This window comes from Bidens hawaiensis, unplaced genomic scaffold (genome assembly GCF_021521415.1).
Source record: "Bidens hawaiensis isolate Kalapana, Puna unplaced genomic scaffold, B.hawaiensis_p1.1 tig00050524_1, whole genome shotgun sequence".
Taxonomy (NCBI): domain Eukaryota; kingdom Viridiplantae; phylum Streptophyta; class Magnoliopsida; order Asterales; family Asteraceae; genus Bidens; species Bidens hawaiensis.
This window is the reverse complement of record NW_027499042.1, coordinates 9,442-81,530: the sequence shown is the minus strand read 5'-3', so window position 1 is coordinate 81,530 and position 72,089 is coordinate 9,442. Positions and strand designations below refer to the sequence as shown.

General features: G+C 38.0%; 2 protein-coding genes and 2 pseudogenes across 3 annotated transcripts; 2 read left to right on the top strand and 2 right to left on the bottom strand.

Annotated features, from left to right (window-relative positions):
- Nucleotides 1-9,350: 9,350 nt before the first annotated feature.
- LOC143598580 (putative aquaporin NIP-type) lies at nt 9,351-10,592 on the top strand (annotated as a pseudogene).
- Nucleotides 10,593-33,095: 22,503 nt separating this feature from the next.
- LOC143598577 (uncharacterized) lies at nt 33,096-33,829 on the bottom strand. The gene is made up of 2 exons (XM_077076764.1): nt 33,498-33,829; nt 33,096-33,419 (listed from the first exon to the last, which is right to left on the bottom strand). The coding sequence occupies exons 1-2, from the start codon at nt 33,820-33,822 to the stop codon at nt 33,160-33,162; spliced, it is 585 nt and encodes a 194-aa protein (XP_076932879.1). The 5' UTR covers nt 33,823-33,829; the 3' UTR covers nt 33,096-33,159.
- Nucleotides 33,830-36,803: 2,974 nt separating this feature from the next.
- Nucleotides 36,804-48,566, top strand: LOC143598579 (protease Do-like 7; annotated as a pseudogene). The gene is made up of 15 exons (XR_013147136.1): nt 36,804-37,041; nt 37,194-37,264; nt 38,041-38,175; nt 38,242-38,300; nt 38,547-38,583; nt 38,684-38,809; nt 38,929-39,018; nt 39,120-39,185; nt 39,262-39,318; nt 39,393-39,458; nt 39,547-39,654; nt 39,713-39,784; nt 39,897-39,901; nt 48,165-48,276; nt 48,356-48,566. The product of XR_013147136.1 is annotated as a protease Do-like 7 (transcript).
- Nucleotides 48,567-68,612: 20,046 nt separating this feature from the next.
- Nucleotides 68,613-69,325, bottom strand: LOC143598576 (heavy metal-associated isoprenylated plant protein 21-like). Its single transcript, XM_077076763.1, has 3 exons — nt 69,201-69,325; nt 69,032-69,107; nt 68,613-68,943 (listed from the first exon to the last, which is right to left on the bottom strand). Exons 1-3 carry the CDS (start codon nt 69,282-69,284, stop codon nt 68,651-68,653), a joined length of 453 nt encoding a protein of 150 aa, XP_076932878.1. The 5' UTR covers nt 69,285-69,325; the 3' UTR covers nt 68,613-68,650.
- Between the last annotated feature and the right edge of the window lie 2,764 nt (nt 69,326-72,089).

The following is a 72,089-nucleotide window of genomic DNA, read 5'->3' as shown; positions in this document are numbered from 1 at the left end:
TTACATAGAGGATTATGCTCTGGTGGCTCGGCTTAAAGCCATTCGCATTTTCTTAGCATATGCCTCCTACATGGGTTTCACTGTTTACTAGATAGATGTCAAGACGACGTTTCTTTATGGAGAAGTCAAAGGAAGAAATTTATGTGGATCAGTCACCAGGTTTCACTGATCCAAAATATCCAAATCATGTTTACAAGTTGGATAAGGCTCTTTATGGCTTACATCAGGCTCCTCGAGCTTGGTATGCCACCTTGACTAATCATTTCCTGGAATATGGGTACACGCGTGGAACCATTGATCAAACTCTTTTCATCAAAAGAATCGACAGCAATATTATTCTGGTTAAAATTTACCTGGAAGATATCATCTTTGGATCCACAAATCAACAGTTGTGTGTTGAATTTGATGTAGTTATGAAGAAACAATTTGAGATGAGTTCTCTTAGAGAAATGAAGACTTTCTTGGGTCTTTAGGTTAGACAAAGTTCAGATGGTATTTTGCTCCATCAAGGAAGTATGTTGAAGATACGTTGGTCAACTTTGAGATGCAAGATTCTACAGCGGCTGCAACTCCAATGGCTGAAAGACCTCTACTCACCTCAGATTCTGATGGCCCATCTGTAGGGCAGGCTCTGTATAGATCAATGATTGGATCACTGATGTATCTAACTGCTAGTCGTCCCGACATCATGTTTGCAGCCTGTCAATGTGCTCGATATCAGGCTAATCCTAAACTCTCTCATTTAACTGTTGTTAAGAGAATTTTTAAATATCTAAAAGGGACACCAAACTTAGGTCTTTGGTATCCTAAAATTCATAATTTGATTTATATGCTTTTGGTGACAGCAATTATGGAACTTGTGATATTGACAGGAAACCTACAATGTCAATTTTTGGGAGATAGGCTCATTTCATGGCAGTGCAAGAAATAGCAAACCGTGTCAACATCCACTGCTGAGGCTGAATATGTGGCAGCATCTGCTTGTTGCTCACAGGTGATTTGGATGCAACATCAATTGCAGGATTATGGTTTGAATTTTCTTGACACTCATATCTTTTGTGATAATGATGCGACGAGTACCATTGCTAAAAAATCAGTTTAACATTCTAAAACTAAGCACATAGACCTTAAAATACATTTCATTAGAGATTGCTACAAACAGAAATTGATTTATTTAGAACAAATCCACACTGATAATTACTTGGCGGACTTATTTACTATACCCGTTGGTAAATTTTGGTTTAATGTGCTTGTAGGGTTCCTAAAAGTGCTTTATTTCGATGATTGATTTTTGAGTTTAAATTTGTACATAAAAGTTTTTTAATTTTCTTTATTCACAAATTTAGGGGGAGAAAGAGACAAAAATAGAAAAATAGTGTGCGTGTGTTTAGGGGGGGAGAAAAAAATCAAAAATATTGTTTCGTTGCATTGGGAAATAATATAAATCTTTATGTGAATAGTAAGATCAATACATGTAAAGTATTGTAGTAGAAACTAACAGACTCTGTAATCTATGTATCGGTAGGCTCAGCCCAAGAGAATGAAAATTCGGTCTGACCGTTGACTTGTTGGAACCTAATTGAACTTGTTCAATGTGGACACATCTTTGGGTCTTGTAAACTTAACTAAGTCCTATGTAAGGAAAGGGATGGAAGGTCGGGTCATACACAAGCCCGTTGGTGTTTGGTCAACCAAATAAATGAAATATTTTAATTATAACAGTTCATTAAAGTTAAAAAATAATAAATCAACCAAAAATTAATGAAAAACATACAAACTTAGGTGGTTAAAGTTAGAACTATATAGGTGGGGGCATCATTATAAGTCCTAAACACCTCAAATGTAAGGCATGTAAGTCCGTATTGCGTGGTATGTAAGTCCAACGTTCAACCTTAATCTTTGATTTTGCATAATATTCTAAGTTTGTTAAAAAGAAAAATTGCTCTGTCATCAAAAAGATTTGGCCGGCATCAGGGGGTTGGAGTCAAGTTGGAGTGACTTAGTCCGGTAAAACTATAAATGAAACTTGGCAAAGTGGTTTCTAGGCTTTTTTAGTGTGGGTCCCACTAGATTATACAAACCTAAATTGTGTCCGGTGTAACATTTCGGATTTTCAAACCCGTATTCGTCTGCGTATAACCCGATCCGGTAACACTTTTAGATCGTTATTATTCATCAATATATTAATATTTATAAGTATTAAAGATTACAAGTTCACTTTAGGCCCTTATACTTTATATATTGTTCAAACTCCTAAACTATGTATAAAAGATTTATTAAATGTCCAAATAACAAACTTCAAGGACCAATATCGTCAAAACGTGAAACATCACCCTCCTCACCACCGGAGTGCCGCGTGGGCAGCCTCCATGTCCCCGCCGTGCGGCACTATGGCTCCCAGCACATATCGTTTAAGCTTTAGTTCATTTTTTTGTTCGTTTAAGGTATAAAATCGATTATATTAGATATGTTTGAGTGAATTAAGGTCCAAGTAATCATAATATAACTAAAATACAACTCCTAATTCGTTTTCCCCTGATTAAGATCATATCTTTTAGTATATTTCATTGATTATTTCTTTAAATCGCATATAGTTCCTTAAACGGGCTAAAAAGCCTATAATTAGTTCGGTTTAGCTATTCCTATATAAACACATCATAATTCGCTACTATAAACTTTAATCTAACCCTAATACACCTCCTCCAGCCGTCACTAGTCTCTGCCATCTCGTAAACCCTTCGGTTTTTGCATATTCGTTAAAGATACAACACTTAATCGTTGACTTTGCTTGCTTTAGGACCTTTGACTTCCGTTTCTCATCAATCCTTTCACTTTCGGGGTAAGTTGCAAACAGTAAAATCATTAATACATATTCCCTAGTAAATAATCTTCAATTAGTTTTGGTGGTTGAAGGGTGTTGACTGGTCAATTGCTTTAAAACCCGTTAAAGGGCAAAACAGTCAACAAGTTTGACTTTACGTTTTCTCATGCTTCTGGTCGGATTCAATGTTCAGTCCAGAAGAATTTTATTCTTGAAGCGTGATTTTAAGGCTACTTCCCAAAACCCAACTTCCAACTCGCTGTTCAGATTCTGGTCAATACCAGCTCGCTTAAACGTTTAATTCAACATAACTAAAGTTCTACTCATCCGTTTGGATTGATTCCAGCGGCATTAAGTTCGTTTTTATTTATAGTTTCATATCACAAAGTTTCAGGTTCTAATAAGTTATTTCATCTGACGCGTATTGGACGACTCACTTATCCGTTAACTCGTTTATTCTTAAGTATACTTACTTGCCTTAATCTAAGGTGAGTTTTATCATTCCCCTATTTTACTCAATTTTCACAAACGTTTTGGGGACATATGCGTATATTATACTATACATACATATCTATATATACCTACATATCAAAAATAGCAAACGTGTAATTGTGTGTGATTAATCAAATCTACTTGTTATGTGCTTACTTGTTTATGTGTGCATTCGTGCTCGGAGAGGTCCCGCATATCCCCATGTATTGGGTTCTCATTCTATTGACCACCGCCCTATTCGCTTGGCAACGGTCTTATTCTTATTTGCTCATAATTGATTTACCGGCGCCCAATTCGCTTGGCAATAGTTTTAATCGACAACTTATTTGCTTATGGTTTAATTTCACCGCATTTATTACGTTTTGCTTATTTATTATATTAACATAATTTTTGGTGTCAAAACTTGGTGGTAAACTCACTCAACATGTTTGTTGACAAAACTCCATTTTCTACGCATATGCAGCTTGCTTGAGTTGAAGGATGAACACTTAGAAAGACCTTAGGGTTATATTAAGACAAACTTGAATTTAAATGATTGTACTTATTTATTTGAATGGTTTTGTCGTATTTGATTATTGTGTGTATTATTTGAATAAAATAATTAATTAGATATTGTCATTTATAATTATGATAGTATCTTCGAGCTGTGAGCAATCGGATCACGCCCCGGAATTTCCGTCTTATGTTGGGTGTAACATCCAGTCTTATCCCTCTAAGTAAGTATTAAGGGCATGGGTTTAAGTGGACAACAAGACCGACAATAGACCAGTTCTTACAAAGTATGTGTGTGTTGAAAAGTGTTCTTTGATTGAACCTAGAACGTTTGATTCCAAAAAGTAAACAAAAATTGTAAAAAGGTTATTTTTATTTTAGTTTATTTTATTTTTCTATGTAAATGTTTTTTTATTGTCGAAACGAGCGCGTTACAGGAATCAGTTTTTTCTCTAAAATTTAAAAAATATGTTGGACTTCATTAAAAGTTGGTTTTGAAAACATCTCGACCCATTTGAGTTCTTGGCCCAACTAACCGAGAACTCTAGATATTTTGGTCTTAAATTAGTTTTTAGCCTATGAGTATCAAATACTCATGATTTAAAGATTTTTTGGGGAGTGTTCTTGTCAAATTAATCTTTCAAAATTAATTATCTCTCTCTCTCTCTCTCTCTAAAACCGAAGACTCTATAGCTTCCATCATCAGCATCTTCATATTTCTTTAAATTCTCGGTTCTTCATCATCATCTTTACCATCTTTGTGTTTCATTAAAGGTTATCGGTTCTTCATCGAGGTAAGAAAGCTCGAGTCATTGTAGTGTTGATATTCTTGTTATAGTGTTTTGAAGATTAGTGTCGTGTTTTCTGATTACAGGGTTCACAAGTGTTATCGGTTGAGTTTTCTGAAATTTTCTTTGTTGATGACCATATTATCATGTTGGAGAAACTGATTCGGAAACCGAGGTCTCATGCATATTGATGACTTTTAGTTTTTGGATTGACCGTAAACATTTGTGTGTTATTGTTGACCGAAAACGTTTGTGGTTGACCGGAAAATATTATCTGATGACTGTAATCTAGTTTGTGTGTTGTTGTTGGTTTGTTGCAGATGCAGGTCAATCAGATGATATTATGGATGATTCTTTTCGGAAACAAAGTGAGGAGAAGATGGAGTCAAGAGGAACGGAAGTTTTTCATTTTTTGGGATTTCCAAAAGCGCGATGAAAAGACAAGCAAAAAGAAGTGACTCAAAGAAGACAATAGGTTCAGAATTAGACTCATATGAAGATGAAGGTGAAGTATTTAGCTCTAGTGAAAGTGAGAGCGATGACTTGGATAGTGGATCTAGATGGGGAAGAAAGAAGATTGAAGTCGAAAATGAGGAGGGCTCAAGTGTTTGGGGTCAAAAGATGGTAACATGCATTGACGGCTCCATCTGGGGTTCAAAGAAAAGTCAAAATGAGACTGCAACGGGTCCAGGATCGGGTGCATGGGGCTGGAATCGTAAGGCTGAGCAAAAACCGAACCAGGGTGGCGGTTGGAAACAGGGAAAACTGGAGTCCAAAGCGAGACCAGCTGGTTCGATCAGTTGGCAGACCAAATGATGCTCCAAGACCAAACGTACTGGTAGCCGCGACAAAACAATGTATTGTTTCATTCAATCTTTGGAAGTTTAAGAACAAAAGGTTGGATTTTAGTTGACAACACGTGACAAGAATAGCCATAAACCAAGGGGGTTGTTAGGATATATTTTGTGGTTTATGCTTTGTATTATGCTTTCGGTTTTGTTTGTAATAACCAAAATCTTTATGGATTTCAGTGGGCTTGACGGGTTGGGCTTGGGCTTAGCCTATATGGCTTGTACTGGCATATATAAGCTTAATGTTTATCATTTGTTAGGAGTAGTGTTGTAAAAGTCGGATTCCAAGGCTGACTAGTCGGTCCTCGGACCCCTACCTTGGAGACGTTTTCCAAAACAGTCTGGATTAGTCGCAGGCGGTCAAAGTTGGACTAGTCGGGCTAGTCGGTCAAAAGTGGACTAATCGGGCTAGGAATTTCTAAAATTTGGTAAAAAGTCGAACAAAAAGTCGGGCTAGGCGGGCTAAGGTTATCTAAAAGTCAATTAAAAGTCATTCAAAAGTTACTGAGTTAGCTAGAGTACCCTTTTGACGTGAATTATGCTTATTTTGACAAATATATAATGTCCAAAAATTAATTTTCATTATAATTACCATGTCTGAGTACTCTAAGGTGTAATCGGTTTTGTATTACCGGATTAAGTACCAACGTTTATAATAAGCGTGTGCTTTGAATCTTGTGTTTGTGTTCTTGTTATTCGTTTCTTGATTCATCACGTGTTTGGATTCCGCCCAATCACGTGTTAGTTGATATTGCGTTGTAGTGATCCAAATTCGGGACTTACATATAATTTTGTTAACATTACTTCTTCTAGAAGTAACGTTTATTGAATCTTTATGAATGTTTTTAATAATCTTTTCAAGGTCAAAAGGTCATAGCCTTGACTAAGTCTAAGCTATTCATAATATACTTGAAATAACTTAAACGTAGATCCTACCTTAGTGGACACTCGAGAATGCTAAATAATAAGAAAAGAGTGACAACTTGGTTGGCAAGGTCTTGGTACTAGCACGCTTAAATGATTAACTAAGCGTCGGACTTCAATACTTCCACGAATCTCGAGAAATAGGGTGTCGGCATGTCGTAGCGATCAGGCACGCTTTCCTAGGTTAAGTGTGTGTGAATGAAGGTGTTTTTGGGTAAAGAATGGCTCAAACCCGTCACTCCCCTTTCACAGCCAAAATTGGCTTGTTTGCGTAGCACGAAGGACTAAGTCGGTGCTCCTTCGCATAGCGCGAAGCAGTATTTTATTTGAATCTGCCACTTGATGACACATGGCCTGTACAATCGTGCCATGTTTTGACACGTGGTTGGACATGTGTACCCGATTACTTAACGAGATTTCGCATAGCGCGGAAGATTGCTTCGCGTACCGCGGATTAGCTTCTCATCAGTGTCTGTGATGTTACTTCGCGTATCGCGAAGGAGATCTATCAAGTGCTCTGCGTAGTGCAGAGTGCTTAAAATCATAATTTTTACTTTTAGTCCCTAAACTTTGATAATTGACAATTTTGGCAAAATTTTAAGTTGTAATTTTCAAGGTGTTACATATCGCATTCTCTCTTTCGCTAACCCAAGATCTTGCCAACGCGACCTCTTCGATTGCGTTCCACATGAGAACCTTTTCTCGGTGCGACAATTCAATGGGTTAGGGTTGGGTTACATTAGTGGCACGCTTTTTCGTCGTCTTCTTCTTCACGGGTCCGGGTTCGGTTTGGGTTTCCGGCACCACCTCTTGAACATCATCGTCAATTTGAAGGGTTTCACTTGAAATGCCTTGTTGTTGGAGGTATACGTTATACTTGAACCACTCGTCGTAAGCTTGAACCGAATCTTGCGTTACCTCCGGGACTACGTTAAAGTTGAGATTCATTTTGGGTTTTGTAGAAGTTCTTTAGATGGTTAAAATTTATATATGAAAATGGTTGAAATTGGTTTGTTTTTTTTGTTAAAATGGGTGAGTATATATATTATTTATAAAATATATATATATATTTTTAAAATAAACCGTTCCCAACGGTCATATATGTAATGAGCCAACTGATGGCCTCATTCTCCTCACGTCACGCGTGAACTCTTCGAGGACGGGGCGGTGTTCACTGGTGTCACGCGGATGAGATGACAGTCACGTCGGACCAGTAGGGTATCCCTACCGGTGTATACCGGTGGGTCTAACAGTGAAGCACATACTTGGTCAGTCTCACCCCCAACAAATAGAAGTTATAAACTAGATATTTAGCGTTTTGTTGGTCAAGAAATAAATTCGTTGGGTTGTCACATAATTCACTCTAAAAATAACCCTTTATAAGATAACAACAAAGTTTAATTATTATTCTAAAACCATAAAACATACGATTCCAAGTATGCAACACTATTGTTATTTTAAGCCTTTATTATATAAATTCAGACCACTAATTATAACTTCTGCAACTACAACTAGCTTTATCTTGAACGAAAATAATAATAACGGTATATACATTAACAACAATTTAATTAAAGCCACCCTGAATATTATCAATGTAATTTAATTAAATCATTTTTTAATTTACTTTTACCGAAAACAAGTTAACTAAAAATTGACTTTGAAGATAACATTTTGATTTTGTGATAAGCATAAAGATAACATATTACTTCAAAATTCAACATGGAAACCAAAACATACCTGATATTCTTTCATATATATATATATATATATATATATATATATATGTTAGGTTTAAATAAGAAGTTTGATTTTTCTAAGAAGGCTAGAAAGAATGGTATTTTAGTCCAATACTTTAATATCAAAATCCACTTACTTTAATCTCAAAACCCATTTAAATTAATTTCAAAACCCCACTTACATAAAACCCAATTATATCTTCACTCATCTCTTATAACCACCACCACTCCACCGCCCACCGCCACCACAACCGTCACCCACCGCCACCACCTCACCGGAAAAGTCCAAAAAAACACTATGAAAAAAAAACACAATGAAAAAAACACAATGGAAAAGTACACTATGAAAAAAAACACAATGATAAAAACATAATTGTATGACACAATGTAAATAACACAATGAAAAAAAACACAATGGAAAATACTATTGTATAACACAATTTTGTAAAACACAATTCGGTAAAACACAATTTGTAAAAACCCACTAATTTTTATTTAATTTTTATATTACAATATGGTACTCATATAAAAGATAAAAAGACACTCGTTATTATGGTGAATTTGTTTTTCAATAAAAACGTCGTAAAAAAAAGTTATGGACGTTTTAAAATGATGGAGGAATTTGGCATGTGCCTTGCATATGGAAAGAGAAAGTCAACAAATGTGTTATTCTTTTTATGCCCTTTACCTTGTGTTCACACTTGATTTTCCCTAAACTAATCTCAACCCTCCATGTTCAAAATCAATAGACAAGATTACTTCTTATCTTTCCTACAAAAAGTATACTTCCTATTATAACCTAACCCATTTATATATAGGGTTAGGTTAAAATTAAAACCCACTTGAATTGTGAAAACTCTAGAAACTCATTCTCAACCACATGTTTTTAATTAAAATTTAAATCTTGTGGCCCACAATTAAAGTTAATAAAAATGTAAACATATATATAACATTTTCTCTCTCCTGAAAACATATATAAAAATTAGTAAAAAAATGTTAAAAAATAGCAAAAAAATGTTTTTTTGATTTTTCGATGTTTTGTATTAAATGTAACAACACATATTACGTATGTAACAAAAAAAACGATGTTACATAGGGTTTTCACGAGTTTTCATAACTCAAGTGGGTTTTCATTTTATACTTTCCATATATATATATATATATATATACCGTAAATAAATCCTAAATTGTGTATCTGACTCTCTTTTGTGTTTGATATACCGATCATCTCCACTTTGACACAAAGATGACTGGGTCTCGAGTTTCTGACACAGAAAAAGGCAATAGCGTCTCAACAAATCCCAAAATCCATATAGCTCAAAAGGTATATATATATATGTGTGATGATACCTTAATATGCAATTTATTTACATGTGAACTGGATATATAATATTGTCTAATTTGACTCTGTTATGCAGATGTTAGCAGAATTTATTGGCACATATTGTGTGATCTTTGCTGGTTGTGGATCAGTGGCTGTGAATAACCTCTACGGCAAGGTAACGTTTCCCGGAGCTATGGCGATGATCTACACTGTCGGTCATGTCTCCGGTGCACACTTTAACCCCGCGGTCACCATTACTTTTATCTCTTTTGGGCTTGTGTCCGTTCAAAGAGGTATGTAAATATTCTTTTGTACTTGCATGATTAAGTATGTTTTGTTTTGTGTTATGTAATTATATTCTTTATATTTAATGAAGGTGGTGCTATATATACTTGCACAACTTTTGGGGTCGATTTCAGCAAGCGGAACCTTGTCGTTGATTATGAATGTGACACCGGAAGCATATTTTGGAACTGTACCGGCTGGTTCTACCATACAATCGTTTGTTGTCGAAATAATCATTACGTTTATCCTTATGTTTGTTATCTCGGGAGCTAGCAATGACGATAGGGCGGTATGTTTTCTTATGAAAGATCTTGTAATTAAACACTGCATTTAATTTTTAAGATCATTAAAATGGAATAATTGTCTTTATTTTGACAATCAATGTGTTTAATGTTTGATAATAATTTGATTTAAAATATTTGTTTTATGTTACTTTTATTATGTCAGATTATGATTACCTATTATATCTTTACTAATTATGTTGATTTTAAATTTGCAGGTAAAGAAGCATGGAGGTATCGTAGTTGGAATGACCATTATGTTAAACGATTTTGTGGGAGGATAATTCTTTACTTTAAAATGAAATAAATTTAATATTTTGGGAAATATTTAAGGAAATTAAATGATATTTATTTTTCAGGCCAATTTCTGGAGCATCAATGAATCCGGCTAGAAGTCTTGGACCAGCTATTGTGAAGTTGAAGTTCAAAGGAATTTGGGCATATATCTGCGGCCCGATCATTGGAGCAGTTACTGGAGGCTTTGTTTATGAGTTGTTGAAGCCGACGAAAAAATCTTTTAGCAATATTGTGAAAAGAAGTGGATGATTCGGTCCTTGGCTTTGAGATCAAAACTGAAATTGTTTTTGTTTGTCAAAACTTTTTTGTTCTTATGATGTCAATCTTGGTAAGTTTTTTTCTTTGGTAGTTTGGGATAATTGTATTGCATGAAAACTTGTACGGTTATTAATTTAGTTGATTTCCTTATATTTGTATGGGTTGATTTGTCATTTGTCATTAATTATTGAAGTGTGATATCTAGCTATTGGTTGTAAAAAGAGTTTTAAAGTTAATTCGGTAGCTGGCATATAAATATAATTAGAAAAATGGTTATTAATAAAAGTTTATGAAGATGGACATATATGATATTTAGAAGTTTGCAAAGATATATATGATATTTATTAACTTTGCATGGATATAGATGAAATTAGATCTTAATCCTAATATTAGGCTATCATGAAACAAAGCTTGACTGGAACGTTTGTGCAACTTAAACGCTAAAACTCTAATTATTTGATTATTGTATTTGTTTTCCTGTATTTGTAATCACTTGTTAGTTTGGTGGTGCTATTATTTTATCTTTGTGCAATGATTCTAAAACCCAATGTGATGGGCTCAAAAATTGCTATTCTATGCCTTCCAGGCTCCCACTCTTCCGGGACAAGCCACTTGTATCCTCTCTCCTGACTCTCCAAAATCGGGTCCAACTCAGTTTCGTGTGAGTGAAGGAAAAATAGCGTGTTTGAGGTCACTCATCTACTCATAACCTAGCTCACTAAAAGTTCAAGTTGATATGGATCAAGCTCTTTGGCTTGTATAAATGTCTGGGTGGAGTCGGTCTGGTGGTTGCTCACTCGTATCTTAAAAATGGTTATTCTATTAAGTTTCTCTAAATTTAATCACCACAAAGATAGAATGAGTTGATTAGGTAAGATTAGCCAGCTGTTTGATGATGGGGTGGAATTCAAATGTGCAACTCATATAGAACAAATTAATATAATAGGTCACTAGTCAGATTATGTTTGTGTGAAGTGTCACATTTGGATTCTTAGTAGCATGGGACCTTAAACATGGAAATGTGAAGTGAAACCAAAAAAATAGAAGAAACAAAGACAACACAAAATTTAAATAACAATGAGAACTCAACAGACAATACAACTTAAATTAACTTAGAAATATGTTGGATATACACATGTATATGCAGAGAATAAAACTTAAATTTATCAAAGAATAGAAGTTGAATAACTTATTTATTACACAATGAGATCATGTTGTTGGAACACTGCTTCTCTTTGACTTTTATCATATCTTATGATTTGACTCGCAATTCAACCATGCTCAACAGACAACAGAAAAGGATTAAGTCAACAGAAACTCATGTTCTTGTAAATATGAGATAATTATATGAAAGGTCCCTGCTGTATGTACATATTATGGATTGAGTCCCCAAGTATAAGGAACTACTTGTCTGATCTGATTCAATAAGTTTCATAACGGGTAACAAAAAGGTCCCTAAGATGGAATGGTTAATTTTTCTAGTTAACTCGTGAGGGCAATTTGGTTCGCATGTGTACATCAATGTTATGGAAACCTATATCACCTATCTCTTTGTTTTCTAGCCATCCTCTTCAGACTGTGATCATTGAAACGTCTTTCAAGAAACCTTAACAAGCCAAGCTTAATTTGTAGTTGTTTTGAACTTTTGTTGACAAGTTTATATCTTTTAGTAAAACGTTCTGCATGTATTGTCCTATTTTGTGTTCCTTCCCAGCAGCCCAACAGTAACCAAAAATTAGTTAGCAATGCCTAATTTCTTCATTTCCCACTTTTGAGTTAAAAAATAGTTTAGTTGCCATATTGTATCTGCATTTTTTTTAATTTAAGTTGATGATTTATGTTTGCAATGTTGCTTTAGACTTTAGAGTTTTGGTACTTGATGGATTTGCATTTGGTTAAAAAAAAAATTTATGGCATATGAAAAAAGGGCCCCCTTAAAGATTTTGATTTCAGATTTTGCGGTGAATCTAGCGTGCCCTGTCACACCCCGGTCCAGGGCCTAGGAGTGTGACTAACAGTTGGTACCTGTTTTGTAAATATATCAGAGTAGCGGGTTTATTTTAGCGGAAGTCTTTACATATTAAAATATTAATTTACATTATCAAAACTACTCGGGAATTAAACACCCGAGTTTCAGGTTTACAATATCGTGATATTAATAATACAAGGATTTATAATATTCAAAACGAGCCATCTCAAGCGATCTTCTATGACTCCAATCCTTGTATACCATCTATTGTCATCTAATTACCTGCAAGGGTGGGAAAAACACGTCAGCTATATGCTGGTGAAACGCTGACTCAATAAAACATTTATAACAGTCGTTAAATACAAACATAGTTTTCTGTTCACAATCTCAGCAGGAATGCCTGTCCATTCCCGGGATATGTACCACTGCCCTACACACACAATTCAAAGGTTCCCCGAGTACATAGCCCCTGTTCGGAGACAACCTTCCCCTAGGCTATGTAACCCTTATGGAGAACTGGTTATGACTGACTTGGTTTTGTATGTCAATTATCAGTTATGTTTGGATCCAGACACATGTATATTCGGTCTGAGTTGCTTTTTATTATCTATTTTGTATTATAACGATTTTAGAGATTATATCTCATGCAAACATTTATCAGAGTCTTTGTAATAAACAACCAGTCTATTACAAGAGTAAAATCAGTTCAGACAGTAAAAGGTTAACGTGTTCACCTTATATTATCAGTAGGAAATATCAACCTCCTTGGCTTCAGTATGCAATTAACCTATATTCATAATAGGTATGCATAAGTACCTAGTTGGTATTATTCAGCAGACTTTAAATCTGTTTCAGTTTCAGCAGACTCGAGGTCTGATCAGCAGACCTGAAGTCTGATTCAGTTCAGCAGACTCGAGGTCTGATTAGCAGACCTGAAGTCTGATTCAGTTCAGTAGACTCGAGGTCTGATCAGCAGACTTGAAGTCTGATTCAGTTCAGCATACCTTAGTATAGTTATAGTCGTTTTATGAAAATACTTTGAATTTACATATGACGTTTGGAATAGCACGCTTTGACCTAATAAAGGGTATCACGTTGGCAAACTTCTCCAGGTAAGCAAACGGGTCCCGCGGTTGATTGGGATTTGTACGAATTGCTTTCCTTAGGCAATAAGAGTCTACTAATGATACCCCCTTTCCAGTTACTACATGCCCATCAAAATAATAGTTTTGATTACATTACTTCACGTGGAAGCAATGTCTTTACTTTATAAAACATTACTTGGAAAATATTAACAGTTTAACAACTATACTCTTAACTAAGTTGTAACTAGATATTTAAAGTGTGACATCTGCCCCGATCCGACCCGACCCAGGTACCCGTTTCTCTGACCCGATCTCTTTCTTTTATGATTTAATATTTATTTATACTTATATTTTACTTTTAATAATAATAATATACTTTTCCTTCCCGCCTCTTTCTCTCTCTTTCTTTCCGCCGTCCCGTCCCTCTCCTTCTCTCTTTCCGCCTTCTTTTCCCTCTTGTCGCCGTCCCGCCCTTAAGCCTTGTTTCCCTCTTTTTCTTCTAACTCTTTGCTTGTCCTTTGTTCCTTCCCGCCTAAGGTTGTCTGCGCAGCTCCACGCGCCAGACCCCTTACAAGGAATCCTGCGTGAAGACCACCTGTTTCAGCGATACGCGAGACGAACTCTTCTCGCAGCGCGCTAAGAATTGTAATTCTTCTCGCAGCGCGCTAAGAACGGTAGTTCTTCCCGCGACGCGCTAAGGATTTGTAGTTCTTCTCGCAGCGCGCTAAGAATCGTAGTTCATCCCTCGACGCGCGAAGAATTATAGTTCTTCCCGCGGCGCGCTAGGAATTTTAGTTCCTCCCGCGGCGCGCTAAGAAATGTGATTCTTCCCGCGGCGCGCTTAGAAATGTAGTTCTTTCCGCGACGCGTTAAGGTTAGTTCTGTCTGCCTTCGCGCTCGCGCTCTCTTGACCTTCTGTGTCAGCCTTCTCGCGCTATGTATTGAGTCTTCCTTCTGCTTAATCTAGCCGTTGCTTTTGAGTTGTCTTATCTTTTGTGCTGTTGACCTAATCTGCTTTATGTCTGAAAAGTTACTTTCGGCGCAGCATGCGCACCAACCCCATTGGTTGGCAGAAAAAGTGGCTGACATTATCTTTGGAGATCTGCTTTTTCCATGCCTGACCTGTACCTTTATCTGATCCGCCCATGCCTTTTTACTGTTCCCTGTCAGCCTTTCTCTTTTTCCCTGCTGCCATATCTTTTGATATCTTTTGCTTTTGGAATCTTTTGCTTTTTGAGATCTTTTCCCCTTTTCTAGGGATTGTGTTCCCTAGGGTTTTCCTATAAATAATAATAATATTTTCATAACACTACACACACAAAACACTTAATCTCTCCTGTTCTCTTGCTCCTTGCTCTCTCTGCCGTCTTCCTCTCTGCCTCCGTCTTCCTCCCTGTTCTGCCCTGCTTTTCCGGTAATATATATATATTATAATTTACTTATTAATTATGCTAACTTATAATCAAGACTTAAATCAATTCATTAAAACAATAATCTTATTTATAGGTTAACTTGTGCTTGTTTAAAGTTGGTTCTTGCTTTATCTTACACCGCATCGTTTATCAAGTGAGTAATCTCGTACCTAATCCCTTTTTGCTTTTAATGTTTTGGGATGTTCATGTGTTCATACAAACTTAGAGTCTTAAACTTGTTTATGAACTTTAGTCGCGCAGTATCCCATGTGTTGAGGACGTAGACTTGGCTGTTTATTTGTATGTGTGGATCATTAACCGTCTTGTCGGTCTATTCCGCAGTTCTCATGGTACCATTAGATGAACACGGGAGAACTATCGTTTATGATTTTCTCTTTTGTTTACACATGCACAGTTTGTCTTGTTTGTGAGCTCAATTGTGAGCACTGGCAGTCTATGAATCTTAGAGTTGGTCCCGATCAGATTACACCCTTGTTGAAAACCAGACATACACATGTTGCGCGCAGATTTATTGTTATCTATGTATTAACTATTAAACTTGATTTCTCACCAACACGCAAGTGTTTGACGTTTATTTTAACACATGTTCAGGTTTGCAGTAGCTGTTTTGGAGCTTGTGGACACATAGGAAGTTTTCTTTATTTTGGACCTAGATTAAAATGTATCAAGACAAGTTATTGTTGTCCGAATATTATGATTTATAATATATTGATTTATGATGATTTATGTTATCTTATGTTTACCCTGCGCGTGCGCGAATGAATGTATTTATTAAATATTGACACCCAATAGTGTCACGAGTAATGAAACAATGTGGCGCCCCGATGTATAATCCGCCTTTGGTCGGGGTGTTACAGATTGGTATCAGAGCCCGTTGACTTTAGGATAGGTGGTTAGACGTAACGGCCTAGAATACCTAAGAGTCCCTTCTCGCGCATGAGAGAAATCTCATGTTTGCGCGCTTATTGTTAATTACTCGTTATTTATGAATATGCTCGCGCTTGCGCGGTATATGATTTTATGTTTTATTTCGCGATATTTCGATTTTTGTCGAATTTCGATTTTTATTGATTTTTCTTACATATTCGTTTGTTGGGTTTGAAAATCCGAAAAGTCATGGTGATACATGAATAGTTGATTTTCAATTTCCATTTACGATTATGTTCTGAGGTTGGAGACTTGAAAAGTCATGGTGATACATGAATTGTCAACCTCCAATACTCATTTTCTTGTATGTTTTATATTGAAGATTGAAAAGTCATGGTGATACATGAATCGTCAATCTCCAATACTCGTTTGCTCGTATATTTTAAATTGGGAATTCGGAAAGTCATGGTGATACATGAATTGTCGATTCTTGATTCGAATTTGTTACCTTTATTAAGTCTGCATTTAGGGTCATTTAATCTACTTTAACTTTTGATAGTATCTAACTCTGCGAAACCAAGCTCTATAAAGTTATACTTTGCGATAAAACTAAGATATTAACTAAAATTAAAATTTTTATAGAATGCCTCCGCTATCTCGCCGATTTCAGAGAAGAGAAGCCTCGCGCATGCGTAGACAGCAACGTTCCCAGGAAATGGCCGCCGCAATAGCCCAAGCTTTGAGCCAAAACAATACCAACACCTCTGGTTACAACATTAAGTCCTTTAACGCGGGTAACCCTCCAAAGTTCACAGGTCTTGAAGGAGCCACCGTGATGCTCCAGTGGCTTGAGAAAATAGAAAACACTTTCCTCCACACACAATGCCCCTCAGACAGACGAACCCTGTATGCTTCCAGTGTCCTGGAATCTAGAGCGCTTACATGGTGGAATGGAGTAGCTCATGCGCGTGGCGCAGAAGCTGCTTCTAGCATGACATGGGAGGAATTCAAGGAAATTCTGACGCGAGAATTCTGCCCTCCCAACGAAGTTAAGCGCCTGGAGGAAGAATTTTGGAGTCTTAAGCAATACAGCGGTGAAGCGCGCGAGTACGCGACGCGTTTCCATGAACTAAGCCTGCTTGTCCCTCACCTTGTTACCCCTTCCCGCCGAGCCATAGAGAAATTCCTTGGGGGTCTCCCCATGGAAATTCAAGATTCTGTATGGGCCAGAAACCCAGTGACCCTCTCTGACGCCATTGAGTTGGCCGCTGTGCTCAGCGACAACCATGTCAGAGCAGGAACCCTGTTCCTGCGGGGAGCTGAGAAAACCAAACTCACCAAGACTGTCCCTGAACCAACAGAAACCAAACCTGAACCCTCACACCATAACAACCCGAAACGTAGGCGCAGACAAGCTTACGCGCTTACCAACCCGCCCATAGTCCAGCAACCCGCCTACCAACCTCTAGTATACGCGCCTAACCCTCTGTCAGCCTACCCAACACCTCCTGTAGTCCACAACTATGCCTTAACCAATCCAGCACTCCCTGCCCCGCCAACTAAGAAACCTTACACAGGAAACCACCCCTTTTGCCCAACCTGTAGACTCCACCACCCACCTCAAGTCCCATGTCGACTTTGTACCCGATGTGGCCGCGCTGGTCACCTTGCAGAAAACTGTAGAGTCCCTCTCGCCAACCCAATTGCGCCAACACCACCAGTCTACCCGCAGAACCCACAACCAACCTACCAAAACCCACGACCCAGATCGTGCTTTAACTGCGGTGATCCCAGTCATTTCCGGAACGCGTGCCCGAGACTACAAGTTCAGATTACACAGGCGAATCCGGTGAACCAGGTTTCGAACCAAGTGACACGCGGACGAGCTTTTAACATAACCGCGCACCAAGCGCAAGCGAATAATGACGTAGTTAATGGTACATTTTTGCTTAACGGATTTTATGCTTCTGTACTTTTTGATACTGGCGCCGATCGAAGTTTTATCTCTCGCGCCCTCGAGCAGAAGCTTGCGCGACCGCGCGATAACTTAAAAGAAGATTTTTCAGTTGAATTGGCTAACGGTGAAACTGTTTTAATTAACTCGGTGATTAAAGATTGCACGCTTAACCTTAACGAAAACGATTTTCTAATCGACCTCATCCCCATGCCTCTTGGAAGTTTTGATGTTATCATTGGTATGGACTGGCTCTCGAATAATCGCGCCGAAGTTATTTGCGCCAAGAAGATGGTTCGCATACCTCGAGAAAATGGTGATCTTCATATCTACGACGAGAAACCCTCCCGCGGTCTTAAGCTTATGTCCTGCGCCGAAGCCCAAAGACTCATGCGGAAGAAGTGTGTTGCATTCTTAGCCCATGTGGTCAAACCTGCTGAAGAGAAGAAGCTTCGCGATATCCCTGTTGTGCGTGATTTCCCTGAAGTTTTTCCTGATGATCTTCCTGGTATCCCTCCCGCTCGTGAAGTTGAGTTCCGTATTGATCTTGTCCCTGGTGCTTCCCCCGTAGCTAAATCTCCTTACCGTCTTGCGCCCGCTGAGATGCAAGAATTGGCAAGCCAACTTCAAGAGTTGACTGCTAAAGGATTCATTCGCCCTAGCTCTTCGCCCTGGGGTGCTCCGGTGTTGTTCGTTAAAAAGAAAGATGAATCGTTTCGCATGTGTATTGATTACCGCGAGTTGAACAAACTCACCATTAAAAACCGGTATCCCTTACCGCGTATTGACGACCTCTTTGATCAACTCCAAGGTGCCTCTTGTTTCTCGAAGATTGATCTCCGCTCTGGTTATCACCAGTTGCGCATCCGCGATGAAGATGTTCCGAAGACTGCTTTTCGAACTCGTTATGGCCATTTTGAATTCTTGGTCATGTCCTTCGGTTTAACCAACGCACCCGCCGTTTTCATGGATCTAATGAATCGGGTGTGTAGGCCTTTCTTGGATAAATTCGTGATCGTGTTTATCGATGATGTTCTGGTGTATTCTAAGACCAAGGCCGAGCATGAGCAACATCTCCGATTGGTATTGCAAAAGCTTAGAGCCGAGCAACTCTATGCTAAGCTTTCCAAGTGTGAATTTTGGTCGGATGAAGTACAGTTTCTTGGCCATGTTGTTAACAAGATGGGTATCCATGTCGACCCATCCAAAATTGAAGCAATCAAGAACTGGATTACGCCATCCTCTCCTTCCGAGATCCGTTCCTTTCTGGGCTTAGCTGGTTATTACCGGCGCTTCATTTCGAACTTCTCGAAAATCGCTTTGCCTTTAACAGCTCTAACGCACAAAGGTAAACCGTATATTTGGGGCTCGAAGCAAGAAGAAGCCTTTCTAACGCTCAAGCGTTTGTTGTGTGAAGCTCCTGTTCTTGCGCTACCTGAGGGTAATGATGATTTTGTCGTGTATTGCGATGCATCCAACCAAGGTCTCGGTTGTGTTCTTATGCAACGAGGCAAGGTTATCGCTTACGCATCAAGGCAACTTAAGATTCATGAAAAGAATTATACGACTCACGATCTCGAACTTGGTGCAGTGGTATTTGCCTTGAAGATCTGGAGACACTACCTTTATGGTACTAAGTGTATCCTCTACACTGACCATAAAAGCCTTCAGCATATCTTTGATTAGAAGGAACTTAACATGAGGCAACGCCGATGGAACGAACTCATCAGCGATTACAATTGTGAGATCCGGTATCATCCTGGTAAGGCTAATGTGGTAGCCGATGCGCTCAGCCGAAAACCCTGCCAGCTTAACTGTATCTTGCCGCGCACGCAGCTTCACTTCGCGCCGATCCAAAGCAACCTTGAATCGCGCATTCGTGACACGCAGCGCGCATCCATCAGTAATGGTAACCTTCGCGCCGAGTTAGCGTGTGGCGCGGAAGCGCATTTTGTGCCCAATCTAAGTGGAATTCTCTGTTATCTCAATCGCATCTGGATTCCCTTTGATGAGAATCTTCGCGCTGATATCCTGAGTGAAGCACACAAATCTCGATATTCCGTTCATCCTGGCGCTGATAAGATGTACAAGAATTTGCGCATTACTTATTGGTGGCCCGGTATGAAAAAGGATATTGCTGTGTTCGTAGCTAGATGCCTGACTTGTTCTAAAGTAAAAGCTGAACATCAACGCCCATCTGGTTTGCTCGAACAACCAGAAATTCCTACGTGGAAATGGGAAGGTATAGCGATGGACTTTATTACCAAGTTACCTTTGACAGCAAGCAAACATGATAGCATTTGGGTAATAGTGGATCGTTTGACTAAGTCTGCTCACTTTCTGCCCATTCGTGAAAACTACCGTGTTGAGCAACTCGCGCAGCTTTATGTCAAGGAAATTGTCTGCCGCCATGGTACTCCTTTGAGCATCATATCCGATCGCGATGGCCGTTTTATATCCCGCTTTTGGAAATCTCTCCAATCTGCGCTAGGAACTCGCTTGGACATGAGTACGGCATATCATCCCCAGACTGACGGTCAGTCTGAGCGAACTATTCAAACTCTTGAGGATATGCTCCGATCTTGTGTTCTTGATTTTGGAGGTAATTGGGATTCACACCTGCCTTTGATCGAGTTCTCTTATAATAACAGCTATCATTCCAGTATTGGTATGGCCCCATTTGAAGCACTTTACGGTCGTAAGTGCCGCTCCCCGATTTGTTGGAGCGAAGTGGGTGAAACTCAAATCACAGGACCCGAACTTGTTCAAGAGACAACCGATAAAATCGCCAAGATCCGTGATCATCTGCTGACTGCCAGAAGCCGACAGAAGAGTTACGCAGATCGTAGGCGAAAGCCTCTCGAATTTCAAGTTGGTGATCTTGTTCTCCTCAAAGTGTCGCCTTGGAAGGGTGTTGTCCGCTTTGGGAAGAAAGGTAAGCTTGCTCCTCGATATGTTGGACCATTCAAGATTCTCGCGCGTGTAGGAAAAGTTGCCTACAGACTAGACCTGCCGCTCGCGCTCAGTAATGTGCATCCAACGTTCCATGTATCCAATCTCAAGAAGTGTTTAGCCGACGAGAACCTTCACATTCCACTTGATGAAGTTCAAGTTGATGAATCTATGCATTTCGTTGAGAAGCCTGTTGAGATTATGGATGGCGAGGTTAAGCAAACCAAGCGCAGTCGCATCCCTATCGTGAAAGTTCGCTGGGAGTCCAAGCGCGGAGCCGAGTTTACATGGGAAAGGGAAGATCAAATGAAGATCAAGTACCCGCACCTGTTCTCTGCGCAACCTACTTCGAGATAAATTTCGAGACGAAATTTCTTAAAGTAGGGGAGACTGTGACATCTGCCCCGATCCGACCCGACCCAGGTACCCGTTTCTCTGACCCCGATCTCTTTCTTTTATGATTTAATATTTATTTATACTTATATTTTACTTTTAATAATAATAATATACTTTTCCTTCCTGCCTCTTTCTCTCTCTTTCTTTCCGCCGTCCCGTCCCTCTCCTTCTCTCTTTCCGCCTTCTTTTCCCTCTTGTCGCCGTCCCGCCCTTAAGCCTTGTTTCCCTCTTTTTCTTCTAACTCTTTGCTTGTCCTTTGTTCCTTCCCGCCTAAGGTTGTCTGCGCAGCTCCACGCGCCAGACCCCTTACAAGGAATCCTGCGTGAAGACCACCTGTTTCAGCGATACGCGAGACGAACTCTTCTCGCAGCGCGCTAAGAATTGTAATTCTTCTCGCAGCGCGCTAAGAACGGTAGTTCTTCCCGCGACGCGCTAAGGATTTGTAGTTCTTCTCGCAGCGCGCTAAGAATCGTAGTTCATCCCTCGACGCGCGAAGAATTATAGTTCTTCCCGCGGCGCGCTAGGAATTTTAGTTCCTCCCGCGGCGCGCTAAGAAATGTGATTCTTCCCGCGGCGCGCTTAGAAATGTAGTTCTTTCCGCGACGCGTTAAGGTTAGTTCTGTCTGCCTTCGCGCTCGCGCTCTCTTGACCTTCTGTGTCAGCCTTCTCGCGCTATGTCTTGAGTCTTCCTTCTGCTTAATCTAGCCGTTGCTTTTGAGTTGTCTTATCTTTTGTGCTGTTGACCTAATCTGCTTTATGTCTGAAAAGTTACTTTCGGCGCAGCATGCGCACCAACCCCATTGGTTGGCAGAAAAAGTGGCTGACATTATCTTTGGAGATCTGCTTTTTCCATGCCTGACCTGTACCTTTATCTGATCCGCCCATGCCTTTTTACTGTTCCCTGTCAGCCTTTCTCTTTTTCCCTGCTGCCATATCTTTTGATATCTTTTGCTTTTGGAATCTTTTGCTTTTTGAGATCTTTTCCCCTTTTCTAGGGATTGTGTTCCCTAGGGTTTTCCTATAAATAATAATAATATTTTCATAACACTACACACACAAAACACTTAATCTCTCCTGTTCTCTTGCTCCTTGCTCTCTCTGCCGTCTTCCTCTCTGCCTCCGTCTTCCTCCCTGTTCTGCCCTGCTTTTCCGGTAATATATATATATTATAATTTACTTATTAATTATGCTAACTTATAATCAAGACTTAAATCAATTCATTAAAACAATAATCTTATTTATAGGTTAACTTGTGCTTGTTTAAAGTTGGTTCTTGCTTTATCTTACACCGCATCGTTTATCAAGTGAGTAATCTCGTACCTAATCCCTTTTTGCTTTTAATGTTTTGGGATGTTCATGTGTTCATACAAACTTAGAGTCTTAAACTTGTTTATGAACTTTAGTCGCGCAGTATCCCATGTGTTGAGGACGTAGACTTGGCTGTTTATTTGTATGTGTGGATCATTAACCGTCTTGTCGGTCTATTCCGCAGTTCTCATGGTACCATTAGATGAACACGGGAGAACTATCGTTTATGATTTTCTCTTTTGTTTACACATGCACAGTTTGTCTTGTTTGTGAGCTCAATTGTGAGCACTGGCAGTCTATGAATCTTAGAGTTGGTCCCGATCAGATTACACCCTTGTTGAAAACCAGACATACACATGTTGCGCGCAGATTTATTGTTATCTATGTATTAACTATTAAACTTGATTTCTCACCAACACGCAAGTGTTTGACGTTTATTTTAACACATGTTCAGGTTTGCAGTAGCTGTTTTGGAGCTTGTGGACACATAGGAAGTTTTCTTTATTTTGGACCTAGATTAAAATGTATCAAGACAAGTTATTGTTGTCCGAATATTATGATTTATAATATATTGATTTATGATGATTTATGTTATCTTATGTTTACCCTGCGCGTGCGCGAATGAATGTATTTATTAAATATTGACACCCAATAGTGTCACGAGTAATGAAACAATGTGGCGCCCCGATGTATAATCCGCCTTTGGTCGGGGTGTTACAGATTGGTATCAGAGCCCGTTGACTTTAGGATAGGTGGTTAGACGTAACGGCCTAGAATACCTAAGAGTCCCTTCTCGCGCATGAGAGAAATCTCATGTTTGCGCGCTTATTGTTAATTACTCGTTATTTATGAATATGCTCGCGCTTGCGCGGTATATGATTTTATGTTTTATTTCGCGATATTTCGATTTTTGTCGAATTTCGATTTTTATTGATTTTTCTTACATATTCGTTTGTTGGGTTTGAAAATCCGAAAAGTCATGGTGATACATGAATAGTTGATTTTCAATTTCCATTTACGATTATGTTCTGAGGTTGGAGACTTGAAAAGTCATGGTGATACATGAATTGTCAACCTCCAATACTCATTTTCTTGTATGTTTTATATTGAAGATTGAAAAGTCATGGTGATACATGAATCGTCAATCTCCAATACTCGTTTGCTCGTATATTTTAAATTGGGAATTCGGAAAGTCATGGTGATACATGAATTGTCGATTCTTGATTCGAATTTGTTACCTTTATTAAGTCTGCATTTAGGGTCATTTAATCTACTTTAACTTTTGATAGTATCTAACTCTGCGAAACCAAGCTCTATAAAGTTATACTTTGCGATAAAACTAAGATATTAACTAAAATTAAAATTTTTATAGAATGCCTCCGCTATCTCGCCGATTTCAGAGAAGAGAAGCCTCGCGCATGCGTAGACAGCAACGTTCCCAGGAAATGGCCGCCGCAATAGCCCAAGCTTTGAGCCAAAACAATACCAACACCTCTGGTTACAACATTAAGTCCTTTAACGCGGGTAACCCTCCAAAGTTCACAGGTCTTGAAGGAGCCACCGTGATGCTCCAGTGGCTTGAGAAAATAGAAAACACTTTCCTCCACACACAATGCCCCTCAGACAGACGAACCCTGTATGCTTCCAGTGTCCTGGAATCTAGAGCGCTTACATGGTGGAATGGAGTAGCTCATGCGCGTGGCGCAGAAGCTGCTTCTAGCATGACATGGGAGGATTCAAGGAAATTCTGACGCGAGAATTCTGCCCTCCCAACGAAGTTAAGCGCCTGGAGGAAGAATTTTGGAGTCTTAAGCAATACAGCGGTGAAGCGCGCGAGTACGCGACGCGTTTCCATGAACTAAGCCTGCTTGTCCCTCACCTTGTTACCCCTTCCCGCCGAGCCATAGAGAAATTCCTTGGGGGTCTCCCCATGGAAATTCAAGATTCTGTATGGGCCAGAAACCCAGTGACCCTCTCTGACGCCATTGAGTTGGCCGCTGTGCTCAGCGACAACCATGTCAGAGCAGGAACCCTGTTCCTGCGGGGAGCTGAGAAAACCAAACTCACCAAGACTGTCCCTGAACCAACAGAAACCAAACCTGAACCCTCACACCATAACAACCCGAAACGTAGGCGCAGACAAGCTTACGCGCTTACCAACCCGCCCATAGTCCAGCAACCCGCCTACCAACCTCTAGTATACGCGCCTAACCCTCTGTCAGCCTACCCAACACCTCCTGTAGTCCACAACTATGCCTTAACCAATCCAGCACTCCCTGCCCCGCCAACTAAGAAACCTTACACAGGAAACCACCCCTTTTGCCCAACCTGTAGACTCCACCACCCACCTCAAGTCCCATGTCGACTTTGTACCCGATGTGGCCGCGCTGGTCACCTTGCAGAAAACTGTAGAGTCCCTCTCGCCAACCCAATTGCGCCAACACCACCAGTCTACCCGCAGAACCCACAACCAACCTACCAAAACCCACGACCCAGATCGTGCTTTAACTGCGGTGATCCCAGTCATTTCCGGAACGCGTGCCCGAGACTACAAGTTCAGATTACACAGGCGAATCCGGTGAACCAGGTTTCGAACCAAGTGACACGCGGACGAGCTTTTAACATAACCGCGCACCAAGCGCAAGCGAATAATGACGTAGTTAATGGTACATTTTTGCTTAACGGATTTTATGCTTCTGTACTTTTTGATACTGGCGCCGATCGAAGTTTTATCTCTCGCGCCCTCGAGCAGAAGCTTGCGCGACCGCGCGATAACTTAAAAGAAGATTTTTCAGTTGAATTGGCTAACGGTGAAACTGTTTTAATTAACTCGGTGATTAAAGATTGCACGCTTAACCTTAACGAAAACGATTTTCTAATCGACCTCATCCCCATGCCTCTTGGAAGTTTTGATGTTATCATTGGTATGGACTGGCTCTCGAATAATCGTGCCGAAGTTATTTGCGCCAAGAAGATGGTTCGCATACCTCGAGAAAATGGTGATCTTCATATCTACGACGAGAAACCCTCCCGCGGTCTTAAGCTTATGTCCTGCGCCGAAGCCCAAAGACTCATGCGGAAGAAGTGTGTTGCATTCTTAGCCCATGTGGTCAAACCTGCTGAAGAGAAGAAGCTTCGCGATATCCCTGTTGTGCGTGATTTCCCTGAAGTTTTTCCTGATGATCTTCCTGGTATCCCTCCCGCTCGTGAAGTTGAGTTCCGTATTGATCTTGTCCCTGGTGCTTCCCCCGTAGCTAAATCTCCTTACCGTCTTGCGCCCGCTGAGATGCAAGAATTGGCAAGCCAACTTCAAGAGTTGACTGCTAAAGGATTCATTCGCCCTAGCTCTTCGCCCTGGGGTGCTCCGGTGTTGTTCGTTAAAAAGAAAGATGAATCGTTTCGCATGTGTATTGATTACCGCGAGTTGAACAAACTCACCATTAAAAACCGGTATCCCTTACCGCGTATTGACGACCTCTTTGATCAACTCCAAGGTGCCTCTTGTTTCTCGAAGATTGATCTCCGCTCTGGTTATCACCAGTTGCGCATCCGCGATGAAAATGTTCCGAAGACTGCTTTTCAAACTCGTTATGGCCATTTTGAATTCTTGGTCATGTCCTTCGGTTTAACCAAAGCACCCGCCGTTTTCATGGATCTAATGAATCGGGTGTGTAGGCCTTTCTTGGATAAATTCGTGATCGTGTTTATCGATGATGTTCTGGTGTATTCTAAGACCAAGGCCGAGCATGAGCAACATCTCCGATTGGTATTGCAAAAGCTTAGAGCCGAGCAACTCTATGCTAAGCTTTCCAAGTGTGAATTTTGGTCGGATGAAGTACAGTTTCTTGGCCATGTTGTTAACAAGATGGGTATCCATGTCGACCCATCCAAAATTGAAGCAATCAAGAACTGGATTACGCCATCCTCTCCTTCCGAGATCCGTTCCTTTCTGGGCTTAGCTGGTTATTACCGGCGCTTCATTTCGAACTTCTCGAAAATCGCTTTGCCTTTAACAGCTCTAACGCACAAAGGTAAACCGTATATTTGGGGCTCGAAGCAAGAAGAAGCCTTTCTAACGCTCAAGCGTTTGTTGTGTGAAGCTCCTGTTCTTGCGCTACCTGAGGGTAATGATGATTTTGTCGTGTATTGCGATGCATCCAACCAAGGTCTCGGTTGTGTTCTTATGCAACGAGGCAAGGTTATCGCTTACGCATCAAGGCAACTTAAGATTCATGAAAAGAATTATACGACTCACGATCTCGAACTTGGTGCAGTGGTATTTGCCTTGAAGATCTGGAGACACTACCTTTATGGTACTAAGTGTATCCTCTACACTGACCATAAAAGCCTTCAGCATATCTTTGATCAGAAGGAACTTAACATGAGGCAACGCCGATGGAACGAACTCATCAGCGATTACAATTGTGAGATCCGGTATCATCCTGGTAAGGCTAATGTGGTAGCCGATGCGCTCAGCCGAAAACCCTGCCAGCTTAACTGTATCTTGCCGCGCACGCAGCTTCACTTCGCGCCGATCCAAAGCAACCTTGAATCGCGCATTCGTGACACGCAGCGCGCATCCATCAGTAATGGTAACCTTCGCGCCGAGTTAGCGTGTGGCGCGGAAGCGCATTTTGTGCCCAATCTAAGTGGAATTCTCTGTTATCTCAATCGCATCTGGATTCCCTTTGATGAGAATCTTCGCGCTGATATCCTGAGTGAAGCACACAAATCTCGATATTCCGTTCATCCTGGCGCTGATAAGATGTACAAGAATTTGCGCATTACTTATTGGTGGCCCGGTATGAAAAAGGATATTGCTGTGTTCGTAGCTAGATGCCTGACTTGTTCTAAAGTAAAAGCTGAACATCAACGCCCATCTGGTTTGCTCGAACAACCAGAAATTCCTACGTGGAAATGGGAAGGTATAGCGATGGACTTTATTACCAAGTTACCTTTGACAGCAAGCAAACATGATAGCATTTGGGTAATAGTGGATCGTTTGACTAAGTCTGCTCACTTTCTGCCCATTCGTGAAAACTACCGTGTTGAGCAACTCGCGCAGCTTTATGTCAAGGAAATTGTCTGCCGCCATGGTACTCCTTTGAGCATCATATCCGATCGCGATGGCCGTTTTATATCCCGCTTTTGGAAATCTCTCCAATCTGCGCTAGGAACTCGCTTGGACATGAGTACGGCATATCATCCCCAGACTGACGGTCAGTCTGAGCGAACTATTCAAACTCTTGAGGATATGCTCCGATCTTGTGTTCTTGATTTTGGAGGTAATTGGGATTCACACCTGCCTTTGATCGAGTTCTCTTATAATAACAGCTATCATTCCAGTATTGGTATGGCCCCATTTGAAGCACTTTACGGTCGTAAGTGCCGCTCCCCGATTTGTTGGAGCGAAGTGGGTGAAACTCAAATCACAGGACCCGAACTTGTTCAAGAGACAACCGATAAAATCGCCAAGATCCGTGATCATCTGCTGACTGCCAGAAGCCGACAGAAGAGTTACGCAGATCGTAGGCGAAAGCCTCTCGAATTTCAAGTTGGTGATCTTGTTCTCCTCAAAGTGTCTTGGAAGGGTGTTGTCCGCTTTGGGAAGAAAGGTAAGCTTGCTCCTCGATATGTTGGACCATTCAAGATTCTCGCGCGTGTAGGAAAAGTTGCCTACAGACTAGACCTGCCGCTCGCGCTCAGTAATGTGCATCCAACGTTCCATGTATCCAATCTCAAGAAGTGTTTAGCCGACGAGAACCTTCACATTCCACTTGATGAAGTTCAAGTTGATGAATCTATGCATTTCGTTGAGAAGCCTGTTGAGATTATGGATGGCGAGGTTAAGCAAACCAAGCGCAGTCGCATCCCTATCGTGAAAGTTCGCTGGGAGTCCAAGCGCGGAGCCGAGTTTACATGGGAAAGGGAAGATCAAATGAAGATCAAGTACCCGCACCTGTTCTCTGCGCAACCTACTTCGAGATAAATTTCGAGACGAAATTTCTTAAAGTAGGGGAGACTGTGACATCTGCCCCGATCCGACCCGACCCAGGTACCCGTTTCTCTGACCCGATCTCTTTCTTTTATGATTTAATATTTATTTATACTTATATTTTACTTTTAATAATAATAATATACTTTTCCTTCCTGCCTCTTTCTCTCTCTTTCTTTCCGCCGTCCCGTCCCTCTCCTTCTCTCTTTCCGCCTTCTTTTCCCTCTTGTCGCCGTCCCGCCCTTAAGCCTTGTTTCCCTCTTTTTCTTCTAACTCTTTGCTTGTCTTTTGTTCCTTCCCGCCTAAGGTTGTCTGCGCAGCTCCACGCGCCAGACCCCTTACAAGGAATCCTGCGTGAAGACCACCTGTTTCAGCGATACGCGAGACGAACTCTTCTCGCAGCGCGCTAAGAATTGTAATTCTTCTCGCAGCGCGCTAAGAACGGTAGTTCTTCCCGCGACGCGCTAAGGATTTGTAGTTCTTCTCGCAGCGCGCTAAGAATCGTAGTTCATCCCTCGACGCGCGAAGAATTATAGTTCTTCCCGCGGCGCGCTAGGAATTTTAGTTCCTCCCGCGGCGCGCTAAGAAATGTGATTCTTCCCGCGGCGCGCTTAGAAATGTAGTTCTTTCCGCGACGCGTTAAGGTTAGTTCTGTCTGCCTTCGCGCTCGCGCTCTCTTGACCTTCTGTGTCAGCCTTCTCGCGCTATGTCTTGAGTCTTCCTTCTGCTTAATCTAGCCGTTGCTTTTGAGTTGTCTTATCTTTTGTGCTGTTGACCTAATCTGCTTTATGTCTGAAAAGTTACTTTCGGCGCAGCATGCGCACCAACCCCATTGGTTGGCAGAAAAAGTGGCTGACATTATCTTTGGAGATCTGCTTTTTCCATGCCTGACCTGTACCTTTATCTGATCCGCCCATGCCTTTTTACTGTTCCCTGTCAGCCTTTCTCTTTTTCCCTGCTGCCATATCTTTTGATATCTTTTGCTTTTGGAATCTTTTGCTTTTTGAGATCTTTTCCCCTTTTCTAGGGATTGTGTTCCCTAGGGTTTTCCTATAAATAATAATAATATTTTCATAACACTACACACACAAAACACTTAATCTCTCCTGTTCTCTTGCTCCTTGCTCTCTCTGCCGTCTTCCTCTCTGCCTCCGTCTTCCTCCCTGTTCTGCCCTGCTTTTCCGGTAATATATATATATTATAATTTACTTATTAATTATGCTAACTTATAATCAAGACTTAAATCAATTCATTAAAACAATAATCTTATTTATAGGTTAACTTGTGCTTGTTTAAAGTTGGTTCTTGCTTTATCTTACACCGCATCGTTTATCAAGTGAGTAATCTCGTACCTAATCCCTTTTTGCTTTTAATGTTTTGGGATGTTCATGTGTTCATACAAACTTAGAGTCTTAAACTTGTTTATGAACTTTAGTCGCGCAGTATCCCATGTGTTGAGGACGTAGACTTGGCTGTTTATTTGTATGTGTGGATCATTAACCGTCTTGTCGGTCTATTCCGCAGTTCTCATGGTACCATTAGATGAACACGGGAGAACTATCGTTTATGATTTTCTCTTTTGTTTACACATGCACAGTTTGTCTTGTTTGTGAGCTCAATTGTGAGCACTGGCAGTCTATGAATCTTAGAGTTGGTCCCGATCAGATTACACCCTTGTTGAAAACCAGACATACACATGTTGCGCGCAGATTTATTGTTATCTATGTATTAACTATTAAACTTGATTTCTCACCAACACGCAAGTGTTTGACGTTTATTTTAACACATGTTCAGGTTTGCAGTAGCTGTTTTGGAGCTTGTGGACACATAGGAAGTTTTCTTTATTTTGGACCTAGATTAAAATGTATCAAGACAAGTTATTGTTGTCCGAATATTATGATTTATAATATATTGATTTATGATGATTTATGTTATCTTATGTTTACCCTGCGCGTGCGCGAATGAATGTATTTATTAAATATTGACACCCAATAGTGTCACGAGTAATGAAACAATGTGGCGCCCCGATGTATAATCCGCCTTTGGTCGGGGTGTTACATAAAGTAACTTAACCCTATTCCTACCTTAATCGGCTTGTCGGAACTTAAGATCTTTAGAAATCAGCTGCAATTCACCTTGTACTTCGTTACAAGGTCAGCAGCTCTTTAAACAGTGTAACGACACCTCGGTTCTTCACGAAAACGGCCCTCGATACCCTAGAACACCCTTGGCACAATTACCTAGTTAAGTGTGTGAAATGAAGGTGAAAATGAGATGCATTGGCTTGAACCCGTAGCTGCCATTTTATAGGCAAGTTTTGCAAACCATCGCGTAGCGGGATGGCCTTTTCCCTAAGGCCGTCGCGTACCGCAACGCCGCAATTAATCAGAAGCTGCCACGTGTTGACACGTGGTTGGCCACGTATCCCGGGTTACTTAACCTGGTCATCGCGTAGCGCGATGACCAGTTGAGTTTGGCCGTCGCGTCGTGCGGCGCCCCTCCTTTTTCTTGAATTGTGTGATTCTCTGTCGCGTAGCGCGACGAAGTTCATCAGGAGACCATCGCGTAGCGCGATGGGTCTAAAAACTCAAAATTTTCATTTTTAGTCCCTCAACTTTCAGAATTGGCATTTTTAGCCCCTTTAACTTCTAATCTTGACATTTTTGGCCCAAAACTAGATGGGGTATTTTCATGGTGTTACATGCCCTGAGCTCACCATTAACAATATATAAAAGATCGAAATGAGCCAAGCTTTTTCGAGCTCGAGTAGAGCCTGGGCCTAAATAAAAGCTCGTTCAATTAACGAGACCAAGCTTGAGCCTTGCATGGAAAGTTTGTTTAGTTTCGTCGAGCCTTAACAAACCTTGTGTATTTTTAACTTTTTCATATTTTGTCAATGTTTTAAAAACCGGTTTTTTACTTGTACTGGATTGGGTTAAAAAATGGTACAACCGGTTGAACCGAATTATATCAGGAGGTTCAACCGGTTGAATGGTTTACCTTATAATTTCTTATAAATGCAACTTTAACTCAAAAAAATAACCTAAAAGTAAATGATTCCATAACAAAAAATATTCCGAAAGTTAATCCATATTAAAAAAAATAATTCAAAAGCACTCAATTTAAAAAAAAAAATAGTCCTAAAGTTTACACATTTGATGCTAATTGTTGGGTTAAAAGTAAATTTTATAAAATATGGGCTGCAAATATCAATAGTATTCTCGGACTTAAACCGGTTTGCCGGTAGAAACCGGTATTTTAGAAAAAACCGCCGGTACGATGTTCTAGCAAACCGGCCAAAAATACCGGGCTCAAAATACCGGTCTGCTATGTGAAATCCGGTTTAACCGGTTCAACCGGCCAGTTTGAACCGGTTTTAAAACACTGTATTTTGTACCTCTATGTATTAATTTCACACTCCACACCTGAGCTTGAGCTGAGGTTAGGCTCGTTTATGGTTTCCTTAAAATATATAAAAATAATTAAAAGCATATACATATTAATTAACAAATAATAAAAGCCCGGGAAGGACTCAAAATTGAAAAAACAACTCACGAGCCAAGCTTGAGCTTTGAAAAAAGAGCTCAAAACAAGCCAAGCTCAACCCCTCGTAAGTCAAAACGGTCAAGCTCGGGATCGGCTTGGCTCGTCTCGTTTACACCCCTAAGTTAATCTATATGTGACTTGCATTGATCCAAAATCCCCTTGGGGGTCAAAATGTCAAAATGACCTGAATTAACTTTGACCCAAAACAACACTTGAAACTTCCTGAAAATGCCCTTCAAAGCAATCTGCCATATTCACTCTTGTAACATGTAGTTTGGCAACTGAATTAGAAAAAAATAATCCCCAAATTATCCCTTTCAGCCAATTGACCCGTAACCAGATTTATGTGAACCTTTAACCTGTATTAACTGTTGAAGACCTCCATCTGAATACTAATTTGCTGAATAATAATCTACTAAATACTACTATGGCCCATTTTAACTGATGTGTGTGAATTAACCTAACTGCTAATCTCTGATCCATATAATCAAACAGTCAATTACAAAAATTGTCCTTATTTTCAATCTGCAGATAAAAAACTGCAGTGAATCGTCAGACCAAATAATCAAACATCAAGCATTAAATTTCAATCGCTAGGCTTATGGGAAAGCACCATTGGTTACAGGAAAGAACGAAGATGTTGAAGACAAGAGAGGGGAACAATCACATGGAGAGGAGAATGATTTGTAACCTAATATTTTGACGACCTCTTTCAAATTACAAAATTGCCTTTCTCATACTCGTAGATCCAATCCAGGATATGCACATAACAGAGGTACCTTTCGAGTAGTTTATTCGCTAAGCATACAATATAATCATACAAATAATGATAGCCCTAACATAATGATGATAGTTTGTGACAATTGTAGCGATGACTACAAAAAACAGTCAACTAACTTTAACAGTTTGTCAACTAACAGCTACCATTACTGTTGGGCACATTTTTATAAATCAAAAAGAGTCGAATAGCTTGAAAGATAAAGTCAACAACATTAAAAAAATATAGCCAGTAATCATAAACGCAGTTTCTAACCATCAAAAATTACTTAACACATTCATCAATTTAACTAAATAACAACAAAAATTTCTCACCAAATTTGGAGACCTAATCATCAGCTTTGGTTTTTCTTCTTTTCTTCCTTTCAGACGTCACCGAATGACCTGTTTCGCCCCCGTCAACCTCTGCATTCTTCCTCTTCTTCTTTTTCTTCTTTCCTTCACTCTTTTCATTCACAGTCTCATTATCTTCTTTAGACTCAACTTTAATACCGTTATTTTCCTTATTCCCCAAACTACCCTTACTTTTCTTCCTCTTCTTTTCTTTACTCTTTTCATTCACAGTCTCATTATCTTCTTTAGACTCATCTTTAATACCGTCATTTTCCTTATTCCGCAAACTACCCTCACTCTTCTTCCTTTTCTTCTCTTTCTTTCGCGACTTACCTTCAACTTCATCAACCTCAACTGAATCCTGGTGAAGCTTCTTGTTTGACCCGTCTTTTTCAAGAACCTCAACTTCATATTCTTCTAAACTTCTATGACTTATATCCGATTTGGTTAAATCTTCTTCCTTTGATGAATTTTTCTTCAGCTTATGGTGCTTTTTGAAGTATACAAGCTCGTCAAATGCCGCAGACGCGCGTCGAAGGTAAGCAGCCACAGGTTGTGAAGCTCCATTATCAGAAGTTACAAAATTTGCCAAAACGTTGGCGGCTTTAGAAAGACTAACAGGTTTTGTAGACACAATTTTTCCAGAAACAGTCTTCATCTGAATCCAAACACTACGTTCACTCAAATTCAGACACATATTAAGCTATCAATAACCCTAAAATGTAATCAAACATGTTAACTGCTTCCAATTTCTTACGCTCATACCCTTAAGTCCTTAACTTACTCCTACTGAACAACTTTATCGCAATGAAGAAAAACTATGAGAGACTGTGAGCAATACCCGAACTGAAATTAACCAATAACCTAATTAACCGAAAACCGGTTATTTTTTGTACCCTTGGTTAACCAAAATAAACCAAACCGAAGCAAACCATTCATGTTTTCATATATTTCTAGCTTGTATACCTCCATCACATGTATTTCATGTTTTATTCCATCATTTCAAGTAGTTATACCTCCATTTCATGCATTTATAACTTCATTTCATGAAATATTTATAAGTACAAATTTTAGCCCAGATTTTATTTTGGTTATTTACCAAAATTAAACGAAGAGAATCTAAAACCGAAAAATTAACCGAATAAACCAACGACTGATTGGTTAATGGTAGTTTGACTAATAACTGAACCGAACCGTGCACACCCCTATTAATAGCGGATTATCGAACAATTGCAACAGAAAACGACGAGCTGTCGTTATCCTAGCTCGCAAAATTAAACAGCTGCAGCCGTGTTTCAGATTGGGCAATTCTGTAAACCCTAATTTAGCATAGAACAGTCTCATATAGTTTGAAAGAAAACCTAACGAAACGAGAAAAGCATCATACCTGCAGCAATTTGAGAGGAAGATGATGACGAACTGAGACGGCGGAGCTATGGACGTTGGTAGCCCTCGTTCGCCGCTTTTGTTTGGGCGGCTGTTTGACCCGGTTTCTTAAATAGGTCAGCCCATTACATAATAACCCAATTCAAGGATTTGGTTAGGCCGGCTGTTTGTGAACTAATTAATTTTTTTTAAACTTTAAAGGTGTTTGGGATTTGCTTATTTCATGAGGGATAAGCTGATTAACAATATCGTGATTTAAAACTTTTGGGAGGAGGAGGTGAAATAAGGAAGCACAAACACCAATTCTTGTATGCATCATACACCACCGGATTGAACCGACTGTTTGGCGATTCGTTCGTTTAATAAATGAACGAATATGAACAAGAAATTTCATTCGATTAGCTAAATAAATAAACACAAACAAAATTCATGCTCGTTCAGTTGTGTTGGTGAGCATCTAATAAGGTGTTTGTTCTAACGTCCGTTTATGTTCGTTAATGTTTGTTTGTTAAATGTTTTTTCTATATTTTGTTAATGACTTTTTTAATCTTATCATATAAATTTAAGCAAAATAATGGCTATAAAACACAAATATATATATAAGTGTTACTTTCCGAGATTCACAGGTTGTATGTTTAATAATTTTAGAAAGTAGAATAAACTTGTCTATGACGAGACTTTATTAAATGGAACACACAGGATTAACAAGAACAAGGTGTGATTGAGTTATCCAGTTATTTAGGGGAAACAATTTAAATCTACAACTTCCAATTTATGTCACCTCTGCCCCTTTGGGGTTTAGGAATGGTCGTGTCGGGGATTTTGACTTTTCCTATTAATATCACATGCTCAGTTACAGTGGAGGACTACTGATTTCTCCATGGAGTCCTCTCGTAGTCATTTTGTCTATTCCTTCAGCAGTTACCCTAGATGAGAGAGTGAGATAAAAGAATTTGGACCAATAATCCGATACAACCTATAAAAGAAAAACATATATTGAATGGGGTTGTGATTAAGGACCTAAAAGCTCAAGATTCTTAAAAGTCTAATGAACGACTCCATGCATGTATTTAGTATGAGGATACATTTTAAGAGAGAAATATGTAGTCCCAACAGACTAATGATTTTAGGTTTTATGTAATTCTGAGTAGAATGATTATTAAGCCCATAAAAAGGGTTGTTCAAGTCAATGATTCTTTTCTTATGAGTCTGACATAAACTATATAATTAGAAAACAAAGAAAAAAAAATTATGTTAATTTTTTATATACAAAAATTTTATTGAAAATTGAGAGAGAAAAAAAAATAAACAATGCATGTTCTTTTTTAAGTTATATAAAACATAATTGCTTTTATTTGTGGTATTAGATTCACAATACAGGCAAGCAACAACTAGCCCTAAGAAACAAAAGTATCAATTACAAGATTAAAACATTGAATTTACACCATCTAATCAAATCTACTTCGATCTAGAAACCACACGTAGAAAGCTTAGGATTTTTATATTCTATACGATTTGAGTAGAACACATTTTAGCGGCATTTAAAATCTTATTGTTTCTAGCCCCATCAAATACACCAAATTGTGGCACGAAATATTGCTTGGATTAGTTTGCTTTGCAATTGGTTTTGGCCCAAAACTATCATGATAATTCAACACATCACCAATTGAGAAAGCAAAAAAAGGCGAGAGTTTACACCAACTCGTTACCTTCTGCCAAACCGAATCCGAGATCCAGCAAAGTAACAACAAATGGTCAACTGTTTCATCAAAATCTAAACCGTGTTTACATTCCTTCTCAAAAGAGCGACTCTTGTAGCGATTTGTCTCAGACGAGTTTTCCAGCCGAGCACGCTAGCTTTCTTTAGAATCCAATTGTTCCACACGAAAGGGTAACCAGGCTTGATTGTAACAGGCTGGTTTTACACCATAATTAAGGCCAGAGGCACAAAAAACCCATAAAAAGAAAAAATACTAAATTCGGATATTAAAAAAACCCGATTTATTCACTAGGCAAGCAAAAGTGTGCCATTGGGCCGAAAGCCTTGGGAAATCCAAAACACAAGTGTTTACCACACCATTTCCTGTCCCGCCAATACCCGATGGCCACGTGTGAAATCTGTCAGTGTTGAAAAGCATTAACAGCAAGTGACGAAAGGCCTTTCGGCAACTGCTTCCTACTTAAAAGTTAAAACTCCTTCAACCATCTGTGCATTAGCCCTAACTCTCAATCCACCAATAATAATAATTAACGATGGGAGAGTTATCGGAAAGCCTAGCATCAGAACTCGATCCTCCGTTCAAAGAAATCCAAGCCACCGCCGACGACTGGCGGAAGGCGTTACAAAAAGTGGTTCCGGCGGTCGTTGTTATCCGTACCACCGCCTGTCGAGCCTTTGACACCGAGAAAGCAGGTTCGGGTTACGCTACGGGGTTTGTTGTTGATAAGACCAGAGGAATTATATTAACAAATCGTCACGTGGTTAAACCAGGTTAGTTAGTTAGTTAGTCACCGGATTTATTATTATTATTATTATTATTATTATTATTATTATTATTATTTGTTGACTGCGAAGTTAAGGAAATTGAATATGTATGGTGAAATTTAAATTCATTTGTGATTGGTTTTATATATTAATAATAGGTCCTGTAGTGGCTGAAGCTACGTTTGTGAATCGTGAAGAGATTCCGGTTTATCCGATATACAGAGACCCCGTAAGTTTTTAATTGGATCATACATTTATGCATTATTAGGTTTTGCATTTTGATATTGAGTTTGACAACTGGGAGTGTTATTGTCATATATGATGCTTAAAGTTTACATGTTTTTTGTGGATTATATTAAGCAATTCGATAGTTTTGAGCTTTGTAAATGTTTTGATTATGCTTTAAATATGTAAAGCCGTAAGCTTTCTGTTGCAGAAATCGTACAAACTCAATGTGTTTCTTAACTTAAGTTTAAGTATTGTTATAAAGTACTTATTTTTTGTTGTCTTTGCTTTTTGTTTACTTGATACGGAACTGAAGAGCAGTTGGTCTCATAAAACCGTATTAATTCATGATTTGCCAATTGGGAGTGCTCTTGTCATATATGCTGCTTCATAAAATTACATATTTTTCTTGGATCGCATCAAGCAATTTGATAGTCTGAATATTGTAATTGTTTTTATTATGCCTTATATGCTAAATTATGTGAAAAGATACTCTTAATGTTTTACATTACATCATAAGTAGCAGAAAGCATAAAACTCAGTGTGCTTCTTAAGTTATAGTATTATCAGAAAGTACGTTCTTTTGTAACATATGCACTTTGTTTACTTGAAACTGAATTGAAGAGCAAATGGTCTCATAAAATTGTATTCATTTATGTATAAATATTAAAAAAGTACGCGTCTGTTCACTTTTTTGTAGAATAGTTGGTGCATTGTTGGATGTATGGATCCATATAGTCATCTTGTGCAGTATACTGACATTATTTTTTTTAATTTTAGGTTCATGATTTTGGATTTTTTCGTTATGATCCTTCTGCTATACAATTTTTGAGCTATGAGGAGATTCCTCTTACTCCAGATGCTGCTTGTGTGGGCTTGGAAATTAGAGTTGTTGGTAACGATAGTGGAGAGAAGGTATACATACAATTATCTGCATAATTAAATATCAGGGTCCATCTGTTTAATATTTTTCATTTTCAGGTTTCTATTTTGGCTGGTACACTTGCTCGTTTGGATAGAGACGCTCCACAGTATAAAAAGTATGTATTTTACTACTCTTTGCTGTGATTCAAATATTATGTTTATTATTACTTTTTTTTAAAGTTATTTAGTAATCTTCTATTCTTTTGTGGTATGGATTACATGTTTAGTACTAATGTAACCACATTTTATATTTTGATTTCTTTTAATTGATCCCAACCATTTACTGATCTGATAAAACTGATAATATCTGAATTTTCTTTCTTTTTAATGAAGTATTAACCAAGAGTCTTATTTTCCTACAGGGATGGCTACAACGATTTCAATACATTTTACATGCAGGCAAGCTTCTTCATACTTGCGCGCAATTACTGCCTTCTTCATATATCTATATAATTGATATGTAATATAGTTTTTTTAAATTGCTGTGCTTTTACAACAGGCGGCTTCAGGTACTAAAGGTGGTTCTAGCGGTTCTCCAGTCATCGATTGGCAAGGGCGAGCAGTTGCTTTGAATGCTGGTAGCAAATTTTTAAGTGCTTCAGCCTTTTTCCTACCATTAGAACGAGTAAGTATGATAATTGTTTTTATTTAGATATCCAACTCATAATATTAAATTGTCTTTCGCAATGTTTTGAACAAGCAATATACCAAGTTTACAAAAAAGATTTTTGTGTGAACTTACAGGTGGTTAGGGCTTTGAGTTTTTTGCAAAAGGGAAGGAGTTCTTTTAAAGATAAATGGGAAGCTGTTGCAATTCCTCGTGGTACCCTTTAGGTTCGTGTGCTTGTCATTTGTTCATATAACATCATTTCAATTAACATACTTTGTACCTATGACTATTTTATGTTTAATGTTTCATGATATTCCTAAATTAGGCAACGTTTCTCCATAAAGGATTTGAGGAGACTCGTCGGCTTGGTCTGCAACCTGAAACAGAGCAGGTTCATATTTTTTTAGTTCTGTTTTTTTTTCGGTTTTCTTTTCTGAAGCCTAATCTTAAGCTTTTGATTGACTTAGTTGGTGCGCCATGCATCTTCATTAAGTGAGACTGGAATGCTCGTTGTTGACTCTGTAGTAAGTTTATTTTTTCATATCTTTTGATGAATTACTAGATTGTTTTAAGTTCATCAGTTATGTGTATTATGTAGGTGCCAGGTGGCCAAGCTCATAAAAAGTTAGAGCGAGGTGATGTGCTTCTTAGCATGAACAAAGAGGTGTGTGTAAACCTATGAAGCACGCTTTATCACGCTATATGATTTGACTTGTTCTTTAGGTCTTACAATTGTACAATTCTTGATGCAGGTAATTACTCAGTTTCTGAAAGTGGACAGTCTGCTTGATGATAGTGTTGGTCAAACTGTCGAGTTAGAACTCGAAAGAGCCGGCAAGCGTTTGACTGTTCAATTGACGGTAAGATTCTTGATATTCTGATCGCATGTTCTTATTGATGTTAGTTTTGTTTTCACAGTTTGACCAGTTCCGTATATGTTATATTCAGGTTCAAGATTTACACTCGATAACCCCAAACTACTTTTTGGAGGTTAGCGGTGCTGTCATACACCCTCTTTCTTATCAACAGGTTGCTCTGATTATTACCAGTTTATTTGTTGTTTAAATTTATTTTTTACAATTATAATCTTCTTTATAAACAGGCTAGGTGAAGAAACACTAATCGACCCCGGGCAGATTACGGATAATCTAGGGGTTAAATAGATGTTTCCCACGAGGGGTTAGATCCGGCGAAGATGGTTCTTCTGATAACCCGCAAAACAGACACCGTGAGCTCGTCACTGAGAATGGGGGTACCTTCTTGTGACCACCCTCTTTGAGGTGAGTCTTGCGGGTACAACTGGGCTCTGCTGAGACCTACCTCTTCAAGTCCCCCCAGTCCAATGTTCTTCTCATGAAATGTTAATAAGTGAGGTGAACTTTTGGACTTAAGCAAAGGGTTTTGAAAAGTGTTTAGTTTTAAGGTTTTTCATGGGGATTCTTCCCGCGGAAGTCCTAATGTCACGTGCAGAAATTCCCGACTTTCCTGCTTGATCTTTGGGTATGATGCGGGTAGGTCTGTAACCTCCTCGCAAGTCAGGAGCGTTGAGTTCCACTTGTGTAGATTCTCTATGAGGTTTTGGTAGTTTTGAACATAGTGATCAATTATGTTTAAACAACCAATTCCATCTTGGAGCTTCAAACAATCTAGTTCTCGACGTTCCCGCTATGCGGAGATGTTATTCCCGTTTCCGCAAGCATGGCCCGGAAGATCCTTCTTGGTTTCAATTCCCTGCGGAGTGCTAGGTATGTGAAGGGTTTCGCCTTGACACTGTACCCGCACTCGTCTTATAGTTACTTTACTTCCAAGGTATTCCTGGCTTTAATTCCCTGCAGGTGCTTAGTATGTGAAGGGTTTTGCCTTGACACTGTACTCGCACCCATCTTATGGTTACTTGGTTGCCGAGGTATTATTGGCTTCAATTCCCTGCAGGTGCTAAGTATGTGAAGGGTTTTGCCTTAACACTGTACTCGCACATGTCTTATAGTTACTTGGTTGCCAAGGTAAGGGGTATATTCCCGCTTACTTTTGAATCTTTTTGAATCTTTGAAATTCGAAGAGTTGGTGAAAGGATAAGAACCGTCCAAACTGTTGAAACGTCGTCCGACGGTTTCTTCTGACAGTGTCAGGACGTGCAGGAAGTTATGGCGACGTGACAGTACATGGTTATTCCAGACGCTTTTTCAGGCGCGTGGGCGCGATTTTTTGGGCGCGTGGGTGCGGATTTTACGGCGCGCGTCCCGTCAACAGCTGTTGCCAGCTTGTTTTTTCCACGTGTCATAGTTTCATTGCACCAGCTCTTTTCTCTCTCCTCCGCATTAAATTCATCGCATTCATTGCGATGAGTATATAAAGGGGGAGAGGGTCCTTTGTAATCCATACCTTCACTTCTGTCTTCTCCTTCTAAGCGATTTCCGGCGAATATTCTCTGAAATCGTTGTCTTTCATCCTTCCAGAATGTCTTCTTCCCATGATGTTCAGGCTACTGCCGAGGAGTCTGACGTGTACGCCGAGAATCCGTCGTCCACGTCGGACAAAGATGACAAGAGTACTGCTAGCGAGTGCCAGTGTGCTCTTCCGGCCGACCTCTATCAGTACGTCGTCCGGAAGTTCATGCTCGAGCCGTTCGAGCCTGAGTTTCCGGAACCACACCAGACGGTGTACGATGCCCCCAAGGGCAAAATAGGGGTGTTTGCTGCATTCTTCGTTTATGGGAATCTCAGGTTCCCATTGACGAAGTTTGTATACAATGTCTTGGAGAGGCACGGTGTGCATCTGACGGAGGTACACCCGATTGCGATCGCCAAAATCCGCCACTTTGAGTGGGTGTGCCTCGTTCTGGGCGTTGAGCCCCACGTTGATCGGTTGATGACCTTCTACTCCTGGAGGTGCATCCAGGGGTGGTACACCTTGGTCAATCGGATCAAGGGTTTGAAAATCTGCGCTACCGAGCGCAGTCTTCGGTCGTGGAAGCGGGAATTTTTCTATATTTTCGCTCGCGTCGTCCCCCTAGCGATGACGTTTAAGAATGGGAGAGCACTCCCCGCCCTTCACGCCTTCAACTACCAGGAGGCGGAATGGTTCGGCAAGATCTCCCAGATCCAGACTTCGGTGTACCGTTTTGCGGAGTCCGGGATGGTGATGCTCGGGATGAGCCGGGTGTGGAAGGAGGCGTCACAGATTCCCATCGTCCTCGAATACGGTTTAAACTCTGTCCCTTACGGTATGCTCTGTCTTCTTTGTTGATATAGGTTTTTCTTCTAACTGTTTCTTTTTTTTATTTCAGAGGGGAATGACTTGTAGTCGCTCCTACATCCGCGGGAGGCTGATGGTCCCGCTCGGATGGGTACTCGTGCTCTTAATGAGAACGAGTTGCCCATCCTGGAGCAAACGAGGGATCGGTTTGTGGAGGTCTACCCGCCAGGCCACCCAATTCTGAGCGCCACGCGGCTAGGTAAGGAGTTATTCAACCCTCGACCTCTCAATGCTGAAACCTCTGCTTGAATTCCTCTAATTCTGTCATCTTCTGATGAGGAATCCGCAGACGGTATTTTCTTCACGCGGAAGAAGAAGGCTGCTGGCGGAAAGGGCAAGGCGAAGGTTGCCTCCACTGCCAATCAGGGGAACCGGTCAAACTCAGAGACCGAGAGCGAGGAAGCGGCGGGGAACCCAGGTGGTGTTGAGACCACTGCTCCGGAGGCTAAGATGACTGTCAACTCCGAGCAGCCCAGGACGACGACGGTGACCGGTATGAAGAGGCCGGCTCCATCGGGTTCGTCCCCGCCTGTTCGCACCTTTAGGCTCAAGAAAACCCGTAAGTATAATCTTCCTTTACTTTTACTGCATAGCTTTCCACCATTATACTTATATCTTCTTTATGCAGGCGTGGATGTTACCGCATTCCAGTGTGGAGCGTGGAGGAGCACCTCCGGACCAATGACGGTAGGCTTGGTCAACCTACCTGAGGCGATGACCCAGGCGACTGCGCCTGCTTCAGTTGGTTTAGTTGCTCACCCAGTTGAGCCAACTGTTCCAACTGTGACGACATCTCCGCTGGCTGTCAGTGTCATATTCACTGATTCTTTCACTGAGCCGGCGGTGAGTGTTTCTGTGGATTCTTCCGCAGCCGCGACCGCGGTTGTGAGTTCACCTCCGCTGGTTTCTACCGCGGCGGCCTCCGCTATGCCTCCTCCGGCGTCGGCGACTACGGCCGGTCCTTCAGGTATGTCCGGGGTTGGGGCGTCAAGCCAATCTCTGCTTCCTTCCCATCTGCCTGACCTCTTGGATGGATATCCGTTAGGTTCTGGTGATGGGTTTGGCGGCTACAGGCCTGTCGTCGACCCTACCGGTGCGTAGGGTTATTTTGGCCTTTATTTTATATATATATTTTTTTTATCATCTTTTCCTAACTGCTTTTTGCTTTTGCAGTGTCGGATTCCAATGAAGTGTATGTTCCACGATGGAACATCCGCCGAGGAACAACCCTTCGGACGCCTGTAGAATGCGTCGAATGGGCGCGCCACGCCGCCCCCCGCCGGTGCGCTGGGGAAGCCATGTCCAGCTACCAGGAGGGTAGGCTGTCGAATGAACTGCGGATTCTCCTTGCCCGGATGTAGCCGCGCGTCGAGTTACTTTGTCGTGAAAACGACAAGTAAAGACGGCGCGTAGCCTGGAAGTGGCTCAGGCGCGGGCCATCCGGGAGGAGAACAAGAGGCTTGCCGCAGTGGCTGCGGAAAAGGAGAAGGCCTTCCAGGCCCTTGAAGTTGAAGTTCAGGACCGTCTCGAGGCCCGTTCCAAGGCTGCCCAAGCTGTTAACGAACAGCTTCGGCTGGCTAAGGAAACTGCACGGAACGCAACTGAGAGGGCCACCAAGGCTGAAGCTGTTGCTGAGCCTCTACGCATTGAGAATGAGGAGCTTAAAGCCAAGCTAGAGAGGCTCCAGCAGGCTCATGATGCCTTGGCTATGGAAGACGCCAAGAAGCTCCAGGAGATCTTGAACCAGAGGGGCGTGCTTGACCACACTGAGCGGAAGCTAAAGGGCGTTGAAGAGGCTGCTGCTAAGGAAGTGTTGCTCGCCAACCTTAACAAAAGTGAAGCCGAACGCGCCCGTAACCAAGCTCAAGCTGCCCTCCAGGAGGCTCTGGTTGCCAAGGAATGGCTTCTTCGAGAAGCGTTGTCTCAGGTAGGCGTAATTTCATAATATCTTTACGCTTTTCTTTGTACATAGAAAAGGTTTTGATACTTGTATTTTTTCTTGTAAGTTGTGCATCGAGTCTTCACGGACACATCATATGACGATGCCATGAGCGCAGCCCTCAACGCTTCTCATGAGGATGGGGAAAAGGCCGGCTTCCTGCTTGGTCTAGGGTTCGTTGAGAAGGGCATCCCGCCTTCCAACTTCCCTTTATATGATGTGGATACTGAAGCTGTATATGACCAAGCAGTGAACCAGTATGCCGCCTTCCCGCATCCGGTGGTGGAGAAGGTGAACGAAGTTGCTGATGCTGATGATGGGTTAACCATTCTCAAGACCTTCCTTGAACCGCCACAGCCAAGTGATGGTGCGGGTACAAGTGGGTTTGGAGGAAGTGGTCCTGAAGCTTGAACCTTTAGATCCCTTCCCACTGTTAGGATAGGTTTACATTGTATAGATTTATATTCTTGTTGGCGGGTAAATACCCAGCCATTCTTGTAATACTTGAATTATTATGGAATATAAATCTTTGTGCGGGTAGGACCGCTACTCTTGCTTTATAAACGTTGTACGACTTGCTCATGCATATAGTTTAATTTGGCACTTGTTTTGCCGCATAAACAATGTATGATTCACTTGTGCATACTGTAGTTTAACTCAGCAACTTTTCAAGTGTTCTGAATAAGTTAACCTTTGAACGTGGTAGATAATAGGTTGAAGTTTTGCTTCCTCCTTCGTGATTGTGCGGGTAAGACCGTCACTTGCACTTAGTAGGATGGCTAAACTTTACCTATATCTCACCTGCGTGGAGGTTTTCCTCATCTTAGAAATTTTCTAAGTGTTTAGAATAAGTTAACCTTTGAACGTGGTAGATAATAGGTTGAAGTTTTGCTTCCTCATTCGTGATTGTGCGGGTAAAACCGTCACTTGCACTTAGTAGGATGGCTAAACTTTACCTATATCTCACCTGTGTGGAGGTTTTCCTCATCTTTTCGTTAGAAATTTTCTAAGTGTTTTATAAGTTAACCGTTCGACGCGCGGTTGTCAATAGGTTAGTTCGGTTTCCTCTATCCTGATTTGTGCGGTTAGGACCGGCACTTTCATTTAGTGGGATCACCAAACTTTACCTATAACTGACCTGCGTGAAGGTTGTCTTCATCTGTTTTTTGTGCTTACGCGGGTTTTGCCGCCGTCCACACGCAACGATTTCTTTACACATTTATGCGGTGAAAACCGGCATCAGTGTTTTGAATAAATTAACCGTTCGACGAGCGGTTATCAATAGGTTAGTTCGGTTTCCTCTATCATGATTTGTGCGGCTAAGACCGGCACTTTCATTTAGTGGGATGACCGAACTTTACCTATGACTGACCTGCGTGAAGGTTTGCCGTTTTGTGTTTATGCGGGTTTTGCCGCCTCCCACACGCAACGACTTCTTTCCCCACTTATGTATGTGGTGAAGACCGGCATCAGTGTGGAAAGTTTATAAGTATAAATGTAAAACCATCAGCGTCAATGTGACAAGGAGAATCATTTACATTAGAAGTGCCTCTGGGCCTTTTCTTTTACAAGTTTGGAATTGATCTACATGCAGACTGTGTAATTGAGCTCCCTTCCATGTTCTTGGGAGTGTCATCGAGCCTTTCGAGCCGATATGCACTTGGTTCGGAATCTCGTTGTTTACGCAGTATGTAGTCTCCAACATTGAAGCTGCAGTTTTATTCGTGTTTTCCCCAACTGGGGTTCTACACGCATCAGCCTGCTCAGCGTTCGTTACGCCACGAGGTGCGCGAGCGTCCCATCTCTGACAAATGCTTCGACGATGTCCTTCACGTCTGTGCATTCTTCAGTGTTGTGGCCTTTTGTCCTGTGAAAGTCACAGTATTTGCTCCGATCAGCATTGTGACGATGTCGGATTATTGGAGCCTTTGGCCATGGGAGCTTCTCAGTGGCGAATATCTCGGTGACGCTTTTGGTGAGTGGCGTCCATCTGGAGTTCTGGTTCGACTGTACGTTATCCCTTCCGCCTAACCGATGTTGCAAGCCGGATGAGGTGTCAAAGTTTACCCTTGACTGCCAAATGCCTAGCTTCCGCTTTTTGTTTAGTCGGGCGGTAAGGACGTTGTCTTCTCTTGTTTTCTGGGTGTAGAGGTTTGTGCTCTGGGGGAGATCTCTACCCAGTTGCTTCTCCGTTTCCGCAAAGCGTTTAGCTGCTGTCATGATGGCATCCCATGTGGATGGCATGCCATCTTTACCCGTTAAGGTGCGGATGAGCTCTGGGTCTTTCGCGTCCTGGATGAAAGCAGCGCGAACAAGATCTTCGCTAATAGTGCCCAGACTTAGCTTCTTTGAATTGAAGCGCGTGATGAAGTCTAGTAAAGACTCATCTTCCTCTCGGATGCAGTTGAGGATTGTCCATTGCTCTTCGGTATACTTTCTTTGTTGGCTGAAGTGTTGGCTGAACTTCTGCTGGAAGTCTGCCCAATCGTAGATGTGGTGGACCGGTAGACGATCGAACCACGCTCTAGCTGCCCCAACAAGCGTCATTGGAACATGTAACACCACGTAGGTTCCGTCCAACTACTGACGGTTGCCCCCGCTATGAATCTGTTCAAATGATCGTCTGGATCAGATATACCATCGTAAGTGCCGATGTTGAACATCTGTTTTGGCACTTTTCGGGCCCTTGCAAATTTGGACGTTCCCGCATTTGCATCTGGTCTAAATGTTTTGGAGAAGTCATGTGGGTTTTCACCCGCGTTTTTTGGTTTGAAGGTTTCTCCAAAATGCCTTCTCGGTTGGGAGTCCGTTTCCTTACGCTTCCCTTTCGCCCTATGACGAAGGTTTGCGTCACTATCGGATTCCTCCGAATCATCGTCCAAGTACTCTCCGAATTCATCAGCCTATTGGAGTGAACGTAAGCGTTCATCCAACTCAGCTTGGAATTCTTTTTGACGTGCTTCCGCCCACGCTTTAACTTTATCGAGTGTTTGGCGGGGGAGCCTCGTTCGTTGTCTCTCTAACTGGGTATCGGTGAATCCCAGTGAAAGATTATTTACTGCACTTGCCCCAGCTCGGGTAACTGGGGTAGTGTTCATAAAATTTACTGCACTTGCCCCGGCTTGGGTAACCGGGATAGTGTTCGTAAAAACTGTGTAGTCGCCGGTATTACCCCCAGTAGCTGGGGTTGTGGTTAACGGGGTTTCTTGGTCACTCGTTGGTTTTGGGACCGGAGTAACTTTAACCATCTTTCCAGAAGTTTTGAGAAAACTGAAAAGGATTAAGTTCTAGCTTTTATGCACGGATGGCGCCAATGAAGAAACACTAATCGACCCCGGGCAAATTACGGATAATCTGGGGGTTAAATAGATGTTTCCCACGAGGGGTTAGATCCGGCGAAGATGGTTCTTCTGATAACCTGCAAAACAGACACCGTGAGCTCGTCACTGAGAAGGGGGGGGGGGTACCTCCTTGTGACCACCCTCCGGCGTGAGAATCAGACTAGATTGCTCTTGAATATAAGTGTATATTAAGAGAATCAGACTAGATTGCTCTTGAATATAAATGTATATTATATTTGTTTTTATGCAAACGGGTCAATTTTTGTAGCGATTTATATACAAACAGGCCAGTTTGTAGCAACTTATATACAAATGGGTTATCTTTGTTGCAATTTATACAAATCAGTCATTTTGTAACCATTTGTATACATATTGTTTACAAATTGGTCAGATTTTGTAGCAATTTATATATAGAAATGGGTCACTTTTTGAAGCAGTTTTAGTACAAATGGGTTATATTTTGTAGCAGTTTTACACGGATGAGTCAATTTTTGTAGCACTGTTTATACAAATGAGTCAACTTTTGTAGCATTTAGTATACAAATGGGTTAGTTTTGTAGCAATTCATATACAAGTTGGTCAATCATGTAGTAAATTATGTACACGTGAGTCATTTTTGTAGCAACTGATATACAAAAGTGTCAATTCTGTAGCATTATAATTACAAATGGGTCAAGTATGTATCAATTTATGTACATATGGGCTGCTTTTGTAGCAATATATATACAAATGTGCTGTTTTTGTAGAAAATATAATAGCAATTTGTACACACACGGGTCATTTTCGTAGCAATTATTTTTTGTAGCAATTAATGTAGAAACGGGTCCTTTTACAGGTGGTCTCAGGGGAGTCCAGTGCATAGATATGGTTTATATGCTCTTCAATGGATTGTAGAAGTTAACGGGAAACCAACTCCTAATTTGGATGCTTTTGTTAAGGTAACAAAGGTACATCTTTTTATTGCTATTCAAGTGCTTATTTTATATAACATTGTGACTTAACATCACATTTTGATGTTGTAAACAGGAAATAGAAAATGGTGAATTTGTTCATCTAAAAACAGTGCACCTCAGTGGGAAGCCACGCGTGCTAACATTGAAACAAGACTTGCACTACTGGCCGACTTGGGAGCTGAGGTTTGATCCAGAAACTGCCATGTGGCAGCGTAGGATGATTAAGTCTGTTTGATTTTGAAAGCTCGTTGAAGGCGCGGTGGGTATAGTATACACATAGAAATGGTGAAAGAGTATTGGGGGCTGTATCATAATTTTGTATCAGATTTTGAGCTGATATGTATAAATTATGTAACCCATATTTGTTCCTGAGTAACAATCTTGTCTGAAAATTGCGTAACTGATCAAGTTAGAAACTCTGCGTTTGTGAATGTGTCGACTTATCGTACTTGTCTTTTGATTACCTATACATGGTTCAAGTAATATTATATTTTTGTTTTTGCTTTTGGTCAAAATAAATTTTACCATGCTAAGTTACCTTAATTGTTATTGCTTAAATTAAAATAAAAATTTAATTACTTTTAGTTGTTTTAGATACAATCATGTGTATAGAGAAGATAAATGAAGATTTGTTTGGAGCTTGTAAAATTTTACCTGAAAACCATAATTCTCTATAATTTATTTAAAAGCATAGTTTCTCAAGTTTACGATTTTTTAAATAGTTTTTTTTTTATATATTTTTTGTTTCTTTGTACTTTCTAAAACTTTTAGAGATGGGTAGGGACAGGAAACAAATGGGAATGCTCCAAGTGTCGGATAAATCCGACAACAAATAATATTAGGTTTGTAGTCTATGAATAACTAAATATTGGAATTCTTTGGCAAACTAAGCTCGTATTGTCGAAATAACTTCAAATTAAAAACCCAAACACAATCTATCGGGTTACAATGTTAATTGGTTGGGTAAACACTTGAGAGATTGTAGATAAGACAATAGTTGTTTGAATTTTGTAGAAATTCAACAAAATTAAATAGCAAATCATAAAAGGATGTTAGATGAATAAAAAAGAGCAAATAGTACGTTTATGGTCTATGAAAACCAAAAATATATTGCTTACATAACATTTAGAATAAAAGCCTAAATACAATCATGAGATCTTCGTTCGTTATTGTGTTCATTTGTTGGGGAAACACATGGAGATGCATGAAGATTTGTTGAGATTTTCTACAAATTCATCAAAAAGAAGAAACAGATACGTTGAGATTTTCTATTAAATGTGCTTCGATGTGACTAACGTTAGAACATGCGACCTTTTGGAATGCCTTCATCCGACTAATAGAAAAAAAACATTTAGCTCTCATTAGATAAAGCATACAGTAATATAAGATATTTGGTTGTTTCACAAAGATGAATCCCCTACACAAGCACAATGTGGATCCACGTAGCAACTAGTAAAGATGGCATATGCTTAATTAAAACTTTCACTCCAAGAAACTTCTAATGCAAACTTCTTGTCATTCGTTTTTAGTGATAACTAATAGAGATGGTGAGCATGGTTTATCATGTATATGTTAATTTCCAGTAATGTTTCTTGAAAGATACCCGTCACCTCTAACCTCTTTAATCACAATTTAAGGACATTTTTTTTCAATAACTAGTTAGTAATTAGTAATTTATCCTTTTAAATTGGTCTAATTACGCTATGAACGAAGTATTAATTTATTTTTGGAGCAAATGGAAGGAAAAGTGCCTTCGATTTCGATCTTTTGCTTTGAAGATTTCACCGACAGGCTAGCTTCCTTCATGTTCAATGCAAACAGCCATTTTAGTGTTATATATATGTTCTTTCACTTGTGTATGTGTTATAATCATTTTATTAAATATTTTGGATGTTTAGTTCCTTTCCTTCCAAGATTACCTATGGAAAAAAAATGCAACACGCCAAATGGGGTCTCAAGACCCTACACAAAAGTGATAAAAACACATTCTTTTAGCTATTGGAAAACATAACATAATATATAATAATTATATGAAATATTGTTTATGTTGGTATAACTATAACTATCATTTTTATTAAGTTGTCTCAAGTAACTTGGAATGTTAGTTAATGAAACATATACTAACCTGATGTCAAGTGAGAGATCAGCCCTTTTTATAACGGCAAAATTTTTACCCAAACCAAACATCGACTAGCAAGAAACCAGTTAGAATACAGCTAAAGAAAAACCTAAAACCCAAACAAAAGAGACAAGCCGAACCACCAACCTAATAGTATACGAGCCTTTTAACTATGGCCAACAATTAAAAATCTTTTTATAAAACATGTTATGAGTTTATGCGGTGTTATTATTTAGAGTCATGGTAACAATGAAAACCACATAGGATAATAGGAACAACTTGTACATCTCGTCGTTAGATTTATGTCATATTGTTAAAAAAAATTATGGTTCGTACCAACATATAATATTTAATTTATTATCATTGAAACATTGTGTTAATAGACAATTTTATTCAAGTAAACAAAAAGCGGACAAAGACATGAAAGTAACACAAGGCGCGAACGGACAAAGAAGGTGGCGTGAGTTATGCGTCGTTAAAAGGCTGGAGTCAAGCGTCAGTCTAGGTCAAGTCTACTCGGCCCGTGATACAAGACAAGGGCCATCTAGTCATTTTACTCGGAAAAGGCGCCAAGTTTTGGGTGTAACAATATTTACCATAGGATCCCTCATAGTAACTAGTGTATTGCTTTAACTTATTTATTTATTTTTTCCAAATAGCAGTAAATCAAATTTACAACATTTTACTTTTGGTTAATATGAATTGAGCCGGCTAGTGGTGGAGTGGTATGGGAGACTGGGAGAGACTTGGTATTCATGTGACCCAGGTTTGATTCTTGCCTCTAGGGGTGCAAACGAGCCGAGCTGCTCACGAGCTACTCGAGATCGGCTCGTTAAAAAGCTTGATCGAGCCGAGCTAATCGAGCCCGAGCTCGAGCCTAAAAGTAAGCTCGTTTAATAATCGAGCCCGAGCCTGAGCTTCACTTATCAAGCTCAAGCCGGCTCGCAAGCCTAAACGAGCCTGTCATTTATATAATTTTTTAAAATATATATTCAATAATAATTAATATATATATATATATATATATATATATATATATATATATAATGTTATGAAAAAATATATAAAAATAATTATAATTATATAAAAAATAATTCATAAATAATAAACGAGCCGAGTTCAAGCTTGAGAATCTACTCACGAATTCGAGCTTTGAAAATAGAGCTCGAAACAAGCCGAGCTCGAGTTCTGTGTAAGTTAAACGAGCTGAGCTCAGCCTAGTCGAGCTCGGGCTCGGCTCGGCTCGTTTGCACCCCTACTTGCCCCCAACATTTAGTTTCAGATGCACCATAATGATGATGGGAGACTATGCGGGTAGATGACTTTCACTAGTTCCTTGAACTGAACGAGCTTTATCTCGCCGCACTGTCGTTCCTTTGAGCGAGTGTTCAAAGGCGTTGGCCTTAGGTGAGGTTTTTTCCCGGACCAAAAGACGAGTGTATCCCAATATGGTGAATTTAACCAGTAGTCCATTTGGAGGATTCGTTGGCCGTTAAAAAAAATGAATTGAGCCGACTAATTAATTCATAGCTTAAACCTAGGAACCATTTGTGTGCATAAGTCATGTTTTCGCTTAACCGAACCAAAACTGAAATTTCGGTTTTAAAAAATGTTTAACTTTGGATTTTAGGTTTTAAGTATGGGTGTTCGGTTTGATTTTTGTTTTTACATCTGGGCTTGAAAAAGTTGATACAAAATAATGAATACTAGGATAATAACCCGTGTTACACACGGGTGGAACACATATCAACAAACAATATAAAATATAAACTACGCATTCGGTCAACACAAATATTTGACATAAGTTTTTTTACTCTCAGATGTTATAAAAGATGTTAAACTATATCTATAACATAAAAAGAAAATACTTTATAAATAAACAATGCAATGAATAAGAAATAATATAACATAAATAAACCATTAGAACTAAAAAAAAATAAAAAACACATATTAGTAAAAGATTTTGTAATATTAATTGAAAACTAAGTTTACAAATACATACCAACTTTAAACTGTATCACATTAAGTTTTCGAAAATCTCTTTGTAAACAACTTTATTTAATTTTTTTAAATGTTCCTAATTGTTCTAAAGAACGTTTTTTTCTTTCTTCTTTTAGAGTGTTTTTTTATAAATAATTTTCAGAGATATCTATATTTTTATAGCATTTTCATGTCATTTCTTAATAAATAAATAAAACTCAAAGAATATTCGGTTTGATTACCATTTACTGGCTCTTCTTCTTTCCTCAAGAGTAAATTAAATCATTGACAAGGTGGTTATTAATTGGAATAAATAGACTTAATCATGGAGTTAATTGCATTAATTTGAATAAATAGATTTAATTGTAGAATTAATTGAATTAAATTGGAATGCTTATTTTAATTTAGTGGATTAAAAATATTGTGAATATGTGGAAATTATTGATATGGAAATGTAATTACATAGAATCCTATGTGGATAGGCTAGAATAAGGACATGTGGAGAGAATCATGTTAATTTAATATATTAGTAAGATGAGTTTGAAACTTTTGGTGTCTAACAACTTATTTAACGAATTTAAGCCTAAATCTTTTACTCAAAAAAATAAGTTTGGCCATAAATTCAATAACATGCACTCAAACAGGTTTGGTGTGCTTTGGTTAGGTTCAATGCTGCTCTATTTTGGTACGAACAATAACAAAACATGAAACGTAGTTTTCAATTTTCGAAAGAAAATAAATACAATATAACTGTCAGTTACTAGACTAGTTTGGTTATCACGGTTTAGGTTGAGCTAATCGATGTTTCTCAACCCTAGCTACTAGGATCTATAAGTTTGAATCTTGTAGTTGACGGATTTTTTCTCACCCCTAACTACTTGCGCGAATCTTATAGTTGACAAATTGTTGCGACAATTTTCTTTGTTTGACATATCAACTTCTTAAAACCTCAACTAATAATTGTGAAATAATTTAACACATTTAGATGCAAAGGGTTATACTTTATAGATTAGAAAACACGATTGATTTATTTAAGTACAATTTATCATTATAAGTTCTTAGTAGATATTTTTAATATGTAAGACCAAACTCAGGGTCGGCTCAACGAATGTGGAGGCCTAAATCGAAGCAAGATTTTGGGGCATTTCATCACAATCGTAAAGAAAAAATATTTTGTTTATTACAAGTTTTGAATTCATAACCTATACTTTAGTAACAACCAAGCTTACCATCACAATAATACATCACTTGGTGTTTACTTTATCAATTATAATATATCTATATATAGAGTTGTTTTAGACTTGGAGGCTTTAATTAAGTATGGTCTTAAAACCTAACTTGTTTTCGCTGTTCATGAGCCACCCCTGACCAAACTATAAAACATATACTAAACATGGGTCATGGTTGTTTTTGTAATTTTAACTTCACCAAACATGGGGTCTTTGGTCCATATACCTTAATAGTTACTCTATATAAACCAACCACCATGGTCCATTACTTTCAACAACCCGGACAACACATATACCATAGTCTTCAATCTTCATTAATTCATTTCCACTTCATATACAGTTGATTACATATATTCTTGTAAAATAACCATGGCTAGACCACTAATATTTATTCAAAACCCAATATTACCCTTCTCGGGCCTCACATTTATTGCGGTTCTAGTCGTGATCTCAATCATTAGTTTTCTATGTGGTTCACACGGTGGTTTGAAAAGATCCGATACGTATAAGAGAGAGAAGAACACGGTGCACCTAGGCGTCCGAAAGCCCAAAATGTCCAAATTAGGCGGGTTGAGTAGTAAAGCATTATTAATGGCTAAGATGATTTCATGGAGAAAAGTGGACGAAGAAGGATGTGATAATAATGATGATGATGGTGATAATGAAGATGCGGTATGGAAGCGAACGATTATTATGGGAGAACGGTGTCGGCCTCTTGAGTTTTCGGGGAAGATTTTGTATGATGAGAACGGGAACTCTATTGTCGAAAGTCCTCATAAACATGTTGATAATGTTTGAGTGTCAAAACAAGGACCATCTTGTTATATATCGTACTAACATAGTTTGTGACAACATTGATCATATCGGGTTAGAAAAGTTGATTTTAATGATGTACTTGCTTTGAAAAAGATTGCTATGTATATTAATATATTGGTATTGATTATGTGGATTTGAATCTTTAACCTGTTAAGTTCGGGAATGTTTTAGTAACGTTTTCTTTGAATTTGGGAAAGTTGCTACAAATATACGTATTTTTTTGAGAGAAGCAGTAGATTATATATATATAACAAAACAATAAGTCGAAAGAGAAGTCGAATTAGCCTAAAAAGTCAAATTAGGAGAGGATTTTTTAATCCACTCGATCCAACTACTTTTTGTTTTCCTTTATCTATTCCAATACCACAAGAAAGAGTACTTCAGAATAATATCAAACAAAAGTTCCTTACAAATCAACAGTATTTAGTTTTAATCCGATAATGCTTTGCTTAGTTGTTAGGTTTGATGGAATCAAGCTCAATGTTAAGCCCATTCAAGTGTTAAGGCCGATAATCCGATATATGTAAATATAAAGGGTGAAAAAGTGAAAATGTTTTAAAATACGTTAGGCTGGGTTAGCCATTAACTCTTTTGGGTAAATTTTGTAACTAATGCATTCAATAATCAATATGATTATAATCTAACTAAGTATTAAACTAATATGGTTTTTCTACATGACATCATTCTAAGGGCTCCACATCGGATAAGATGTCACACAGATGTCTGCGAGTAGTTTTCTATTTTATAATCCCCTCTTCTAAACACAATATGGGACACAGACCCGTTTAGTTATGTTATAGCTCATGACCCGGTTTTCATGCTAGAACAATGAACCGGTTTCTCCTCAAATACATCCATCTTTATATGACATTAATGCTTTGTAAAATTTTTAAAAATAAATTATTATGATACAAGTCTCAAAACCAAGAACTCATGTTTCAAACTAAAGATACTTACCAACTCCATTGAAATGGTAATTATGTTAGATTTTTTTACTTATAAATGGTATTTTGTTAATTCAATTCTTAACTAATACTAGCAAATCATTAAACATTTAAGTCAATATTATTTTTAGTTAATAGTAAACGACAAATAAAATTTTTAGCAATTTATGAATTGTAAAATTTAACCATCCGTGTATCACACGAGAATATCTTAGTTTTATTATATAAAAGGATTTAGAAGATAGAGAGTATTTTTATTAAATGAAATGTTGAGGCCCAACATGTTGGGCTTTGGTCCAATATAAAGGTACCTCACCAGCACCAGGTTATGGTCCTATTGATGTAATTTTATGTTTAAAATATGATTTATTCTTTTAATTATTTAAATAAGTTTCGAAAGAAAATAAAAATAAAAATAAAAAATCAAGGAAATAGACGGGCTCAATGTTGTTAGGTTCATAATGGCATTAGTCTAGGTTATAACTTATAAACGTGTTACAACTTACAAGCCATAAAGATTTCTTTTATAAAAAAATTGTGTTATTAAATGAACAAATAATGGGTTTAATGATTGTCATGACTCATGAGTCACGGCCTTAACCTTTTAAGGTAGGTGGATTGGTGGATGGATAAAAGCCAGAACTCAAGGCGGGCTCTGAGAAAGCAAAACAAAACTTTTTGGGTCGAAAGCAAAACAAAACTTTTTGGCCCTAAAGTAAAAAAAGTATTTTGTTGGGTTTAAACAATTTAATTTTGATATGGGCTTACTTGGTTGTAATTTAGGTTGTGTAAAAAGTTTTTGTATAAAAATATGATTAAGTATATCTCAAGCTAGTGGTTATGTAATTGAGTTTAAACACCAAACATACATATTGTTTTAATAAAAATACATATAATTTAAAAAAAAAAATTGGGCCTAGCGGGGCATCGGCCCCCCTTAGAGTCGGCCAAAACTAAATGTATTTAAGAAACAATATTATATTCTGATTTAAAATTGCAAGCTGAAGGGATATGTACCCGAATCCTAATTTAAACGGGTCGGATAATGTCCACAAGTAACCACAAAGGAGGGCAAGAAGGAGCCCACCTAGGTTAAGGACCCACGTGGCCCATAAACAAAGCCCCGAGGTTACAATCATACAACCCGGAGAGCTCAACAAAGGCGTATGAGAATAAAAGAATAACATATAACTGCGCTCGCTGCGCATAAAGGCGTCAGCACGCAGTTAAGTGTCGGTGCGCATGAGAGCGCCAGCGCGTATAAATACTTGTGCGCCCACATCGACGCATGTAGCCTGAGTACATTTGGACCTTTTCTTGAGGGATAAGTCGTAAAGCCACCTTGGCAGTAACCCATGAATTGACAAATAAGAAAGAGAATGTATAAAAGGCCCAAAGCCCATGAAGGTGTTAGGGCCTCATGAAAACCTAAAACATCCTTCTATAAATAGGAGTACTACCTCCACCTATGAGGTCAGATCATATATTCCTCTCTATCTTGTCACTAAATCATTTTTTCAGCTTTTCTACAAGTTTTACTTATTCTCACGCCGGTGGGTGGTTACTGGAAGCATCCCCCACCCCGTCTTCCCGTGACGAGGCTTACCGGCGCTGTTTTTTCTCCTTGTGCAGTTTCGAAGGTTTTCTCTTGTGAAACATCTCCAGACGAGTGGAACAGTGGTTGGATCTGATTAAGATTCCGATCACTTGATACTTGTAACTTTTAAGACTTTGTGAGAAAACTTGAAGATAGACAAAGGTTCGTTAGCACTAGCGAGCGGCGAGCAATTGAGTTTGGGTACATGAGTACCTATAATAAGGGGTAAGGTATTATGACCCATGAATCTGAAGTATGCTTTATGATAGTAAACAACACAGTAAAATATATTGATCAGGATACTCATGTTAGTTTAGTACTCATATGCGAAGGTTTTCGGGCATTTAAGGGGCAAGCAATTGCAGAAAGAGTTGCAAAGGTAAAAGTTGTCAAGCATAGGTAATATGAGTTTTTAAGTGATTTAACTTTCTTATTGTTTTGTAATGAGATGCATGCTTTTGTTATAAAGTCTGGAATGAAGGTATTTACAAATTAAATAAATGTTTTAAAGTTACAAGCCTATGATTTTCATCACATGTGAGTGTTTGAATGGTACGTGTTGAACGTAAAGTAGCGTAAATACCGTAGAGGACCTTCGGACAACCTCTTAAGTATCAAAAGACCTTTGGGCAACCTCTTAAGTATAAAGTATTAAAGGGTCTTTGTTGTAGCCTTAAATGCAATGGAGGACTGATAAGTAGTATCTGTTGAGTACGTTGAGTAGATCAAGCTCCAAATAATATATATGAAGAAACCGACCCTTAGAGAAAAAGGGGGGGGGGGGTGTTGAGGCTCCATTAAACGTAAACAAACTTGTATTCAAATTCTTCTCCCTTATAATAAATGAAACAAATGCTTAAATAGGAAAATGGAAACGTGAATGCATGAGCAGTAGATAAACATGGTCCACTACTATACTAAATGGGTAAATGCATGCGATTAAAATGGAAAATGCAACAACCACTAATCCACTAAACTATTATGCAACTAATCGTGGAGACTGGATTGTAACCAGGTCTTGGGCATGGGCCACGTGCGGAGTAGGTCGGGTCATAGATGGATCCGGGATCACATCAAGGACCTTTAGCAGCCTCGTGAGAACTAGAGGACCTCCGAACAACCTTGTATGTGATAGAGGACATTTTGGCCGTCAAGTATGCGATAGAGGACCTTTTGTTAGTCTTGAACGTTTTAACGTGTTAGTACTTTAAACATGTATTTGAAGTGACATATTATTTGCAAAAGAAATTGCTTTTGAGATAACAACCGATAGAATGTGCCAGCTTAACCTTACCTATTTTAGCATGTGTTTGAAGAGAACTAGATCCTTTGGTACGAAAGGTTAATTAGGGAAGGCAGGTTAGAGGACATCGGGCGACTATTTGACGAGGAAGAAATTTGGCACTACATGATTTGTTTTGTTATAGAGATGCATTGAGGTTTTGAAGTTGATTGGCTGTTTTACAAATACCATTAATATACTTTGATCTAGAACAAATACCATTAAAATACTTTGATCTAGCTGTGATCAAATCCGTTTTGATTTTCCAGTCACTTACAAACTATAAGATCTACACATAGTCCGATCGTCGGTCTTGGATTTTGAATAATACAAGTATGGTTCAAAACCAGACATGAACTTGGAAACCAGAAACCGAAAGACTAATATATGTTGTCTCATGTATGTGTAAAGCTACAAGATTATGAATGTTGATGCTAAACACCGGTCTAAATTGCCAAATTGGGACTAGCTTGCCCAACAAGGCCGTCTCCGAGATTTGGGGTGCTCTGGGCGTACAAATAAAAAATGGTCTCTTGTTCATAAATTTTTTTTAGATGTCTCCAATCTTTGCTATAATAATCAACAAAGCAAAGTAATGGTAGCAATAAAAAAAAGTTGAATCGTGAAACTCTTCTAGCATTCACTAAAGCAAAGTTGTTAATTCTCTATAATTGATACTCCCTTGTAAATCGTTCTCTATAACCATGTGATACGAACCCACCCGCATAACCGCTTCTTTTGCACGTTTACTTTTTATTTTATTTGGTAGTTTCCAATTAGTTGGTAGTTTCTCCCATGATGCATGTTCCCACGTTAGCATGTTTGTTTAGGTTTCTCTGCATGTTTCCATTTAGTATATGTATTTAAACCCTTTAGCTGTGAAATGAAAGGAAGAAGAAAATTAAAGTAAAATTATGTCTTGTTCTCTCTATTTCTTTGGAGTCTAACCCACTCTAAGGGTCACTATCTTGGAAGATTAGCCATCTTGAATCGGCTTCTATCACCATGAGTGCCAATCTATTATGTCTTTCTTGAGATATTGTTGAGTGTAACTACAACTTCAACAACTTTAATTTTGAAAAGCTTTATGTTGCAGAGACCAATGTTACTGGAATAGTCAACAAGATTTCTTATCTTATCATTTAATCTATAATCATATAACCATATTCATGAATCAAGAAGTCGTATTCATAAGGCATTCATATACTCAATAATCAATTAATCATAAAATCAATTTGGCAATTCGGTAAATTAGTGAATACCGTGAACTGAATGTTGAAGAGTGTCGCCCTCAGCCCTCACGAGTCACACCGTGTTGATCTAGTGATCAAGGACCGTTTCTTGAATATTAGCAACTGCAATTCAGCCATGCGACATTCACCCACTGCTTGCGGCGACGGTCTGATTCCAATTTCTAGGCGCCAGTGACCAATTGATGGACTAAGGAGTAATTGGGCTATGTTTTATTTTAAATGGTCTATGTTTGTGTAATGAGTTCAATGTGTATTATGCTATGTTTGTTAATTTTGTATTGGCTAATGGGCTAATTATATGTTGGGTTTTAAAAGATTGATGGGTTTAATTATAACTTGTTGAAAGATTATTATTATAAAATAATATATGTAAAATTTTCAGACCCAAGAACGGGCCCTTTGTGGTCGCCCGTCCCTAGCCCTCCTTTATAGCCAGTACGTCGTGCTACCTAAGATCATACAATCAGATCATCGACCAGATCTAGGAAAGCATATCACCGAAATCAATATTTTGCATGCATAATAGCGATTTACCGAAAGTAGCCTCCTAATGGGCCATTTTATGCTTCTATCTATATTTGTTTGGTCTGATCCAATGTTGAACCAGCTACATACAGTATACAATGAATTTGAGACTACCAGAAGAAGGAAGTTTCTAACTTTCTATATTACGTAAAAGTTAAAATCCCAATTAGACAACTCATGCGGGCAATATGAGACACTTAACTACCAAGTGAGTACAAGTTATATCTAACTCAATTATTCTCACAAACGCCAGGTCGATCTATGCAATATACATAAGAAATTAATATCAATCATTGTGCATAGATTCCTTTTCTTGCATACAAAGAATGATGATGAAGAAGTGTATAAATACTTTCTCATTAAATATATTTTTTTTTGTAACTTCTACCTTGTTTTAAATAAGTATTATACATATACTTCCTACTTGAATTGCCTTTAAAAGCTAAAAAAACACAAGAAAGATAAAGAAAAAACAACTTTTGGAAAGAAAAGTAGAATATTGTTGCCTCAATGCTTTTGCAAATAAAAGTTACCCCCAACTAAAGCTAGTGTTATATAGGATTCTTTGTATGTGGTGTAACATATTAGATTTTGTGCGTCTTTACATACATAAAATAAGTTACTATCAATTGTTGTATTCCTTCATGATTCAGATATTTATTTAAGATGGAAATTATAAGTTTAAATAATATCATTTATGTGTATGTCAGCTAATGGAAGAGTCTCCGCTATCAAAGGCTTCTTATTATAGGTTTATTAACTTATAATGTTTTGATAAATTAAAAACTTATGTAACTATTCATAAAGCTTTTCAATCGTTTTATATTGCAAATAGATTTAAATTATGAAGAGGCTTATAATTGAACATGAGTGGTTCTTGAATCTTGAGTGTTAGATTGTAATCCCTTTAGGCATCATTATACAACTCTGGGTCTAAGCATACTACCCCATACACCCTTGAAATACACTTAGGAACCTTTGTAGCCGTCTAGCCAATATGCTAATACTTAAGTCTTAAGCACCTTAGAGACTAAGCACACTACCCTATACAATCTAGAAATTACACTTGGGCTCCTTTGTAGCATATAAGTATATATACTTATGCACATTTGGGAGCCTAAGCATGCTAATACAACCATGAAATACACTTTTAACACCTTTATAGGCTGTGCACACTGTTAGACATCTTTGGAGCATAATGCTATTTTCTTTGTGCATTTTATATATAAAATAAACAATTAGTCCACTTGCCTATTTCTGATAACTTCCGCTAATTAAAATAATGGCTTGGGATGTTGAAGATACATTTGCAAATTGCAAACACATGCCATGTCGGTTAAAATATATTTGAAAATTATGAAGTGTGTTAAGGAAGGTGGTTAGTGCATATGCAAGCGTGCATCCTAGGGTCGCAACATGTACGAGAAAGTGTGTGTATTTTCTTGGAGTCTTTTGTCCTTTAAAGACAATATAGGTCGTCCGGTTATAGTGGTCTATCAAAAATAAATAAATAAATATATAGTAAGAGTTATTCTAACTCGGACAAGAAACCCCTTTCTTGCATGTACGTTGGTTAAACCATGAATTTACGATATATACGTACCTACCACCCATATGTTAATTGATAACTGTGTACTATATAAAGAACATGTATCATGGCCATGGCATCCAATATTCTCTTTTACCCATCAATGTTTAAATATATATCCTAGCGCAAATGAATGCTTAAATAAGAAATGCGGATAGTGTGAGATGTTAATCAGTTCTTCACGTATGTAATAAAAAACATGAATGTTATGATAAACCCATAAGTAAAGCATACCTGTTACAGTAGGGGAAGTAGTAACCGCCGGAGAAGGATGTAGACGACATGATTGTCAGCTTGGTCAATTTCCCCTTTAGGATGTATATTAGTGATGGGGATTAGAGTTCTTGAGGAAACCGAATTATGGAGAGATATAAGGGTCACGAATTACTTAATGTGAGAGTTAGGTTTTTCTTATGATGTTAATTAATCTCTTCCATATATTTATATACACCCAAGGGAAAACCCTTGATTAGCAAGTAATGGTAATATGGTTCATCAACAATTACCTAGCTAATATAATAATAAGGTATAATTTAATTATTTTGATCTATTATTATATAAATGAAAATGATGGCTATACATAAATATATATATATATATATATATATATATATATATATATATATATATATATATATATCCATATATTTATTCTTACATTCTCCCACTTGGCCGAATAATCATTTATTATGAGCGTTAAATTAATCTGCAGATTTTAACACTCATTTTAGCTTTAAACTCAAACTGGAGCAGAAAAATACAGTCATTGAATTGAACATCAGCTCAAGACCCCCATTAATCATACTGCAGTCCTTGTTTAAAACCTAAGTAGTTATGATCAAAAATTTCAAGTAAGCCTTCAGAATATTTGATTTGTATACTAATTTGTCTATATGTCATTACGCATGCAGAACATATTAAGAGACATACAAAATCAAAACTGCGCGGAGGAAAATTAATAATTAGTCAATTAAAATTAGTCATTCATATAACGATATACTATTATACATGGTCATAAATAATCCCGTCTTTATTATAAGCGCTTTCATAAGACTTATGGGTAATAGACCTTTAGTTATAGGATCCTTAAGCATATCATGAATGTATTCGATATGAGAATTTAGTTTCCTCAATTCATTCATAAACGAATAATTTATTTCATATCGAAATTTAATGCAGCACCTCTTGAACTGTTACTGTTTGAGAAAACATGGTAGCTAACTTTATCACAATAAGTCTTCAATTTATAATTTATATGGAGTTAATAAACTTACGAGTCCAATAATAAATTTTCAACAACATTTATTGACAATTGCGTTGAGATTTAATCAACATATTATTTCGTTAAAATTTAGATGTTGTTATCAGTTCATTATGACTCATCCATGAGATAGATTATCTTCTGACATAAGAATATATCCCGAAAATTACATTTTCTTATTTTTGAATATGACGAAGTTTAGAGTAATCAACCGGTTTGAATTCTCACTTATTCTCTTAAATTATAGTCCCTCGTTTCCTTTAAAGATATTTCAATACTCTTTTAGATGCTTCGCGTTAATCTAGACATATCTAGCGTGTTGCAATTCGAGTAATATCTGAACGAGTATAGACTTGTACCTTATATAAGGCTTCAACTTAATGAAGCACAAGGAAATAATCTCAGTGATCCTATTATCCTTTAAAGGAGAGCATTATTGCGTGTTACATGTACAAGGACCCTTTTAAGTTAATGCTTATAGAACAAAAATAATGTCATTTCGGGTCTATCTCAGTATGTTATGATATTTATCACGTAAGAGATATCTCTTGAGATTTATCATATCAAAGTATGTACAAACAATACTTAGACTTATGTAACATATGCTTGTCAAAAGAATGCCATCTATATAAGGACAAGTTTGTTTTTAGTTGCTCCCACTTATCTTGAGGTAGGTACATTGATCCACTTAGTTGTTGATGAAAATTATTGTATAAATGTTTCATCACATTTCTAATGTTTGCATTAACCCATAAATGGAATATATTGACTTACAGACTAAGTGTTCTTTGACCTTCAGTTTAGAACTTCAAGTTGCTTTATGAACATGTAAATATGCAAGCCAGTTGTTAGGAAAAGTTGTTTAAATGTTCATGTAATGTGGCTCTTAAATATTATAAGCTACTTGAACAACAATGATGATCCTCAAAGAAATCTTTTGTAATATGGGAAAGATTCTTTGATGATTTATTCCCTCTTGAATATAACCTTTAATAATCAATCGTGCTTCTTAGTGCCTTACGTTTGTATTAGGATTTAGTTTAGTTATGAACACTCTTAGGTGATTCAACCAAATCCCAAACGTTATTCTGACTTATAGAATTTAATTTAGATTGCTAATGATAGCTTTATTCCATTCAGAAGATTGATTGATATTAATGGTTTAATTAGAAGATATAGGATCAGTAAACTTTTCATCATCCATTTCAACTTTAGTTAAGGAGGTTATATAATCATCAAAGTTAGTAGGTTTTAAAAACTTAGATGACCTTATGAGTTAATTATTGGGTTTATTAGAAGTTTCGGTTTTTATGGATTAGCTCTTGTTTAGGTTGCTATCATTTTCAGGATTCTAAGTGCATAAGAGTTGGTGCAGTATAGTGTACAAGAGGTGTAATCGGAGTTAAATTTGGAGTAAAATTTAATGACTCTTCCCCCCCCCCCCCCCCCCGCCTCTTGTACTTATGATAAGTCATTTTAAGGACTTTTACTGCTCCCACTGACTTTAGAAACCTTTAGAAAATTGGCATGCTTATGGTCAATATTTAAATACCAGTAGATTCTAATGGAGAAACTAGTCGTTATAGTTTCTCTTATTTTGAGGATTACTTTATTTATGATAAGAAATCTGATTATGCCCATATTTAAGTACCAATGAAACTTTTGTAAGAGTATTGTTGAATTCTAAGGAGATAAGTTATGATGAAACAATTTTTTGTTGGAGCAATGTCTTGTACAAGAGGTGTAATTGAGTTAATATCAAGTTTTCACCCCCACCTCTTGCAAATCTTACAAGTTATGATTAAGATACTTAATGCTCCCACTGATCTTCGAATCTCTTTGAAAGCTACATGAGAAGTTTCAATGATGTACGTGACGTAGGAACAGTACATTCATATACTAGACTTGGTTTGATTTCCTTAACGTCCATATGTCATAAGAAACTTAGGGACATATTTAGAAGAAAGCATGTTAGTTATATATGAATGGATCTCTTTAAGACCGTGGACCATAGAAGTCAGATTAGATACAAGTAAATAGTCGTAAAATGATAACTTATGTCTGAATATTCCATCTGAAATAAGTTCCATGAATGTCAGTGAAATATAACTTTGGGTGGACCCATACTTATTCCTTAAACCTAGTGATGTTTATGACATCTAACACATGATTTTAAAATCACTTAGAATGAGATTATATGAAAAATCATCCTCATCAACCATGTCATGATTTCTCATGAAGTTTTGGTTTTAATGGATGACATTTATAGGTCTCATTTGTCTTTTGTTAAAAAAATTAATTACAAGAGTTGTGAAAGTATATAGTATATCATCTAGTTCTATCTTATAAATGTTTCTATCCGGATATTGATAACAAGTAAGATGAGAATTTAATGTAAGAGTGACTTTATGTTGGCTATGCAAACCTCACAACTGTCATAACGCAGCTTAAATATTGATACTAAATTCTGATTAAACACCAGAATTTATAAGGTATCCTAAAGCATAACTAGAACGGTTTATTATGGTTTATGATAACTTGAACATTTAATTTTTTTTCACCAACACTCATGTTAGTTATTTGTTGATTTTTGGTAAGGAAACATATAAAGAACTAGAATCAACCTATTATGTGTTAATTGGAATATAGAATTAGTAGACTTAAATATCATGAATATATGACTACTGATTTTAGCTAAAAGTTCTTTTAAATTATGGAAAATCACGTTGCTTATGTCTAGTATAATGACATATATTTGCAGTGAGTCTTTTCTTTAAAGAACTTAAAACTAAAAGTTATACTAGTATTTGTCTATGAACCTTAGAATTGTCCTCTTTTAGGTTTTAGTGGGTGAGTGGAATAACATCTTATTTTCCAGTACTAGATATTTCTTTTCTTGTACATATGTTGCTGATCAACACACTCATTTTCCTTTGGTACTCCTGAGTGTTATAGTTGATTCTTAAGGTATCAAATTATACTATTGAAAAATTTAGTGTATAATGTACTGGAAAAATTATACTTATTTTCATGTGTAAACCCTTAATTTTATGGGTCATGTCATGATATTGTACATTATGATGTATTCAATAATGCCATTTAACCTTATAGTTAGAATTTAGAAGAAATGCATGCATCTTAGGAGTTATTTTGATTATTTTCTAGATATTAGATTAGTTTTAGGAAAAACTAAATCTAGAATAACTCTATTTGATAGCATGAGTTTATTAATTATCATAAGAGACATTATGTTTGACTCATCTCATTTATCATGCTCTAGGTTTCTTCTTTATTACTATTATAAGAAGGAGCAATTGGATGGTCATGTCTTGAGGAATAATAAAAAATGAGAAGAGCTAAAATTTAATGAAACTCTTTATAAAGCAAACATATTAGGTTTGAAATTAGAGTGGATGATTTGAATGAGAATAATTTCTAGGAAGAAAATTATAGTGAGTAATGTAATGGGATATTAAAGTAAGATAGATTAATTTAAATGATCATTAGATTAATGAAGGATCATTAATTGTGAGGATCATTATATTTTATTGAAGATGTGATATGTCTATTATTAACATCAAACTAATAGACAACTTAAATTAAAGTTCTACTTAAATAAAAAATAAATCACATTTGGACAGAATTAAAATTTATTTAAGTATATGTACAAAACAATTGTAACACATCACATTTGGGCAGAAGTAAGACAACCATTTTAATTATGCACGAGTTAGTTTTGCTTTATTTAAATGTAACTCATCACCTTTGGGCAGAAGCGATACATTTAAATCATGTTAAGCGAAACTAAGACGGCTTGTATTAAGACTTGAATGATATGTTCGATGTAATGCATCACCTTTGGGCAGAAGTTTACAACAACAATTTATTCAAGTTTAAGCCTTTCTATTGTTTGTAAAATGAATCAATACATTTTTATATTTTAAGTGTCTTACAAAACATTTTTCGTGTTTTCGGTTTTATGAGATCTCGGAAATTATAAGTTCTCTGTTAACACTTGAGTTTTCGGTTTTTATTGTGTTTTCGGTTTTATGAGATCTCAGAAATTATGAGTTCTCTGTTAACACATGAGTTTTCGATTTTATTTGGGTTTTCGGTTTTAATGAGATATCATAAATTATGAGTTCTCGGTTTTAACCAAGATTTCAGTGGTACCCAAATCAAATATTTAGGGTAAACATATTTTGGTTCAAATTCTTTAGAGATTAATTTTATCTTCAAGATTTCGTTTTAATTTTGAAATTTATAGATTCCATAATTATTCAAAATTTAAAATCTTTGAAGATTTGTTTATTCAATTATTTTAGGAAAAACACAATCATAATCCGAATTTTAACCAAAATATGTAATATTTTTCGAAAAACTCATGATGAACACGAAGAACACCACCGAAAAACCATAAAGTTTTTAATAGGTTTTTAATGTGAAAGTGGTTATAACATTGTTTTTAAACAGTTTATATATAACCAGATTTCAATAAGTTCATAAGAATTTAATGATAATAAATTAAGAAAACAGAATTCGGGTTTATCAGATTTTAGTTTCATGTTTTCCGGTTTAGATCCAGATTTAGGGAAAACATAAAGAACTGATTAATCAACCTGGCTCTGATACCACATGTTGATCAGTTCTTCACGTATGTAATAAAAAACATGAATGTTATGATAAACCCATAAGTAAAACATACCTGTTACAGTAGGGGAAGTAGTAACCGTCCGGAGAAGGATGTAGACGACATGATTGTCAGCTTGGTCGAGTTCCCCTTTAGGATGTATATTAGTGATGGGGATTAGGGTTCTTGAGGAAACCGAATTATGGAGATATATAGGGGTCACGAATTACTTAATGTGAGAGTTAGGTTTTTCTTATTATGTTAATTAATCTCTTCCATATATTTATATACACCCAAGGGGAAACCCTTGTTAGCAAGTAATGGTAATATGGTCCATCAACAATTACCTAGCTAATATAATAATAAGGTATAATTTAATTATTTTGATCTATTTTTATATAAATGATAACGATGGCCATACATAAATATATATATCCATATATTTATTCGTACATGAGACTGTTGTGCTAATACCTACTCGCCGGGGCGTCTATGGCTTAACATTATACAAAAACAAGATTTAAACATGAATATCTACAAATATCACAACAAAAATCATTTAATTAGTACCTACTTTATTTCAATCATGATCATATTTGGAGATGTCATGCGCTTGCATCAAATATATAATCATGATTTCATCAAATATTCATATAATAATTTAACTAAAGTTGTATATAATTACCAAGTAATTTTACGTTTACATGATCTTAGTGTTCTTGGTTAACCTCTTCGAATCATGATCACTCGTTACAAAACTGAATGGTCGAGTTTAAAGAACAATATATAAGAAATTTCGTAACAAATTCAACACCAAAAAATTACACATAGGTACGGAAAAAAAACAAGCCATACAACACCTAATTGGAACAACATCTATCTGAGAACAAAAAAAAGGAGTCTTGTTTTCCATTTTTTAAAAATATTTATTTTTGTTGTACTATATTCATGCAATGATGCAAGAGGAATCTCTTTTCTTATTGCTTCATGTCGACACTATTATATTTTCTTATCACCAAAAAGTTTACATATATAGTAACTCTAAAAGCCAAATCACTTGTTATTTTCAACATACATATGGCTCTAATACTATATCACAACCAAATTAAAGATTAGAAAAATAAATAAGTTATGGCAAATAATGTCACATGATGGAACAAGCATTAGGGTTATCATCGCTAAAGAGATGCGCGATCTGTTCATCGGTGGTGTTATGGGGCGCAACCGCCTGCACGACGTTCTTAACATGGCCGGCTGGAGCCCTCTTGTCATAGGCTTGAGTCACGTACGGATAACTCACCAAGTTGTAGGGTATGTAGGGCCAAAACTCGGCTCTTTTGCCGGTACTCTTGACATTCTTCAACACCTTGTTTGGATCCACATTTCCACTAACGGTTACCCGGCTTTGCTTTCTGTTAACCTCCACACTCTTAACTCCTAATTAAGATTTAACAAAAACAACATTAACAATAATATAATGGTTAGAGAATTGTAATAAAACGGTATTAAAGAGGGTTGTAGAGACCTTTCATGGATTTAACTGAATTCTTGACCCTTCTTTCACATCCATCACAGTCCATTTTCACTTTTATTTCAACAGTCTGGAAAACAAAACCACAACATGTTTTTGTTAGATATATTTATATTCATTTATTTATATGAGAGAGAGAGAGAGAGATGAATATGCATTATGCCTGCATTGGTCTTCTTCTGCTTCTGCTTCTGCTTCTATGGCTTGTGCCACTAAAAAAATTAGAAAGATAGTCAAGTGCTCCCATTTTTTAGCTACTATGTGTTTGTGGTGTGTGTGTGTGTGAGAGAGAGAGAGAGAGAGAGAGAGAGAGAGATGGAAGGAAGGAAGGAGGTTTTGGTTTAGATGGTATGCATTCGATCGGTAGTTTGATACTTATAAAAGGGCAAGTAATATATATAAGATGTGGCATATGGTTAATTTAATTAACTTGTTAATTCCTTAACAATGTTGTGTACACAGTACACCTAAAGTGAAAACGTACTTTTAATACATTTTTAATAGTTTATATTTACCGAGCATAAAAAATATATACATAAATTCACATTTACACACACATATATATATATATATAATTAAAATTAATTTTTGTAACTTTATTTTTGTAAACTAGTTTGAATCGTTTTTATTTTAAGTTGACAACATAGTTAATACATTTAAACTTTCAAGTGAGATTATGAATGTATACACACATAGGGGAGATTTCAAATGAGAACTCCTTTAAGTTTTAAGAACTTGAAATAACTCAGTGTAACGATTTTTTTTTCGAATTTTTTTTTCACATGCGTAAAATATGTAAATTACATAACTTACATACACTTAAAAAAATTACAGAATTTTTTACGCACCAAGTCGACTTATTACACATGTGTAACGGACATAAAAATTAGTGTAATCACTTACAATTTTATTCTCTCTCATACTTTGACTTTTTAGTCAGATTTAATCTCAATCACACAATCCAATCCATTTAATAAAATGTGTGGTTAAGAATTGAGTTCTTAAGTTCTTAAAACTTAACATGGTTATCAAAATATCCCTCCCCTACACACATATTATGACATATATATATGATATAATAATTTTATTAATACAACTGATCAGTACATTTATAAGTGTGATCTTATAAATTATACAAGTATACAACGTCTCTTAAAAATTTTTAATTCTTAACATAAATCAGAACCATTAATATTTATAAACTATAATCACTTTTTTCCAATAAATTTTCAAGCTTAATTTTCTTTTAACTTTTAGCTCTACTTATTTTTCAAGTAAATAGAAAATTAAAAAGTATTTTGAAACTCTTAATTTATTTATTAATTTGTTTTGAAATATAGATTTGGTTCATACTATATATAGAAAGTCATCAATTTTACAATATTTTTTAAAAGAATTTTCATAATTTCGTTCTTAATGTTTTAATTAAATTATTTAATTATTCTAGAATTATTAATTCCCTTTGTCTTCCAAAGTCTAAATCCCGTGAAATTTTAATGTAAAATTAAAAGTTTATAAGAAAGTATAGTTAAAGATCTACTAGTTTAAAGTATGCGTAACATAAAGTTTGAAACCTTTTTAATAAGTTGTGATTTTGTGGTACTATAACGTATACTTTATGTAAAACCCAAAACCATATGGCTACTACTTTTTAATCAACGTGTTACAACAGTGTTAATGTGTTACTTGATAGGAGGAAATGAGCAATTAAAAAAATAATTAGTGATGGGACATGATTTATAAATGAAACTAGCTTAATTAAATATGGTGTACCAAGAAAGTATGATGTGTTTTTTATTTGTCAAATATTTTGAGCAATACGAGGATGAAGAAACACTAAGTGACCCCGAGCAGATTACGGATAATCTGGGGGTTAAGTAATGTTTCCCACGAGGATGAGGTCCAGCAAAGAAAGTTGTTCTTCAGGTGACCTGCAAAACAGACACCGTAAGCTCGTCACTGAGAAGGGGGGGTTCCTCCTTGTGACCACCCTCCGGCGTGAGAATCAGACTAGATTGCTCTGAATATAAGTGTATATTAAGAGATTGCTAGAGAAGATAATGAGATATCAGATGATGTCCTTACCATTCCAAGGTGTTGGAGTATTTATAACCGAGGGTAGGTTTCCAAGAAGGTAAAGCCGGCTGAATAGTATTCCTGTTCTACCAACAGTGGGCTACGCACAAGCCATGCTGGTTGGTGGATAGGCTGCGGCCGACAGTGACAAGGTCGGCTGTATACTGTTCCTTTACTGCCGGCTATGCACTGTTCCACCAACTGTAGGCTACGCATGTCCCATAGTAAGGGTTGGTGAGTAGGCAGCGGCTAATAATGACAAACAGTACTAGAGGGTGCTCCTCCTCGTACTGTTGTCGGTGAGCTGTCACCCTGTGATTGGTTCATGGGCTGTTTTGGTCAGATCGTCTGTTTTGCCCATACCTTGGCAGGTATAGTACAAAAGATCTTCCAAAAGCATACGGACTGGCTCATTTGGGCGGGAGTATTCCCGCCTTGCTCATTCCTTCAGGTGACATTACTGAAGTAGCAAGAGTTAGTGCTTTGTGCGTGTAGCCTTGCTATCAGTGCGGGTAGCCTTCCCTGATGGCTTGTATCCGCAACTGCGGGAACAAGCGGGGTACTTCACCATTGGGAGGCTTTCCCTGCGGGTACAGCTGGCGTACTGCGCGTAAGGTCACTCTTCAAGGTGAGTCTTGCGGGTCCAACTAGGCTCTGTTGGGACCTACCTCTTCAAGTCCCCCCAGTCCAATGTTCTTCTCATGAATTATTAATAAGTGAGGTGAACTTTTGGACTTTAGCAATGGGTTTTGAAAAGGGTTTTTAGTTTTAAGGTTTTCCGTGGGGATTCTTCCCGCGGTTTTCCTAATGTCACGCAGAAATTCCCGACTTTTCTGCTTGATCTTTGGGTATGAAGCGGGTAGGTCTGTAACCTCCTCGCAAGTCAGGAGCGTTGAGTCCCACTTGTGTGGATTCTCCATGGGGTTTTGGTAGTTTTGAACATAGTGATAAATTATGTTAAAACCACCAATTCCAT

Excerpts from the sequence above, each read along its gene's own strand:
- LOC143598577 (XM_077076764.1), bottom strand. The coding sequence starts at position 33,822 with ATGAAGACTGTTTCTGGAAAAATTGTGTCTACAAAACCTGTTAGTCTT. Across the intron at positions 33,420-33,497 it reads TGAGGTTGATGAAGTTGAAG|ATGAGTCTAAAGAAGATAAT; the intron begins GTAAGTCGCGAA and ends ACGGTATTAAAG.
- LOC143598576 (XM_077076763.1), bottom strand. The coding sequence starts at position 69,284 with ATGGGAGCACTTGACTATCTTTCTAATTTTTTTAGTGGCACAAGCCAT. Across the intron at positions 69,108-69,200 it reads GCAGAAGAAGACCAATGCAG|ACTGTTGAAATAAAAGTGAA; the intron begins GCATAATGCATA and ends TTTGTTTTCCAG. Across the intron at positions 68,944-69,031 it reads TTCAGTTAAATCCATGAAAG|GAGTTAAGAGTGTGGAGGTT; the intron begins GTCTCTACAACC and ends AATCTTAATTAG.